The 72089-nt window shown below is 40.2% G+C and overlaps 1 protein-coding gene, 1 long non-coding RNA gene and 1 pseudogene across 3 annotated transcripts; 2 read left to right on the top strand and 1 right to left on the bottom strand.

The window, feature by feature from the left end:
- The first annotated feature begins 20883 nt into the window (after nt 1-20883).
- LOC117096805 lies at nt 20884-21076 on the top strand (annotated as a pseudogene).
- Nucleotides 21077-25831: 4755 nt separating this feature from the next.
- Nucleotides 25832-71278, bottom strand: LOC117095650 (MAP3K7 C-terminal-like protein). Of its 2 annotated transcripts, XM_033232258.1 has the most exons (6): nt 71253-71278; nt 70997-71125; nt 68515-68623; nt 52480-52541; nt 41405-41520; nt 25832-27001 (listed from the first exon to the last, which is right to left on the bottom strand). In XM_033232258.1, exons 3-6 carry the CDS (start codon nt 68582-68584, stop codon nt 26821-26823), a joined length of 429 nt encoding a protein of 142 aa, XP_033088149.1. In that variant the 5' UTR covers nt 68585-68623; nt 70997-71125; nt 71253-71278; the 3' UTR covers nt 25832-26820. The 2 variants fall into 2 exon arrangements, with proteins under 2 accessions (XP_033088149.1, XP_033088150.1); XM_033232259.1 differs by lacking the exons at nt 68515-68623; nt 70997-71125; nt 71253-71278 and adding an exon at nt 56021-56164.
- On the top strand, nt 43783-48079 carry LOC117095651. The gene is made up of 3 exons (XR_004442121.1): nt 43783-43820; nt 45589-46364; nt 47103-48079. It is a non-coding gene; the product is annotated as an uncharacterized LOC117095651 (long non-coding RNA).
- Nucleotides 71279-72089: the final 811 nt, after the last annotated feature.

Below are 72089 nucleotides of genomic sequence, written 5' to 3'. Positions count from 1 at the left end.
GTAAGATTATCCCAGGAATGCAGGATTGGCTCAATATAAGAACTCTATCAATATAATATACCGTATTAGTAGAATTAAAGATAACCCCACATAATCATCTCAATAGATTTTCTTAAAGCAATTGATGAAATCCACCCCCACCCCCCACAGCAAACTAAGCATAGAAGAGAAGTTTCTCAACCCAATAAAGGGCATCTATGAAAAACCTCTAGCTAACATCATGTTTAATGGTGAAAGAAAGTTCAGCAACAAGATAAGGATGTCTGCTCTCACCACTTCTAGTCAACATCATATTGAAGGTCTAGCCAGAGCAGCTAAGCAGAAAGAAAGAAAAGGTAAGCACACATATATCCCATCAGCAAAGACTGGGAAACTTAGTATTTCAAAGCATTTAAGAAAATCTCTGTCTAATAATTAGCTGACTGCTAATCAGATCAGGCAGACACTTCAGTGGCTGCACATAAAAAAGAACACAGACTTGACAGATTACAAAGGGAGAGGTAAAATTATTTCTATTTGCAGATGATGTAATCTTGTATATATAAAATCCTAAGGAAAATCTACCAAAAAACTATGAGATTCTAATAAACAAGCATAATAAGGTTGCAGAACACAAGACCAATATATGGAAATGAATTTTATTTCTATAAAGTAGCAATAAACAATAAAAAATACAATACAAATTTTGTTTGCAAAAGTATAAAAGAAAACCTCATGAGTAATTTTTTTAAAGTAAAAGACTTGTACAGTGAAAATCTATAAAAGATAATTGAAAGAAATTAAAGAAGATCTAAATCAATGGGAAGATACTTCATGTTCATGGATGAGAAGACTTACTTGTGTTAAGGTGGCAATATTTCACAAATTAATCCACATATTCAACTCAGTCCTTTTCAAAATCTCAGCTATGTATTTTCAGAAATTGACAAGCCAATCCTAAAATTTGTATGAAAACTCAAAGGAACCACGATAACCAAAACAACCTTGAATTGTAGGACTTAGGCTTATCAGTTTCAAAACTTATTACAAAACTGCAGTGATTAAGACAATGTAGTACTGGCATAAGTATAGACATATAGATCAACAGAATAGAATTGGATTCAGAAATAAACTCTTACATTTATAGGTCAAATTATTTTTCAGAAAGATGTCAAGGAAATTTAATGAAGAAACAGTAGTCTTTTCAACAAATGGTGCTGGGACAACTAAATATCCATATGCAAAAGAATAAAGTTGAAGCTCTACTTCACACCATATGCAAAAATTCATAGACCTAAACATAAGGGGTAAAACTATAAAAGTAAGCCATAGACCTAAATATAACAGGTAAAACTATAAAAGTCTTAGAAGAGGCCAGGAGCGGTGGCTCACGCCTGTAATCCCAACACTTTGGGAAGCCAAGGCGAGTGGATCACCTAAGGTCAGGAGTTTGAGACCAGCCTGGCCAACATGGTGAAACCCCTTCTTTACTAAAAATATAAAAACTAGCCAGGCGTGGTGGTGGGCACCTGTAATCCCAACTACTCAATAGGCTGAGGCAGGGGAATTGCTTGAACTCAGGAGATGGAAGTTCCAGTGAGCCAACATGGTGCCACTGCACTCCAGCCTGGGTGACAGAGTGAGACTCTCTCTCAAAAAAGAAGTCTTAGCAGAAAGCATAAGAGTAAATCTTCATGACATTGGGTTAGGCAATGGTTTCTTACATTTGTGAATCCAAAGGTACCTGAGATAGGTCTCAATCAATTTAGAAAGTTGATTTTGCCAAGGTTAAGAATGCACCCATGACACAGCTTCAGGAGGTCCTGATGGCATGTGCTCAAGGTGGTCGAGTACAGCTTGCTTTTATACATTTTAGGGAGACATAATACATCAACCAATACATGTAAGATGTACATTGTTTCCATCTAGAAAGGCAGGACAACTTGAAGTGGGGCTTCCAGCTCACAGGTAGATTTTAAAGATTTTCTGATTGGCAATTGGTTGAAAGAGTTATTATATAAAGACCTGAAATCAATAGAATGGAAGGTCTGGGTTAAGATAAGGGGTTGTGGAGACCAAAGTTTTATCTTGCAGATGAAACCTCCAGGTAGGAGGCTTCAGAGAGAATAGATTGTAAATGTTTCTTATAAGACTTAAGGTCTGTGTTGATGTTAATGCTGGAAGGCTTTTCCTGAATTCCAAAAGGGAAGAGGATATAAAGAGGCACTTCTGACTCTCCCTTCCCATCATGGCCTGAACTAGTTTTTCAGGTTAACTTTGGAATGCCCTTGGCCAAGAGGAGGGGTTCGTTCAGATGGTTGAAGGGCTTAGAATTTTATTTTTGGTTTACAGACTGATACTGTTTGGCTGTGTTGCCAGCCAAATCTCATCTTGAATTGCAGCTCCCATAATTCCGTTGTGTTGTGGGAGGGACCCAGTGGGAGACAACTGAATCATGGGGGGAGTTTCCCCCATACTGTTCTCACAGTAGTGAGTAAGTCTCATGAGAGCTGATGGTTCTATAAGGGGAAACCCCTTTTGCTTGGAAACCCCTTTTGCTTGGCTCTCACTCTTCTCTTGTCTGCCACCATGTGAGATGTGACTTTCACCTTCTGCAATAATCGTAAGGCCTCCCTAGCCGCATGGAACTTTTGAGTCAAATAAACCTCTTTCTTTTGTAAATTGCCAGGTCTCAGTTATGTCTTTTTTGTTTTGTTTTGTTTTTGCTTTTGTTTTTGTTTTTTGAGATGGAGTCTAGCTCTGTTGCCCAGGCTGGAATGCAGTGGTGCAATCTCAGCTCACTACAACCTTCACCTCCTGGGTTCAAGATATTCTCCTGGCTCAGCCTCCCAAGTAACTGGGATTACAGGCATGCACCACAGTGCCCAGCTAATTTTGCGTGTTTGTGTGTATTTTTACTAGAGACGGGGTTTCACCACCTAGGTCAGGCTGGTCTTGAACTCTTGACCTCAAATGATTCATACACCCTTGGCCTCCCAAAGTGCTGGGATTACAGGTGCAAGCTACCATGCCCAGTCATGGGTATATCTTTATCAGTGGTATGAAAAGAGACTAATACACAGATATAACACCAAATGTATAAACAACAAAAGAAGAAGTAGATAAATTGGATTTCATAGAAATTTAAAACCCCATTTCTTTTGTTTGTTTGTTTGTTTTTGTTTTTTGAGACAGAGTCTTGCTTTGTTGCCCAGGCTGGAGTGCAGTGGCATAATGTCTGCTCACTGCAAGCTCTGCCCTCCCAGGTTCATGCCGTTCTCCTGCCTCAGCCTCCTGAGTAGCTGGGACTACAGGCGCCCACCACCATGCCCGGCTAATTTTTTTGTATTTTTAGTAGAGACGGGGTTTCACCATGTTTGCCAGGATGGTCTCGATCTCCTGACCTCATGATCCACCCGCCTCGGCCTCCCAAAGTGCTGAGATTACAGGTATGAGCCACCGCGCCTGGCCTAAAAACCCCATTTCTAAGGACATAATCAATAAAACAAAAAGACAACCCAAGAATGGGAGAAATATATTTGCAAATCATATATGTAATAAAAGACTGAACACACAATGCAGAATATATGAAGAACTCTTAGAGATCAACAATAAAAAGACAACCCAATTAAGAAATAAAGAATTTGATAGACATTTCTTCAAATATGTCCAAATGACCAATGAGTACATTAAAAAATGCTCATCATTAGTCATTAGGGAAATACAAATAAAACTCACAATGCGACACCACTTGACACCCACAAGTGAGGACAGCAACCAGTCCTCACTCTCCTAGGAGGTATGACTTTTCATTCTGTTCCTCACCAAGACCATCACTTCCCTCTGCCCCACATTTTCCCCTGCCTCTCCTCTGCTTTCCCATCCCTGGTGATAGAAATGACCCAGGCAGTTGCTGCAAATTGAAATGGGAAAGTTTCCTGATCCCCCTTGCAGGACATGCAACAGAGATGTGGCTCGCCTGTTCAGTCAACACCACCGCTCAAAACCCTGATGGGAGGGGAAACACACAGACTGACAGGTGTAGGAGCCGGGGCGAGTAATTTGGGCTCCAGCCCCCCGGTAGTATCTAGGGGTGCGTCCCTGCGGCCCCTTTCTGCAAGGGCAGAGGACCAGTATGGCAGCTTTCTGTATCCGAGCTCTTGCTCAGCATCCCCAGAAGAATCAGGTGACACATGGGCTTGAAGGATGAATGTGGGGTTTTATTGAGTGATGGAGATGGCTCTCAGCAGGATGGATGGGGAGCTGGGAGGGGGATGGACTGGGAAGATGATCTTTCCCGGAGTTTGGCCGTCCAGCAGCTGAACTCCCCTCTAACCACCCCCAGCTGATGTTCTCTTGGCGTTCAGATGTTCCTTCTCTTCTGTCTTTCTCTGCTGTGCCGTGTGTCTGCTTGTCTCCTCATCTGCTCATCTGCTTCTGGAGCCTGGGGTTCAGGGTTCATATGGGTACAGGATAGGGGGGCACAGTGAACCAAAAGGCAACTTTTGGGGCATGTAATGCCTGTTCCCACTTAGGGCCACGGGTCTCCAGGATTGAGGGTGGGGACTTTGCCGCGGAACCACCCTCTTCTACCCAGTATTTCCCTGTCTTCTGCCCACATCAAAATCACCTTCCCTCCTCCACAACAGAAATCAGGGTTTTCCCCTCTTCCTTCCCAGACTTATCTCTGCAGCAAGTATTTTTGTCTCCAGAAGTCCTATTCTCATTGCCCAGCCAAATGGCTAAAGGAACATCACCCCACCAGCTGTTAGAACCCTGGCGAAGGATGGGAAAACATGTCCTTGGTAACCAAACGGGAAAGTCAGCTGAACCTTCCCCACAGAAACAATATTACACACACCTCAGCCATTTGGGTGTAGGATATGCTTGAGTGGATAGTCTAGCAGTCCTAACAATCATCGAGGATGTATACGTAAAAAATGGAAACGGTTTCACTTTCAAACAACCAGCTCGTAAATGAATTTTGGGTCAGACCCATTCTTCTGTTTTTCAGTCAAATAATTTTTTATTTTTTATTTTTTGGTATCTAACCTTGTTTCTGTTCTTGTTGTTGTCAATCAAATCAACGCTGCATTCCTCCAGAAACCGGTGAGTATGTTTTGAAAACTTTGCTCCTGTGACCCAGGACCTTGGCTAGAAAGAGTCATCGTAGCACAAGAGGAAGATGGAGGAGGGGTTTTCCTGAGGGTGTGGCAATAGCAATGACTCATGCTACTTCCTTTTTCTAACCTCTTCCATTAGTGGGGTGGGGGAAAGTCACAGTCAGACCTGGGAAAAGCCGTCTTTATTTAGAGGGTGCCCCTAGTGTAGTGATGGCTTTTTGCTTTCTTTTTGCCACAATGCAAAGCAGGGAAATAAAAGCACACAGCAAGAGGCGAGAGTTTAGAACTCTAACTATAGGACAGCCATAAAAGGTCATTTATAAAATAATGCAACATACACTAAAATTAGTTCCCTAGTGTATGCAAAAAAGAAAGTCAAATTCAGCACATTTTTTTTGTGTGTAGTCAGGTACTAAATGACTCTTGCAGCATAAGAAGTGGATAAAGAGAACAAAGACAAAGAAGAAGAAGAGAGAGGAGTGCAAAGAAGAAAATAAGTGTAGACATAAATTAGCTTTCAGTGTGGGTAGTCTAGATACTATCTTAGTTCCCCAAACAATGTTTACTTTGTGATTTCATTGCATGACTCTTTCAGATGTTTTCTCTCTGAACAGCTAGAAATCAACAGTTCTAGACCCTAACTCTGTAAAAGCAAAGGACTCAAGTCCTCTTCAAGTCTTTCCACTTATAAAAAGGGGAATAAATGAGAGTTTTATACCTTGTGAGTTTTTTAAAGCATTTCACAGAAATTAAACATCAGTGATTACATAAAGCTATATATAACTTTTCAAACAGAGGGGAAAGAAGTCAAGTTATTGAGGAAACCATAGCCAAAGAAGGACAGCTGTTTAGTTCCGTGAACCATGCTTTTGAAATACTATAATTGAGATCATGCAGTGAAATTTGTTTGCTTAATTTTTTTTTCCTTATTGAAAAGAGGGGCTGAGAGGAAGAAAGGCATGAACTGCTATTTCACAAATCAGCATAATTATATCCACTGTGTGTGGTATTATGAAAATTAAATTTAAGAAATTATAGTTAAAACCCCTAGCACAGTGTCTGGCATCTGTTAAGGGATAAAAAAGACTCAGGTGTCACAGTTTTTATTATGATTGCTGTTATTATCATTGTGATTATTATAGAGGGGGATCTGTGAGTTATAAGGAGATTGCTGGTAGTTGGATAATTTACCCAAATCATTCCAAATGCTTATATTGTATTTCATGGACCATGTACAGAAAATAGAATGATGGTTCCGTTTTTGTGTCAAATTGTAATTAGTTAATGCCATGCCTCAAAAGAAACCTTGATTTTTACGTTATTATCCAAAATGAATTTCATTCCCAAACTCTTGAATCTTTGACCTGTAGGAGATAAAAATATGCCTGTTTGGCATAAAGATTATTTTGAGCTGATGATTTTGAGAAACTGCTGACACAGGAGAAGCTCTGAAAACAGAGTAAAAGTTACCCTTATGTAAGAAAAATTTATATCTGTAAAGGAAATCTCCATTTGTAAGTGTCTTCCTCTCCGTACCAGGATGAGAAGGATGACTAAATCATCAGAGACTCAGTGGAGAAGGCACCAATTTAGATCTGCATAACAAACTTTACCTTTGCTTACTGTGTTCTCCTGGGCATCTCACCATAACTGGCCTTCCCTTCACACTTCTGTCTTTGTTTCAGTGGAAGATAGAATTTAAGCCTGAATTCCAAGCCATGTCTTTGAGATTTGCTCATTTCTCTAAGTTTCTCCCAGGTATACAGAAGATATACATGTTATGAAACATCTGTTTTTCCCTCGTTAATCAGTCTTTTGTTGCAGGAATCTGCCCCAGCTAAAAGATATGCAGAGTAGAGAGAAATGTTTTCCCCCTACAGCCCCCAGTACTTAATTTTATTCACTAATTTCTGGATCTTGATTTATTAATCATTAAAAAGGTGCCAGATTCACCAAAATCACCCTGATAAAGAAACAACATGTAGAGAAAAAGGGTGAAAGACTTTGTCTCGCTCATCCATCTGGGTTATCTGTGCCTTTGCCTCTGACTGGTCTATTTCACAACTCTTTAGACACAGAAGTTACATTGGAGAAAATTGATTGGAATGCAAATAATCTCTGTCCATGAAAATGCAAATTGGGTTTGTGTGGATATTGACCAGTTTTGCCAGTTTTTGCATTTGTTTGTAAATGCATTTCACATTCCTTATTTGACACGTTTATTTTACATTGCATGAAAGTTGTAATTTTATCCTCATTTAAAATGTATTCTTTAATGAATATAAACAGCAAACTTACGTGATTCATTGAGGAACACATCTGAAATTCAAACATGTTCCTTTCCTTGCAAGTTTTCTCTCCAAGGCCAGAATTGCATCCTTCCTGTGTCATCCATATAGTCATTGTCAAAGAATCAGTCAATCAAAGATGGCTTTGTAAGCTTGCTGAGTAAATAACAGAGTCCTGGACATTTTTGAATAGCTTTTTCTGTTCAGCAAAAAACGACTTGCAAGCCTAGGCACGATGGCTTACGTCTGTAATCTCAGCACTTTGGGAGGCTGAGGTGGGCGGATTGCCTCACCTCAAGAGTTAAAGACCATCTGGGAACATGGTGAAACCCCAACTCTACCAAAAATACAAAATAAAAATAAAAATTAGCCGGGTGTGGTGGTGCATGCCTGCAGTCCCAGGTACTCGGGAGGCTGAGGTGGGAGGATCACTTGAGCCCGGGAGGCAGAGGTTGCAGAGAGCCGAGATTGCACCACTGCATTCCAGCCTGGGCGACAAAGTGAGACCTCGTATCAAAAACAAAAAAACAAAAACAACCTGCCAAGCTTCTAAGGCAACCTATTGTTCCCAGTGGTTACTCCGATTTACTAGTGGTGAATCCATAGGCGTCTGCAGCAACTTCAATTCTTGCGTCCTCAGAAGAACGAATTCGACTGAGGGGCATAAAGCAGAAAAAAAGACCAAGGTAAGTTTCAGCACAGGAGTGGAAGTTTATTTAAAACGCTTTAAAACAGAAAAGAAAATTCACTTGTAAAAAACCCAAGAGGGTGCCTGATGGTCAAAAAGAGAGCTTTAACCTTGATCCTAGGGCTTTACAAGCTTGCCACTTTCCCGTAGTTCTTCCCTTAGGGTGGGCTTCCCGCATGCGCAGTGCCCTCCTTACTTCTGGGAATTGAGCGCACAGAGAGTTCAGGAAGTTGTACCTAGGCCCTTCTGATCCTGCCTTCCCTTTTTTCCGGTGGAGTGCCCCGGAAGGTCATACTCCGCCAACTTGTCTCTTTGTGTACATGCCCAGGAAGCTGCTTTCCCTGGCATCTACATTCAATTAACACTTTAATGTTAACAGCTGTGGATCATCAGGAGCTTGTCTCTCCCTGGCACTGGCTGCTGAATTATCATTGCTAGAGAGTCAGTGTGATAATTGTCAAACCATCCCCGGACATTCCTAGTGGGTGGGGGAAGAGCCCTCTCCTGCCCCACTCATGCCTATCTAACTACCTGTAACAATATAAGCAAGTTGCTAACAATTCGTAAGTAAGCATTACCAAAAGGAAAGTGAGATCTGTTTAGGGGGCTTCTTGGAGAGAAGATTTGCGAACAAAATTTGGTTTAAAAGAGGATAATATTAGTTCACCTCATCGGAGTGTATGCAAAACAAACTCTTCAATGTTTTTATTAAAATTTGACTAATGTCTTTTGAGACAGCAAAATTTTGAAAAATTTAGTTTTTAGTTTTTATTTTTACAATTGTATTTTAAAAATTATAGGAACACAACTGTTCAGCTTTTCTCTAGAGAGTATGTTGCTAAAATTTTAGGCCTTTCTTTTTACTGAATTTAATTTTATGTAATTACAGACTTTAGTATTTTATAGCTATAATACCATTCCAGTTATGTAAGTAATATTTTATGTAATTGAAATAATTATGTGGGAGGAATTTAGTCAACTCAACTGTATAACCATTCGTGTAGTTTATAGAATTATAAAAAAAGTTTTAGACGTATTTCTATGTGAATGTGTAGTGTTTTGGCAAAAACAGCACCAAACTATAATCATGTAAGTGGCTGAAGGTTTTAATGATTTAATGAAGATTTAATTATTTAATTTAATTTAATAAATAATCACCATTTAATAAATATGACTAATGATGTTTGTGGTAGCAAGTATAAGAATTTGTGTTTGTTGGCCGGGCGTGGTGGCTCACGCCTATAATCCCAGCACTTTGGGAGGCCGAGGTGGGTGGATCATCTGAGGTTGGGAGTTCGAGACAAGCCTGACCAACATGGAGAAACCCCGTCTCTACTAAAAATACAAAATTAGCCGGGCGTGGTGGTGCATACCTATAATCCCAGCTACTCAGGAGGCTGAGGCAGGAGAATCGCTTGAACCCAGGAGGCAGAGGTTGCCGTGAGCCAAGATGGTGCCATTGCACTCCAGCCTGGGCAACAAGGACAAAACTCCGTCTCCAAAAAAAAAAAAAAGAATTTCTGTTTGTTATCAATGTGATTAGTGTGGAACATTTAATAAAAGCTTACAGAAACCTAATGAGAGCTTATTAGGATGAAATACGTGTGCTTTACAAACTATTAATATTTCTCTTACTTGTGAATATGTTTCATGCATTGCCTGTTATTAACCTTATTAGAAAATGAGATCATTTTCATCAATCACCACTCAAGTATCAGCTCCTTCCAAAGCCACCCTTGATGTCCACAAGACAGAATTAGATGCTCCCTCCTGTCTGTTCCCACAGTGAATCTGCCATAACTGCATCATAATTATTGTTTATCTGTGAGTACCTATCTATAGGTGTGGTAAATTGAAACAAAATAGATGTTGAAGTCAAACCAGATTTGAATTTCAAAATAACCAATTGCTAGTTGAGTGATCATAGATGAGCAAATAAACATTGTGAAATTCAGCAAGATGCACATTAAAATCATCAGAGTATATACCATAGTATTATAGTATTGTTGTGAAGATTAAGAGAAATAACATGTTGCCACCTGGAACACAGTAGGTGCCCAACTTTATTATATAAACATTTCCCCCTCTTCTTAGATTACAAATAAGCTATTTATATCTGTTTTATTCCATATTTACTATATAATGCTAAACATATGTTATAACAGAAGAGAAAGACGAAAATTACAAATGCCATAGAAGTTAATAACATTTCCCACACCATCACATCTTGTTTTGATAAGTCATCATTAGTTTTCACTTTTCCCTCAACTTTGCTAGACATGCTGTTTTGACACCAGTGTTTTTTTAAAAAACGCAAACATTGAGCAATGTATGACTTTTGCAAAATGCTCCTGGTGTTTCTTCTTCACTATTTCCAGAGAGAGACTAATGTTCAAGCCTAATTAACTAGGTAAGGATAAAACATTGGCCCAGGCAGAAAGATCTAGTTCTGCTTGTTCACAAAGTGTGGCCAAGGCGAAGGGGGCAGGGTGCCCAGGAGACTGAGGCTTTGGAAAATATGGAGTCACCAAGCCCTGCCCAACCCTCTAGTTGAGTTTCTCACCACCCTTTCACACTCTGGCCAAACCAGACATCAGCCAGTCTCTGATCCTGCCACAGTCTCACCTTTTCATTTGAGGTTTCTTCTACCAGAACTGCACCTCCTCACATTTTGTCTTGTGATCTTTGCAACTCAACTCAGTTCCTATCTTTTCCAGAAAACATTTCCCAAACCATTTACCTTTCTCTAATACCTCCACTCCATCCCTGAAAAAATGAAAAAACAAAAACAAAAGCAATCTCTTACGGCCCCAGTTCTTCTCATTTAGGGTTGATAAAATACAGGATATCCAATCAAATTTGAATTTTAATAAGTAATGAATATTTTTTAGTATTAGTATCTCCCAAATAGTCCATGAGATATATACATACTATTTGTTGCCTACCTGAAATTCAAATTTAACTGGGCATCCTGTATTTTTATTTGCTAAATATGGCAATCCTATTCTCTTGTCTTGTGTTGTAGTACTCTATTATGTCACATGTCTTGTATTACACCGTTATTCACAATTGTTACTAGACTACACATTCTCTGAAGCCAGGAACAGTGTTCAATTTTTTGGTTTCACCACAACCTCTACCTCACCCTTCCTGATGGCCCCTTACCAAATACTCAGCACAGTGTCTTAAATGCTGTTGGGAGTACAGGAATCAAGTCCTCATTCATTCTTTTATTCTCTCTTTCATGTAGCAAATATCTACTAAGCTTGTAGTTTCTGGGGATATGACTTTAAACAAGAAACAGCTATTGTTATGAAGGAGCTCCCAACTCATTCAGGAAAACAGACATGTCAGAAAGCAATTTCGTTTTATGGAGCCTCACTCTGTCGCCCAGGCTGGAGTGCAATGGCGCGATCTTGGCTGGCTGCAACCTCCGCCTCCCGGGTTCAAGCAATTCTCCTGCCTCAGCCTCCCAAGTAGCTGGAACCACAGGCCCCCACCATCATGCCTGGCTAATTTTTGTATTTTAAGTAGAGACGGGGTTTCACCATGTTGGTCAGGCTGGTCTCGAACTCCTGACCTCGTGATCCGCCTGCGTCTGCCTCCTAAAGTGCTGAGATTACAGGTGTCAGCCACCGCGCCTGACCAGAAAGCAATTTAAATCAGTGACATAAGTTCTAGAGTAGGGTGACATGAGAACACAGGGGAAAGGCACCAAGCCCAGTCTTTAGGGGTTAAAGGAGACTTCTGGGGAGGAAGTAACAGCAAGACTGAGACCTAAGAGTTAACAGGAGTTAATAATAATAAGGTCATGGCAGAGAGCGAAGACATTCCACACAGAATAGCTGGGAAAAAAACACTTGAAGTAGAAAATGTGGCATTAATATTTGATTCATTAATCAAATCTTTCTTTTAGCTCAAGCTTGTTCTGACTCATGCATGCAATGTCTTTGAGGCCACAAGCCTCTTCTTCACACTTTTTTCTCAAGGAATTCAGCAATGACAGTTCTTATTTCCCTTGCCACATCTAACTTCTCTAAGCTCTAGGCTGGTTTTTATCCCCCATCCTTGGTGTAGTCTAAACTACTTCTTCAAGAATTTAGAGCTGAATGTGACCAGCTGTCTCGGCCCACCTCACCCTTGTCCTATTCAGTCTCACTCTGTCTGCTCCATCCAGTATTCTTCTGATTTTTTCCTCAGTTTACTCCTTCCAACTCCTGTTGCCTCACTGAGGCTGATGTCTATGACCATTGCTGCTTTCTGAATCACTTTTGTGTAATTCCACTCACTCAGTCTTCTGCATTTCCTACATGACCAAACCATATTCCACATAGTAGTGCTGATGGCATTCATAGGCTTCCAACTTTAAAAGTGCAATCACAAGAGAAAATAAATCACATCTCTGACAAGAAGGACTGAAAGTATAGAAAGAAACTCTCAGATGAAATCCACTTTAAAAAGCTGCTTCTAAACCAATGTCCTGCCAGGTGCGGTGGCTCACACCTGTAATCCCAACACTTTGGTGGGCTGAGGCGGGTGGATCACCTGAGATCAGGAGTTCAAGACCAGCCTGACCAATATGGTGAAACCCTGTCTCTGCTAAAAGTACAAAATAATAGCTGGGCATAGTGATGAGTGCCTGTAATCCCAGCTACTAGGGAAGCTGAGGCAGGAAACTCACTTGAACCGGGAGGCGGAGGTTGCAGTGAGCCAAGATCGTGCCATTGCACTCCAGCCATGGCAACAAGAGCAAAACTCCATTTCAAAAAAATAATAAAAATAAAAATAAAATTACTATAATGTCCTTTGTAGTAATCAGCCATTTGTAGTCATCTTTCCAGTCCTAACCTGTACCTAGCATGAAGCAACCACCTAATGCAAGGTTTTACATCTAATTAAATCTTTCGTTCTAATCAAACTTTGTTCTAATTAATCTTAAGTTATGGCCAGGTGTAGAATTAAACAAACGATGAACAGTAGCTAACTTTCTGTACCAAGTATGAAACCAGAAATTTTAAGTGCTATGCAGAGTTGTGACAACAGGAGATCTGTGATACCTTAATTTCATGTGTCAACTTGACTGGGCCTTGGGGTCCCCAGGTATTCGGTCAAACATTGTGGGTGTTTCTTGGGAGTATTGTTGAGTGAGATTGGCATTTCAACAGGCAGACCAAATAAAACAGATTGCCCTTTCCAGTGTGGGCGGGCCTCATCCAATCATTTGAAGGCCTGAATAAAACAAAAAGACTACTGTTCCCTAAGTAAGAGAGAATTCTGGCTGCCTGGCTACCTTCAAATTGGGACATCAGCTCCTCCTCGGTCTTGAGCCTGCCAGCGTGGGTCTCTAGCCAGGCTTGCTGACTCACCTCCAGATCTTTGAACTTGCCCACTTTCATAATCATGGGAGCCAGTTCCTCACATGTAATTCTACTCACTCATCCTTCTGTATTTCCTACATAACCAAACCATATTCCATGTAGGAAATTTATACACATCCTATTGATTTTGTTTCTCTGGAGAACCCTGACACTGATAATAGAGTAATGCAGGAAATAAAGCAATCAGAAAGTACTTTGATTCGAATACATGCCTTTAATTTGCCTTATAAATCTTTTACGATCCAGATATATGCCATCTCCCTTGGTAATTAGTTCATCTGTGCTACGTGTGAATGACTTAATTCTTACAGGTCATGTTTTCATATTCAATCTTAGGATCTTTGAAGAATACTCTCAATTTATTGATACTAATCCATTGGCTGCAAATAGCCACACAAATGTTCACCACATCCATATACAGGACTATGAAGCTTTGTATGATATGAGGTTGTATTAGGTTAAGTCAGAAAATAGGGAAAGGGGCTGTGAGTGCTGATATTCAGAAATAAAAATGAAAAAAACTTAGGTTAAAGCCAATTAATTCTCATCAGACCCTGTCATGTTTCATAGTGTTATACATAAGTAAAGTTTTAGAAAAAAATAGAAGAATTGGGGACTTGGGTGGGGAGGGGAGGAGGTAATAGTTTTGTAAGAAATTCAGGGACATCAAAGTACTAAATGTATGATGTTGAGCAGCATCTGCATCCTAGCTCTGCTACCTGTGCAGTTACACAGAGTCCTGCACTCAGGAGGACCCTGAATTGGCCTTAAAGCTCTGTCACTATCTTGAGATTCTTAATATTTTTTGAAACAAGGGACCCCAAATTTTCACATTGCACTGGGGCCCGCAAATTATGAAGTTGGTCTTGCTGCTAAGTAAAACTTTCTTAAGTTTAGTAACCAATTAAAAGTCAAAAGTAAATGTTTATTCAATTTTCTACCTAATGATTACTTTGATGTCCTAACAATAGCAAACCAGACTGAGGCTCCATACTCCCATGCTCTCCCTGCACATGGAAAGAACAGCTGGCAAGAGATGGCTGAGCAATAACCATCAAGAGCTTTGGATAAGTGGTTCTTGTACAGAACTTGAGAAGACAGGCAAGTTCCTATCGTCAGTTCTTATAAGAGCTTGGATAGCTGCTTCTGAAATCAAGGACTAGACCCCTTAAATTATAGTGACATCGCCCCTAGATTGAAAATCCCCGATCTGGGAACTGAGGAAGGTAATTTGGCACTATTGTCAAAACTTTTCTTTATCATCCTTCACCCTTGACTCTGTCTAGTATAAGAAAAAGGAAATGCCAACAATTTGGGAGTTTATTACTTGCTGTACAAATGTAATCACCATTACTCCAGGGATTAAGGTAGACCAAATATCCTATTTCCATGTTTTGCACACGTGCGCGCACACATACACACACACAATCATATAAACGCAAACATATTTCAATGGACAAAGTGCTATTTATAGAGATATTGTACTTAAAATAATCTGGATAGACAGTAAAAATGAAGGAATTTGGAAATGATTAGTATCTTTCAGAAACTTTCATCTGATAGGACAGAGGAAGGCACTATACTCAATTTGATAAATGGAAGACCTAAACTGCTAAAATGACAATACTCTTGAACAGCTCCTGAAATAAAATATTGCACCAACATTATTGCTGACTCACAACTGCCCTGAATGACTTGAACTCCACTCCTGCAGCAAAGTCTTTTAGCTCCACTCCCATACATTTCACCCCGTATACTCACTCTCTTTCTTCCATACTAAGTTCCAGACAATAGGATTGTGTTACTCCGTGTTGTCCAGAGAAACAGAACCAACAGATAGAGAGGTGACTGATGACTGACTGATACAGATAGATGATAGATAGATAGATAGATAGATAGATATCAATATATAATAAGGAATTGACTCATGAGATTATGAAGGCTGACAAGTACCAAAATCTGCAGCCAGCAAGCAGGAGACCCAGAAGAGCCATGGTGTAGTTCCAATCCAACGGCTGGCAGGCTCAAGATCCAGGAGGAGACCAATATTTTAGTTTGAGACTGAAGGCAAGAAAGAGTCCATGTCACGGGGTCAAGGCAGTCAGGCAGGAAAAGTTCTCTCTTACTTGTAGGAGGGTCAACCTTTTGTTCTCTTCAGGTCTTCAGTAGATTGAATGAGGCCCACCCACATTAGGATGTAAAATACGCTTTTCTCAGTCTGCCAATTCAATTGTTATTTGCATCTAAAAATACTCTCACAGACACATGCAGAATACTGGTTGACCAAATATCTGGGCATCCTGTGGCCCGGTCAAGTCAATACATAAAATTAACCATTTCAAGCATGTAACTGTAAGTATCTTGTGCCAGCTTCCAAGACAGACAACCATCCCACTGCTTCAGCCCCTTCTTTGTTCCTTCCTCCTCTGGTTGCCTGGAACATATATGCCGCCATCTTGGACCATGAGATTAAGGAACATTGCTCAATCATGGCAAAGAAGTTTGAGGCTCTGGAGATTTTATGGAGAAGAGCCTCTATTTCAGCCCAGGACTACACATCCCAGTCTTTTGCATGAGAGAAAAGGAAACTTCTACATTGTTTAAGCCACCATTATTTGGCAGGTTTTTGTCCTTCACAAGTAATTCTAATCCTAACTCATGTAACTCCCTTTCACTCCCACTGCACACAACAGGGTGGAATTACAGACTGCACAATAAATTAGATAAAATACCTATGACCAGAAAGGGAGAAAATTGTGAAAAGCCCATCAACTCTACAGGGAGGGTAATTTGTATCCTCACGGTAATATTTGCACAGTCTTTCACAAAATTACATCATTTCTTGCCAAAAATAACCTTGAGAAGCAGACAGAGCTAATGTTTTTATCCTCATTTTTCTCTCCGAATAATCTAGGATTGTCCCTGCTTAGATGATAATTTGGTTTTAATTGATTCTTCATATTAAGCTAAGCAAAATCAGTATCAAGTGAACAATGTAATAGCTTATTAAATACAATGCTATTACTTCACAAACATTTATAGAGAGCTTTAAAACATCTTTATAAATATAAATTTAGTCTTAAAGCAAGATTATGAAGTAATAGTAAAATTTCACTTTAACATGATAGACACCAAAATGACTTTTTAAAATTTAAACTGCATTTCAATGGAAACTTATGGTCACAGTGAAACAGAATATTGGGCTGTTTCTTTGTTGTGATGATTTTCAAATAAAGCAAGGAAAAACACTATTATTGTTGTCACAATGCATGTTAGCATTAAGTCCCAGGAGAAATCCTAAAGCTGTGAGAACTATTTAACTTTCTTTTAATCCAGTGTTTTTTAAACTTCTTTGACTATGAAACAGTGTTTATCTTTGTTTGTTTGTTTGTTTGTTTGGAAATACTTAACACTTCAAACATTGGTGTTGAAAGAACAAGATTTCAGAAATGCTATACCATATTCAAATTCTAATTCTAATATCTTTAGTGAGAAGGAATTACCGTATCTATAAAAATACGGGTTGCCCAGTTAAAATTGAATTTCAAATGAACAACAACTCTTGAAGCATAAGTATATCCTGTGCAATATTTGGGATATATTTAAAGAATTGTTGTTCTTTATATCCCAAATATTGCGTGGGATATACTTATACTAAAAAAAAAGTTTGTCTAACTTCTGAAATTCAGTTTTAACTGGGTGCCTGTCTTTTCCCTGGCAACCCTACTGTCTTAGTCCATTTTGTCCTGCTATGAGAGAATACATGAGACTGGGTAATTTACAAAGGAAAGAAGTGTATTTAGTCCACGGTTCTACAGGGTGGGAAGTTCAAAAGTATGGCCATGGCTTCTGGTGAGGGTGTTCTTCTGTGTCGTAACATTGCAGGGCAGAGAAGGTCAAAGGGGAAGAAGACAAGTGAGAAGAGAGAGGATCAAACAAGAACAGGAATCTTGCTTTATAATAACTCACACTTTAGGGAACTAATCCATTCCCACAAGAACTAATGCAGTCTCATGAGAGCAAGAACGCACTACCTAGAAAACTGCATTATTCATAAGGCCATGCCCCTGGCCCAAACACCTCCCACTAAGCCCCGCCTCTCAACACCACCATATTCGTGATCGAATGTCAACATGAGTTTTGGTGGGGACAGACAAGCCATATCCATAGGACCTACCTTTGATCCATTCCTAGGGACAAACAGTTGCTAGTCCTTCTGATTCAGATTTCCAGACATTTAATGGGGCTTTACCACTAGACAAGATCCCATTATTAACATCACAGGCCTGGCCAGGTGCAGTGGTTCACACCTGTAATCCCAACACTTTGGGAGGCCGAGGTGGGTGGATCATCTGAGGTCAGGAGTTCAAGACCAGCCTGGCCAACATGGTGAAACCCCATCTCTACTAGAAAAAAAATACAAAAAAATTATCTGGGCGTGATGGTGCACGCCTGTAATCCCAGCTACTAGGGAGGCTAAGGCAGGAGAATTGCTTGGACCCAGGAGGTTGCAGTGAGCCAACACTGTGCCAGTGCATTCCAACCTGGGTGACAAAGCAAGACTCCATCTCCAAAAAAAAAAAAAAGTCACCGACCTGGCCATCCTGCTTTCTTTTCTGAAGCATTTCCATCTCTTCCGTTTGTCCGTGGTCTGTGTCCAACACTATCCATGTTCCCCTGCAGATCCGTTCTCCACCCTTTCACTCTGCTCTATACTCTGAAAGACTGGTTGTATGGACCGAAGCAACCAAGCTCCCTTGTTCTCTGGTTTGTAGTTGGGCTTGGCCAGTGGGAGCCACCAGGAGAGGGTGGAAGGATAGAAGGAGAGAGAAATTTTCTGCTAAGCCCTAGGTCAGCTGTGGCCGAGCTCCCTCAGCAAAATACAAGTTTGTGAGGATGTCAGTGGTCCTTTGCTTGCCCTTGAAAGCCTAGGGAAGACTTCCTGAAGTACTCACCCCAAGGACCTCATCAACCCTTCTTATTTCCCTTAACTCTTCCTCTAACTTTATAATAATCCCTTCATTACATCCTCTTTTTATCACCCCTTCTTAAGGGTGCTCCACTTTCCTCCCAAGACCCTGACTAATACAGCGTAAGACTGAGATGCAGGGTAAATGGAGATTCCCTACTTGAACCTTAATCCTGAATCTCAAACTCACACCTAGGTTTGACAAACGGTTCTACTTGGGGAGTTTTAACACTTGACTAATAATAAAGAGGTCATTCATTTCCCATTTCTAGGTAGGCTACTTAAAGATCAACAAAAGCCATTCAGTAGGCTTAATATAAATTATTATTACCAGCACTTGTGTTATTTGGAGGTGGGAGTCAGCATACTGAAGTGCTGTCGACACTTACCTCTCTCTACTTTATAGAAAAGGAAATCATAAAACCAAATCCATATTTGCCCGCAGATCACAGTGACTCCATGGTGAGCCTTGTGTCTTGTTGTCTTTTGTTTCTCGTTTTTTGGGTTTCTTTGCCTGGGATCTGAGATCTGACCAGAACGTTCGTATTGTTAGTTTCCAGCACTCACAAATCCCTAAGATTTGTTTGGCAAACTAGATGTTGTCAGAATACGTAGGGTGAGATACAATAACCATTTAAATGATACACAAAAACAAACAAAAAAGAATCCATCCTAACTTACCCAGGACCAATTTCTTGCTGTTTTTTTTCCCCAGCTATTTTTAAATAATCAAATCACTGTAGTATCTATGGCATTTTAGAGATTGCAAGGTCTGTGAGTCATATCCTTATTTACAGGAATGATGGGAGAAAGTCAGCTTGTTCAGCATTTACTCCATTTATGAGAAATGTGCAGGCAAATAAGAAGCTGGGGGAAATGCTGTTTCATGTATCATTTCACCTTGTCCTGCAATCTCTTTCCCTTTCACTTTTCAGGACTCAGACCTGAGAGAACAGTCACTGCCCAGACATGTTCAGTGACAGATAAAACAGTAAAACGTTTTGCAAAAGGGAATTCCTCCTCTTTGGCTGTAGAAAAACTTGGTTTCTCCTTCATACACAGAGTCCTTCTGCTCATAATGCTGGTCCTAAATGCCTTAATCCAAAAGCAGCCAATAAGAAGTTTTTCAAAGTCCATCTCGTTAGGGAAAAACTTTGTTTTCCAGTTTGTGTGACTCAAATCATCAGCTTATGGTCCTTGTCACAGCCCCAGTCATCTACATGTCAGCACCGCCCCTTTTATCTCCTGTCTTCAGCACTGCCTGAGAAGTACACACAAAGGACTGAACAGAGACATTTTCCAAGTTTCAGAGAAAAATGAAAAGATACGATTTTAACACTGGAACTGAATACTCTCGTAAGCATGAATTTTTCTTCTAAGGAGGATTTGTTTGTAATTATGAGAAATTAAGGAATATATTCCCAGTGAATTAAAACATAGGAGATTAGAACTGGAAGGGTATTCAAGGAATCTAGAAGTTCATGCTATCTGCTTTATGAGTGATTTCATCTCTCACTTTGTACATTTCCTTTTCTGTGTTCATGTTTGATGCGAGCTGCATTCCCAGCTCTGATTATTCTCATTCTTTAAAAATAAGAGTCACTGGGCGCGGTGGCTCACACCTGTAATCCCAGCACTTTGGGAGGCCAAGGTGGGCGGATCACCAGAGGTGGGGAGTTCAAGACCAGACTGACCAACATGGAGAAACCCCGTCTCTACTAAAAATACAACAAACTAACCGGGCATGGTGGTGTGTGTCTGTAATCCCAGCTACTCGGGAGCTGAGGCAGGAGAATTACTTGAACCCGGGAGGGGGAGGTTGCAGTGAGCCGAGAACGTGCCATTGCACTCCAGCCTGCACGACAGAGGGAGACTCTGTCTCAAATTAAAAAAATAAAAAATAAAAAAAAATAATGATAGGCCAGGTATGGTGGCTCATGCCTATAATTTCAGCACTTTGGAAGGATAAGGCAGGACGATTGCTTGAGCCCAGGAGTTCAAGACCAGCCTGGGCCAATTGTAAAATAACTGGGCCTGGTGGTGCATTCCTGCAATCTGAGCTACTTGGGAGGATAGCTAGAGCCCAGGAGGTCGAGGCTGTGGAGAACCGGGATCACACGACTGCACTCCAGCCTAGGTGACAGAGCAAGATGCTGTCTCAATAAATAGATAGATAAATAAATAAATAAAACAGAGAGGTGAAAAATACGGTTTTAAGAGTTCTGTTTAAGAGTATTCTGTTCCCATATGGAATCTGTCAACTCTAAAGCAGTAAAAAACAAGATGGATTGTAGACATTTTCATAAAAGGCAGGATTATTTGGTGTCACCAAATTAAATATGTTAATGGTCACAGCGGAGGCCGACTCAATCTGCCTTTTATTCTGCCAAGCTATTTGATACCGCTGAGGGCTTACCTATTTCCTGAGGAGAAAAATAGTCATTAAAATGACCTTACAAAGACAATGCTTGCAGGGACCATTTCTATAGCCCACTGCTAGAGAAGTTTCCCTGAACATGTGGAGCACCAGAAACCACAGGCGGCGGTGACACTGGCTCTGGGTGCTGCTTCACTGCAACTCCATTTGCCATTGAGAACTGTTTCGCTCTTCCTCTGGGAAAGTAAGAGAGAGAGGATGCAGTCTGAGGGGGTTCCCTTCTTGTAATACCAAATAATAACAACCATTGAGGACATCGCAAGTAAAATGTGTGTAACAACCCCATCTAAACATCCCTATCATCTTTCTACTATCCGTCTACTTAAATATGTATAGTATGAATAAGCCTAGATAGCACTCTAATCAACTTAAGTTAGGTAACTTAGAAAACCCCTTTTTCTTTTCCCCCCCTTTTGAGACTGAGTCTTACTCTGTCATGCCCAGGCTGAAGTGCAGCGGCCTGATCTTGACTCACTACAACCTCCACCTCCTGGGTTCAAGTGATTCTCCCATCTCAGTCTCCCAAGTAGCTGGGATTACAGGCACACCACCATGCCCGGCTACATTTTTTTTTTTTTTTTTTTTTTAGTAGAGATGAGGTTTCACCATATTGGCCAGGCTGGTCTCAAACTCCTGACCTCAGGTGATCCATGCACCTCGGCCTCATGAAGTGCTGGGATTACATGTGTGAGCCACTGTGCCCAGCCAGAAAACTCTTAAAACATGCTATCCTAGCAAAAAACATGTTACCCCTGTAATATGCTTAAAATTCTCCAATGGCTTCTCTTTGCTTTTAGGCCAACATTCTTTTTTTTTTTTTTTTTTGAGACGGAGTCTCGCTCTGTCGCCCGGGCTGGAGTGCAGTGGCCGGATCTCAGCTCACTGCAAGCTCCGCCTCCCGGGTTCACGCCATTCTCCTGCCTCAGCCTCCGAGTAGCTGGGACTACAGGCGCCCGCCACCTCGCCCGGCTAGTTTTTTGTATTTTTTTTTTTTTAGTAGAGACGGGGTTTCACCATGTTAGCCAGGATGGTCTCGATCTCCTGACCTTGTGATCCGCCCGTCTCGGCCTCCCAAAGTGCTGGGATTACAGGCTTGAGCCACCGCGCCCAGCCTAGGCCAACATTCTTAATGTGATCTTCAAGTTCTTGCCCTATTCTACAACTGTACCTTATACTATATTCTCCCTACCACTTCATGCTCAGCCATTCTCACCTTCCTTCAGGTCTTTGAGCATGCCCCAGGGCCTTTGCACGTGTTTTCACTCTGTCTACGTTGTCTTCCTCCACCTGTCTTCTTTGCCTCTTTAGTTCTTACTCATCCATTAGATCTTAGCTCAGTAGACACTACATTAAGAAGCCATCCCAGACTCCCTTATCTCAGTAAGATTCCGTGTTTGTTTGTTTGTTTGAGATGAAGTTTCACTCTTTTTGCCCAGGCTGGAGTGCAATGGCGTGATCTCGGCTCACTGCAACCTCTGCCTCCCGGGTTCAACCGATTCTCCTGCCTCAGCCTCCCAAGTAGCTGGGATTACAGGCCCACCACCACGCCTGGCTAATTTTTGTATATTTAGTAGAGACAGGGTTTCACCATGTTGGCCAGGCTGGTCTTGAACTCCTGACCTCAGGTGATCCACCTGCCTCAGCCTCCCAAAGTGCTGGGATTACAGACGTGAGCCACCGCACCCGGCAAGATTCTGTTTTTAAGATGCATTCATCAACTACGTTTTGTTACTTATCTCATTTATGTGGTTGTCTTCATTATCTATTGCTGCAAAACAAATCACCCCAAACTTAGCAGCTTAAAACCAGTATTATTGCCTCAAAGTTCCTGAGAATCGGGAACCAGGGGCAGTTTAGCTGGGTGGTTCTGATTCAGAGACTTTCATGAGGCTGCACTCAAGATGTCAGCCAGACTGCACGTTGGAAGTCTTGCCTGGGGCTGGCAGATCTGCTTCCAAGTTCACTTATGTGGCTGTTGGCCAAAGGTGTCAGTTCCTTACCCTGTGGGCTTCTCCGTGGCAGCGGGCTCACCCCGGGGCAAGTGATCCAAGAGAGAGCAGGTGGGAAGGAAGCTCCAATGTCTTTCATGACCTGGACTCAGAAGTCACATGTTGTCACTGCTGCTTGACTCTATTTGTCAAAAACATGTCTTTAAGTCCAACTCACATTAAAGGGGAGAGAAACGAGGTTCTACCTCTTATGGGAATTTTTTGATATGTTTTAAAACTACCCCATTTGGGTATTTAGATAAATAGCTACCTCGCTTACTAGACTAAGGGTTCCTTGAGAACCCAATAGAACCCTTGTTTCTAGTGTTCACTTTTGTGTCCCTGGTATCTTCCAGAATGCCTGGCAGAGCGTGGACATTCAATAAATATTGACTATGTGAATTAATGAATGAATGAAACTTTGCACTTGAATCTCAGCTCTGAGAACTTTCTACAAATTATACAACGTTAGTTTCTGGTTTTGGAGAAAAGGAATAATCACAGCTGTCTCTCGGGTGGTTAAAATAATACAGCCTATACAAAGCAGCTAGTATAGTCTGGCACAGAAGGGGGTCATTCTTTCTCTTCCTCTTCCTTGCCTCAATCACACATGCAATCCATCCGAAGCCCTGCGGAGTCTACTTGCCATTATGTCTTTCCCATCCCTCTTAGTCTGTTACTCCCTTTCAATTGCTGCTGCTCTTAGACTTGCCTTGCACATGCTTTTCTATTAGCCTTCTATCAGTTGCCTGTGCCTCTATTCTCTGTCTAGTGGAATCCATCCCTAAATGTGCTAGGACCACATTATCTTTGTCATTTTTACATCTTCTATTGCTGTTGCTCTGCCCCGCACTAGCTAAGTGTACAATAAATTTTTGTTGAATCGAACTTCAGTTCCAGATCTCTTTTATTTAGTTCCTTACTTGCACTGAGTTAATCATACACTCAAACCCAGGTACCAGGATGAGATAGAGAAACATGCCCTGCCTATACCAAAGGTTATAAATTTTCTAGCTACGTGTAGCCACATTCTTTTCATGTCTACACAAAATAAATGGCCCATAAATGGCAAATTCTTTAGTAGAGCGATTACAGAATATAATGTGAGTTACATTTTCTCTTAATTCTATCTCTAAAGCAAGCACCTTCATCCTAATACTATACTACTACTAACACCATAATACTTCTGTGCTCGTTTTTATGCTCTATAATATTGTCATTATTGCTAATAGCAAGAATATGGCAAATATAATTGAAGACAGAAAATTCTTAAATGGTCTGCATTATATAGATAATATGCAGTGGTAAATAAGATTAGTGGAAATTTGTCAAATTAATTAAAAAAAGACAGATAACATAAGAAATTCTACCTTCTGACATAAGATTTCTCTGACATGCTACAAAAGTAGATATTTTCATGTTCTAATGAATAAAAATCTGCTTAAAATATATACACCTAGGGAAATGCTTGCTTTCGAGTCACAAACATATATCTTTTGGAAACAGTAAAAAGTCAAGCTAACACCAGCAAAGATAAGAAAACTATCAGTGACTCCTTAATGTAATAGTAATTGTGCTCAAATATTTTGACTTTGTTAAACTATTTTCATTCTGGTAAAGCAAAGAGATTTTGGAGCCATATTTCCCGGCTTCCCATTTTCTAGAAGGGACTGTGACTGCTTGAATTCTGTAAATATACGCAACTGTCTTCAGATGAGCAGTGTTCAAAAACTAACCTTATGTTAAAGATGAGTAGTTTACCTATCTTCCTCCCATTCTGCTAACTTTGTATTTGTATTAACTTAGTGAACAAATCCTCCCTTATACTGGTGTTTATTAGCGTTATACTAAAAAGAAGAGGCGGGTCACTGAAACAGAAGGTTCTTCCAGAATAGTGGAGACTTCCACCTTTGGTCAAATGTTAAAGCAGCGTAAGGGTGAATAGGCTCACATAACCTGAAAACTTTGAGGTCTATCCAAAAGCTTCATTTCACAAATGAGGAAATTGAAGATCAACATGCATAAGGGCCTCCCAGCTCTGCACCACGTGGCAAAAAACCTGTGGCCCTGCACGGTGCCTCCCTTCACATTTGACCAAACTGTCCCGAGACTTGTCTATCCCAAAGCACATCAATCTCAGCACTATTGTCACACTGAGGCGGACAACTCTTTGTTGCAAGTGCTGTTCTGGGCAGGATGGTTAGCAGTGTCCTGGCCTTGGTCCTCTAGATACCGGTAGCACCCCCTCATGCTAGCTGTGGCAACAAAAACTATTTCCAGACACTGTCAAAGGTCCCCTGGGGGCAAAATCACCCCGTTTGAAAACCATTGGTTTATCTGAGGTCATCGTTTTAATGAATTATTCCTTTTTTCTGTTTTTTGGGCAAATATTGCAAGATACAAATGCATCACATTCAGTATTGAAGCTCTAAGTTATTTATATGAGAAATCACAGTCTTTCTAAGAAATGGGACTTTAGGCCAGGTGCGGTGGCTCACGCCTGGAGTCCCAGCACTTTGGGAGGCTGAGGTGGGCAGATCATCCAAGATCAGGAGTTCGAGACCAGCCTGGCCAACATGGTGAAACCCCATCTGTACCACAAATACAAAAATTAGCCAGGCGTGGTGGCGGGCACCCGTAATCCCAGCTAATTGGGAGGCTGAGGCAGGAGAATCGCTTGAACCTGGGAGGCAGAGGTTGCAGTGAGCTGAGATCTTGCCACTGCACTCCAGCCTGGGCGACTGAGCGAGACTCCATGAAAGAAAGAAAGAAAAGAAAGAAAAGGAAGGAAGGAGGGAAGGAAGGAAGGAAGGAAGGAAGGAAGGAACGAAGGAAGGAAGGGAGGGAAGGAAGAAATGGAACTTCGCTTCTTTTTTTTGGCATATGCAAATATAGCTAAGAACCAGTTTTGGACCAGGGCTAGGTCATCCCAACGTCTAGCACAAAGGAGGTTAAGAAAGGAGCAAACTAGAAACTGTCAGTTCAGTTTTGATCCATGTTTAATGAAAAAGAAGTTACATGAATAGAAATGGACATGAAACAAAGAATTCAATTTGAGAAAATGTGGTGATAGGTAGAACAAGGAGAAATCGTTTTAATTCGGAATTTACTCGCATATTCCTATTAGCTGTTACTGATCTAAAACATCTCCTTAAATCCAAAACAATAGTTACAAGTTCACTGATGTTTTCGTGGGCACTCACCCAAATAATGTCCAAACAATCTTTTTCCATGTCCCCCCTCCCCCCAGAACACACACAGGCAAAGGCAGAGATGTTTACTGTAAGGTCACATGGCGTGAAGCAAATGCAGCCTTATCTGTTTATTATTACAACAGCTAGTTAGCATTGGCAAATGTGCTTTGGTTACAAACACAGTTTCTGCTAATAATTTCATGAACAAGCTTTTAGGATATGTGACCATTTATTCTTAGTACAATCAATCATTGAAGAATAAAAATCAGAGTATAAGAGCTTATACTCTGGTGAATATAAATACATGCAGAGAAGTTTCTGAGAGTTTAAATTTGAGCATATTTGAAATATTAAAGGCATGAAATTTAAAAATACACATGTGAAACTACAGTGAACATGTTACGGGTTTGTTGCGTGGCTTAACTCTGCTCAGCTCATGATTCTTAGCTGGGTCAGTCAATATTCTATTTTTATCTTTTTCTACCCTGTTGTACGGCATGATCATATCTTCCTAAAAAAGAAAAAAATATATATCTTTGGAAAATAATTCTGATCTCCAAAAACATATACTTATATAGTTTCACATTAATGATCTCATTTAAAATATCCCTTCCCTCAAGCTAGAAGCTGGCAAGCAGTAAATTCATCATAGACAGTTGCCATGTGGGTAATACAGAGAAGCAATAGATCTGACTCGTTATTCGTTTAAAATAAAAATCTTTTGGCCAGCACAGGGCAGTCATCCACCTCATATGCTCACACTGAAAAATTTAAAGTTAGGATGAGCCCTGCCTCTTCTGATACTGTATTCGAAGTTTCTCCAGTTGTTCCACACATTGAGACTGGGCCAACCTCAACGTCCGATTCTCCTCCGTCAGAGCCTCGAATTCCCGAACCAGCTCAGCAGCATCCACCTTCTCCTTTTCTGCCTGATCCAACTTGGCAATGAGCTCCTTCCTGAAGATTCAGGGTACAGGGCAGGAAAAAGCACAGAATTAAATTATTCAGTAATAGCATGACGGAAGTAGAATGATTCATTCTTTTCTTCTGAATTGTTTCCCATCTCTACTTGCCTCCAGTGACTTTTATTTGTCCAGCTTTGCAAGTTTTATGTCCCATTTATTCTAGCATCTCTACTAGACACTTCCAAAATACTAACTATACACCAAAAGTCCTATAGGTTAATAGTCAAAAACATGATCATTTTAAGAAAGCAAAAAATTGTAAAAATAATAATTTAGAAAAAATCTGTGTATAATTTTTCATAATTTAAGATGCTGCCTATTGTCTTATAGGGAGGACAACTATAGTTTTCTCTCGGCTGAGTCTTTGTCCCCCAAATTCGTTATCTTCCTTTGTTTCTTATATCGGAGTTGAATAAATCTCCAATAGACTTCTTTGAACTACAGAATCCTAACTCTGTCCTTGTAGATATTACCTCCTATGTCTTTCCCTAATCCTTACATATATATTGCAGCCCAAATTAACAAAACGATGTGTCCACATTTGATGCTGGCCTGACTCTAGAATTGAGGAGCAGGCTGAAGGTACTGTAGGAAAACTGTAATGATAACACTTTAAAGAAACTCAGTTCTTAGTTAATATTTGTAAATAATTCATTGATGTAAATATACACAATAAGGAACTAAAGGCTGGGCACAGCGGTTCATGTCTGTAATCCCAGCACTTTGGGAGACCTAGGCAAATGGATCGCTTGAGTCCCAGAATGTGAGACCATCCTTGGCAACATAGCGAGACACCGTCTCTACAAAAAATTAGGAAATCAGCTGGGTATGATGGCTGACAACCGTAGTTCCAGCTACTTGGGAGGCTGTAGCAGGAGGATCACTTGAGCCTGGGAGGTTGAGGCTGCAGTGAGCTATAATTGTGCCACTACACTCCAGCCTGGGCAAAAGAGTGAGATCCTGTCTCAAAAAAGTAAATAAATAAGCAAAGTAATGAGTTAAAGATCTTCAGTCCGTGTGTAGATTTAATAAACATGACAACCCAAAGGATACCAGCTCTGTCTCCCTTATGGAGGTCAGGTAATCCTAACCTAGATAAAATCTAACTGAATTCTCCTTTGCCTCATATTTCTTCCTCCTCTGTAGGGCAAAAAACAGTTGGTAAATGTCCTTCAGATACAGAGTTTTCTAGATGGGTTTTCCAAAGGGAAGGCTTTGCACTGCTGGTGTTAACGTTAGATGACTGTAGGTTGTACTGAAAGTTTTATTAGATTTTTGAATTAAATTAAATAAATGTGTATTTTTAAATACAAACCAACACATCTAACCCATGATTTCAAAGATCTTGTGCCCTAAAAGGAGGCTAATTAGAAGATCTACGTAAAGATGACTCACAAAAAAAGTTGGAGTCAATAATAATGTAGATGTGGAAGTATCTGGAAGTTACTTCATGATCATTCACAGAAGTTGTACCCAAATGACCAAAGCTTGGGACACACTGCCACCAGTCTCAGTCCCAAGCCTTCTCCTCCTAGGCTCCACCTACCCTGCAAAGCTCCTGAGGTTTTATGGTTGTGTTCCTAGGAAATGGTTTTGAACTCTTGTTTTAAAGTAGTAATAACATTGCCTTAGCATAAAATACATGCAAATACTATCTTCCTTACATTCTTTCATCACTACAGTTGGCCACATTTCTAAAAGCCTCTCCTCTTCCTTCTTCCACTGATCAGATACTGATCTGACACAACATAATATGAAAAGAAGAAAGGAAAATACGTACATTCCTGAAAAGCAATAATATTCAAGTTTATATTGGAAATAAGCCTGTGGCCACTGGGAACAAGGGGCAGTGGGGGTTGCTCATCAAAACACAGCCTGTAATGTTTCAATAATCCAGAGCTAGAAAACAGCCTGACCATCTCATTCAATTCAGTTTCCAAACATGTTTTATTATACAATACTATTAGTTTTAAAAAAAAATTGAACACAAACCCAGACTACTTCTACATATGTCTGCATATTCATTCATAAATTATATACCTGCCAATATATTACATACATTATAAAGCATACCCAAATATGGATATATAACAGGATAAGACTGGATGCTAAACCTAGGGGGTAGAAGTCTGATGAGGAACAAAATATTTACATAACCTCAGTGTATCCCACAAATTACTTAATTGAAAAGTGAAATCAGTGGCAAAAAATGGAAGGCCACTTTCACCAAATGACCAAAGTTGACACTGCTAGTCATGAGATAATAGACATCACACGCACTGTGAAACACACATCATTTCTGTGGTATTCCTGCCAAAAATGTACAATCTATATCTAATCATACAGACAAAATTAAATTCAGGGAAATTCTACAAAATTGCTAACCTGTATCTTAAAAAATGTTAAGAACTCCTCCATATTTAAAGAAACCAAAAAGAAATGACAACACAGGCAATGTGCTACTCTGAACTGAAAAAAAAATAGTTTTGAAGAACATTATTGGGAAACTGATGTAATTTGAATATGAACTGTGAATTACATAATAATACTGTATCAGTGCTAAATTTCTCGATTTAAATTATTATACCATGGTTAAAAGAGAGAATATTATTGTTTTAGAATATACTTACTGAAGTGTTTAGGGCAATGTGGAACATGATGGTGTGCGTATGTACACATATGTATATACACACATATATGCATACGCATACATACATGTATTTGCACACATGTATACATACACATATGTATATATGTATGCGTGTGTATATGAGAGACAGAGAGAGAGAAAGAAAGAAAACCCCAGTACTGTCGTGAGGAAGAATAAGGCACAACTGGGGAAAGTTTTAGTAACTGTTGAATCCAGTAAAGGATATATGGGAGTGTGCTTTTTTGTTTTGTTTTGTTTTGTTTTTGTTTTGTTTTTTTTGAGATGGAGTCTCGCTCTGTCACCCAGGCCGGAGTGCAGTGGTGTGATCTCGGCTCACTGCAACCTCTGCCTTCTGGGATCAAGTGATTCTCCTGCCTCAGCCTCCCGAGTAGCTGGGACTGCAGGTGTGTGCCACTACACTTGGTTCATTTTTGTAGTTTTAGTATAGACAGGATTTCACAACGTTGGCTAGGCTGGTCCTGACCTCAGGTGATCTGCCTGCCTCAGCCTCCCAAAGTACTGGGTTTATAGGCGTGAGCCACTGTGCCCAGCCGGGAGTTCTTTATACTACTTTTGCAATTTTTCTCTAGGTTTGAAACTATCAAAATGCAGTTACCCTGAAAAAAAGACAAGGAGTAAATAAGGATAAAAGTTCTAGTATTTTCTTCCAGCGCCCAGTGGCCTGCCTTGGATACCCACTTCGGTGTCCACTGAGCAAAACCAGACATTAGAAAGTGTCCAATCAGGAAAAACTGGAAGATAATGTACATCACTGATACGCATATAAACAAAGTTCCTTTGGGCTGTTACTGATTTTTGAATCTTCCACACTGTTTAGAATAGAATAGGCTCGCAATAAATACTTACTGAATAAATAATTGAAGAAAAAGGTAGCTCAGAGATACAGTAATTTATGTGTTAAAAATGAGGAAATAGAAACTGAAAGTGTTCCATTTAATGGAAAAAGTCACACAGCTAATAAGAAAGAGCCAGAAATCAAGCCTATCTTCTGATTAAATGTTTAGTTTTGTGTTCCTAAGCATAGCTTAGGTAGTAAATGTCAATAAATATTGATTAGTAAAATTCCTCATGTAATTATTTTTAAAACATTAATGAGTAAAACCTATTAAAAAAAAAGAAAAAGAAAAAAAGAGGCCAGCCTCAGAGGCTCACACCTGTAATCCCAGCACTTTGAGAGGCCGAGGCGGGCGGATCACTTGAGGTCAGGAGTTTGAGACCAGCCTGGCCAACGTGGTGAAACCCTGTGTCAACTGGAAATACAAAAATTAGCCAGGCATGGTGGTGTGTGCCTGTAATTCCAGCTACTCGGGAGGCTGAGGCAGGAGAATCGCTGGAACCTGGGAGGTGGAGATGCAGTGAGCCAAGATCCCATCACTGCACTCCTGCCTGGGCAACAGAGTGAGACTTCATCTCAAAAAAAAAGAAAAAAAAAAAAAGAGAGAGAGAGAGAGACATGCTTTAAATCCCCTATCCATCAAACAGATCATCTATTCCTGTTCTATTTTTCCCTTCAAACTGCTTGTGTCATATAAACGATTAGGTGGAAATAGAGTTTTGCTTTCAAATCACGGTCTGGGAGGTGGTGTTAATGGGGATAACAATGGCTATTTCCCTGGCTCCATATCTAACCTCATGTAAAACTCCTGAAGCTACCTGTCATTAATTTTGACTGACAGAGGCAATAAATCACAAAATCATACATTTTTACAATTTGAAAGAATAGTCTAAATTGTCTAGTCTGATCTTCTTGCATTGGAGAAAGTCAATAATAATTTCTTCTTTACTGGAACCCAGAAGACTCGGTGGTTATGTTTCTAAATTAGTTTCATGTATTTGATAAGCAATTATACAGCCATCCAATGAAAACTGTCAAAACGTCTGTTGCTTCCTGTCCAGGACCTATTTATATAGACATATTTATGCTCATCCATTAGCAATTCATAATTAAACCTTGGCACATCGAGCTACAAAAACAATCTTATAAATAGATGATCTGAAGAACAAATCAATATTTATTATAGGCTAGAATGTGGTTCTGCCTTTGATTTATTGCTTCTATTTGTATCGTTTCCTTCAATGTAATGTAATATGGGGGTAGAAGACAATAGTTAGAGAGACCTTATTTCTGCAGCCACGAATCTGTAACATAGCTTTCCACATGATGCCATTCAATAGCCTAAAAGGTCATAACTTTGGAGTCCACCACAGCTCATCTGTTGTCCCCATCCTAAGCCACATGCCTGGAAAGGTTTTTAGTTACTAAAACAAAGAGGGGAAGAGAAAGTCCAAGTGAATTGGTTAAGAAAACTTTCAAACTTTGTGGAAATTAATTCCAAAATTAAGGAGATTCTTTATGTTGCAGGAGTTTGAGACGTGGATTCACCACTGGGAGAAATATTTCTCTGTACTGAGGAGACCACTACTAGGGATCTTGGCACTGTCAAAGTTAACTAAGGACTTTTATTTGGGAAAGGCAAAATTCTAGACAGTTTGGCCCCAGTGAGCTAAAGAATTTGGGGCAATAATATAATAAAATACCTTTATCATAGGGAGAATTTTATTTTTAAACAGGGATTTAGACTGTACTGTTGATAGATCTTGAGAGATTTATGTCCAAGTAAAAGCATTCATACACAGGAGAGAAGGAGTCAATGCCTCAAGATGACAGAAAGGATGCCAAAGTCTACCTTCATTTTATCCAGGTGGAGGAATAATAAATGATATTGAACTGAGATTTCCAAAGCTCAGTCTAGACTATGTTGTTCAAGCCATACAAATGCTTAATGCATGAACCAATGTACTAATATCTATTGGGAAGCAAAGGGCAATACGGCACCCTTGCAGGAGGAAGTCAGACTTGCTCCAAAGCAGGATTTCTCATCCTTGGTACAACTGACATTGTGGGCCAGGCAATTCTTTGTTGTTGGGCACTGTGTATACATTGGCATTGTAGGAAGTCTAGCAGTAACCTTGGCCTCTACTCACTAGATGTCAATAGCAAACCCACCCTCACCCCCAGTCATTCCAGCCAAAAATGTCTCTAAGTATTGCCAATGTAGGATGGGGCAGGTGTGGAGAATTTCCCGGTTAAGAACCACCGCTCTAAAGGAAATGGAGATTCCCACTATCAATCACCCTAAAAAGAATTAATCCTGGGACAGGAAGAAAGTGGATGGCAAAAGGTTTCTTCACTCTGCTTCCCCAGAGATTGGATTGGAGCCTCTTTCCTCAGCAAGGGAAACCTACTGAAAGGAGCTCTCACTGAGAAGAGTAAATATGCTGTCCCTTTTATCCCACTTAATGCCTGAGGTTGCAATTTTTTGAATTTGAAAAATCAGACCTTGGCAATGACCTTGAGCAGTAGGATATAAATGACTCCCACATTTAGTGTTCCAATAATGGAACACTAGGCACAAGTTTAAAGTAGTTTCGGGCAGACAATTAGGTGTAGAAATACTTGGGAATGAAATACCCATTAAATGACTGGGCTGCACGTAATTATGTGGTGTAAAATACCCAAATCATTATGATTGGGGCATTAACAGAAAGCGTAATCTCACAGCCTGATGGCATCTGGGATATTGAAATTTCACAAAAAACTAAATACTAAAATGAAAGAATACCTTTGGCTACATCTCTGTCTCCATAAACAAAGTAAAGAACTGAGGCAGTCCTTTGCTCTTCTACTCATTGGCTCAGCAAGTATTTATTGAAAGTCTGTTACAAGCCAGCCACCGTCTGCTATTCTTGCTGGCCAAGTCAGTCTTGGGAAGCGCATCTCCACAGCTGGAAAATGAACTCAGATCTCATATCTTACCCAGAAGGCATCTTACTCATATCAGACATCGTAGGAAAGAGAAGATAGAACTTTTCTCCACATTACTATATATCCTGCAAACACTCGTGGAGAAATATCTCCACGTACCTTATATTTATGATAACGAAAATGTAATTTCTGGAGGCTGAGTAAATATTTAAGAAAAATATCTTAGGTATATAAAAGTGAGGTTTGGTTTTCAGTGTTACCTTCCTGTGGAATCCTTTTTGAAAGAAAGTCATACCCTGAAGGGATGCAAATAAAACAGATAAAATTGGTCCTTCTCTGGTTGATCTGGGTACAGTCCCCTGCCTGACACCCTCTCCGTCCTGAATCTGTGAGAGACTCCTCAGAACACACTTTAAAAGCTTCTGCCTTTGGGAATATCCTTAAGAAATAAATACTTCTGGTTAAACATTAAAAAAAAGTTAAAATCTCCTGTTATTAGAAATCTCAGATAAATATCATGACTAAAAACAAATCAAAATTGCACTAATTCTAGTTTATGCCTTTGGAAATTACATATGCACCCTTTTGCCCCGTCCTGATATGTCCCCCTAGATGAGATGTTACTCCCCTAATCATCATTTTATACATTTTAAAAAGACATGAGAATATAAGTCACACATTGATTTTGAACGCCTCATATGAAAACCCCTTTCTAATATTTTGCCTGAACACGCTAAAATTATGTAACATTTTTCACCTCAGAAACAAAAAGACAACCAAATTAAAAAACAGGCAAAAGATCTTTAGAGTTATTTCTCCAAGAAGACATAGAAACGGCCAATGAAGCACAGGAGAACCTGGGCAACATCATTAGCCATCAGACAACTGTAAATCAAAACCACAATGACACATTGTTTCACACCCACTAGAGATGGCTAGAATCTAAAAGGCACAGGAAGTGTTGGCAAAGATGTGGAAAAATTGGAACCTTGATACACTGCTGGCAAGAATATAAAATGTCAACCCCTTTGAAAACAGTCTGGCAGTTTCTCAAAGGTTACACATTGAGTTATCATATAAGCCAACAATTCTACTGCTAGGAACCTACTCAAGAGAATTGAAAACATGTCTACCTCAAAAATTGCACACAAATGTTCATAGCAGCATTATTCACAATAGCTAAGAACTGCAAACCAACCCATTAAATGTCCATTAGCCTATAAAAGAATAAAATATTGTATATTCATACAATGGAATATTATTCAGCAATAAAAGAATAAAGTACTGATGCATGATACAATGTGGGTGAACCTTAAAAACATTATGCTAAGTGAAAAAAGCCAACCACAAAAGATTGCATATTATATTATTCCATTTGTATGAAATGTCCAGAATAAGCAAATCCATAGAGACAGAAAGTAGATTATTGGTTGCCAAAGTCCAGAAATCAAGGGTCAATGGGGAGTAACTGCCAAAGGGTGCCAGATTTATTTCTGCAGTGAAGGAAATGTTGTAAAGTTGGTGATGGTTGCACAACTCTGTGAATATACTGAAAACCACCGAATTATAATAGCCAGGATATAGGATCAACCTAAGTGTCCAAGTGTCCATCAGTAGAAGAATAGATTTTTTAATGTGATACATCTATACAATGGAATACTACTCAGCCATTTTAAAAAATGAAATCTTGCCATTTGCAACAATGTGGATGAACCTGGAGGACATTATGTTAAATGAAATAAGCCAGGCACAAAAGCACAAAGACCACATGATCTCACTTCTATGTGGAATCTAAAAAAGTTGATCTCATTGATGTAGAGAGTAGAATAGTGATTACCAGAGGCTGGGAAGGGTGGTAGGGAGAGGGGCATGGGATGGGGTTATTCAATGGGTACATAGTTACAGTTAAACAGGAGGAATAACTTCTGGTGTTCTCCTGTACAGTAGGGTGACTGTAGTTAACAATGATGTACACTTCAAAACAGCTAAAAGAGAGGATTTTGAATGTTCTCATCACAAAGAAATGACACATATTTGAGGTGATGAATATGCTAATCACACTGGTTTGATCATTATACAATGTATGAAAACATTACACTAGACCCCATAACTAAGTACAATTACTACGTGTCAATTAAAAACAAAATAAAACTGGCCAGGCGCATGGCTCACGCCTCTAATCCCAGCACTTTAGGAGGCCGATCACTTGAGGCCAGGAGTTTGAGAGCAGCCTGGCCAACATGGTGAAACCCTGACTCTACTAAAAATATAAAAATTAGCCCAGAGTTGGGACACACACCTGTAATCCCAGCTATTCAGGGGGCTGAGGTGGGAGGATCGCTTGAACCTGGGAGGCAGAGGTTGCAGTGAGCCAAGATGGCACCACTGCACTCCAGCCTGGGCAACTGAGCAAGACTCTGTCTCAGAAAAATAAAATAAAATAAAATAGTTTATAAAAAATATATAACATGAGGATGCCAAGACACTTTGGGGACTCGGGAAAGGGTGGGAGAGGGGTGGGGAATAAAAGACTACACATTAGGTGACAGGTGCCCCAAAATCTCAGAAATCATCACTAAAGAACTTACTCATGTAACCAATCACCACCTGTGCCCCAAAAACATATTGAAATAAAAAAACAAAATGAATAAATAAAACATTCTTCAATCTGACTTTTCTGAGAGTCTGTCTCTTTTTCTGACATTTAAGTTAATCTTCTAAACACCAAAGTACCCAATACAATGTTTCATACCAAAAAAAAATAAATAAGTGGTTTCTCTACTGGACAAGATAAAATGCTTTATCTGGAACAAAGCAAACTTTACAGTTGATTGTGGTTTAATAATATACTTTAAAAATTTTCTGTCAAACAATTTGGTAATAGATTTCATTTTTAATTTTTTTTTCTAAATTTGCTGATAGATTTCAAAAGCCATAAAATGTCTATATCTCACTTCAATGAGTTTCATATTACATACACAAAAAGCTATGTATGTTGTAGAAAAATGCTTATAATATTTACGGAAAAAAATCATTTTATACATTCCATGTTACTGTATATGCAATTATATTAAAATGTCTCTTCACATGCAAAAGGCCTCGAAATAATTAGATTAAAATGATGGAATTCTTTAAAGATGTCAGAATTCTTGGTAATTTTTCAAGCTTTCAAGAAAGTCTTCCCCACCTTTTTTTACACTGAGAAGAAAAAAAATCAGTAAAAATATAACAAGCCTCTCGTACATCATTGGTCATAAGCCAGAAGTGGTTCTTTAAATTGGATTCAGCCAATGCTGAGTTTATAATCCCAGAAAATGTTTGACTCTCTTTCTCCATCCAACAGATATGATTTAAAATAACAGTTTCAGCAAGTCTTCTCATCACGCCTCTTCAAATTCTCTCAAACTTGATCCAGGGAGACCTCCTCTGGAGATGAGAGAGAAGTTCAGTTTGGAGTTCAAACCTTAAGCAGTGTCTGAATGACTCCAATAAAGAAAAACTCTCTCTTAAAATACCTTAGTTAGCGTCTCTGCATCTAGCTTATGCCAGCCAAGGTAGAGGCAACACAATCAGCTATACTTTATGAAATGATGGGAAAGAAATTCTCAACAGAATCATCAAAAAATGGAGACCTAATTACTTGGGTCAAATTCATTTGGCCCAATATATCTTGCTTGAAAATAAAGACTGTTTACTAAAAGATCTGTTTGAAAATGAATTTCCACTTCAGTAAAGTCTTAACAAAAATAACGATCATTAATAATCCTTGGAAAACCAAGCTCTTGTATTTATAAATATAAGATATTACCATATTTCCCAATTTAACAATTTATCCTAGCTGTTCTTTTTCTTTTTCTTTTTTTTTTTTTTTTTTTGAGATGGAGTCTCACACTGTCGCCCGGGCTGGAGTGCAGTGGTGTGATCTAGGCTCACTGCAACCTTCACCTCCCGGGCTCGAGCAATTTTCCTCCTAGCAGTCCTTCATTGCTGATATTGACTCTGTAATACCAGCACTTTGGGTGGCTGAGGTGGAAGGATTGCTGTAGGTCAGGAGTTTGAGACCAGCCTGGGCAACATAGCAAGACGCCATCTCTTTAAAAAAATTTTTTAATTAACTAGGCATGCTTGCATGCGCCTGTGGTCCCAGCTATTCAGGAGGCTGAGGTAGGAGAGTTGCTTGAGCTCAGGAGGTTGAGGCTGCAGTGAGCTATGATTGCAGCACTGCACTCCAGCCTGGGTGACAGGGCAAGCCTTTGTCTCAAAAAAAAAAAAAAAAAAAAGGAAGAAAGGGCCTTGCTAGGTTAGGCCAAGAGCTTGGTGTGAACAGGGGCTCAGTGACCGGAGAACCCACCTCCTGCCCCGGAGAAGTGAGGAGGCCAATGTAGCTGAAGTTGACGGATGAGATTGGAAGTTCTACAGAGGTTCCAAGGCATCCCGAGGTAGGTCTTGAAATCTATGCCCAGAACTGCCTGTCATTTTCTAGCAACAAGAAACCCTAGGCAGGGAAACTAGTTACAATATTGCATCAACCAAGATCTCAAGTAATAAGTCCCAAGCCCAAATGGTAGAAGTGAGAATGAAAAAAAAGGAACTAGAGACTTTATGGAAAAGAAAAAATATATATAATGAAAGAATTTGGCCTTGGCCCTATATCTAGCCAATTATTCAGGGAGAAACTAAATACTTTGGGGAAGGGAACAAGATGAGTTCGACAGAAACACACACAGGCATATAAGTAATTAAGGAGGGGGTCTGGCCCACTTGTGTGTGGTCTGGAAGGTTGTATAAAATACCTCCACTAGCCTGCTAGCCATGTTATTTCTAGAAGTTGACTTTTCATTTTTTTATTTTTTATTTTTATTTTTTTGAGACAGAGTCTCACTCCGTCACCCAGGCTGGAATGCAGTGGCATGATCTTGGCTCACTGTAACCTCCACCTACTGGGTTCAAGCAATTCTCATGACTCAGCTTCCTGAGTGGCTGGGATTACAGGCGTGTGCTACCTACCACTCTCAACTAATTTTTTTGTATTTTTAGTAGAGACGGGGTTTTGCCATGTTGGCCAGGCAGGTCTCGAACTCCTGACCTCAGGTGATCTGCCTGCCTTGCCTCCCAAAGTGCTGGGATTACAGGTGTGAGCCTCTGTTCCTGGCCCCTGTTTTCATTTTAATATTGTTGTAGTGGTACCCAGAGTTACCATTGCTTTCAATGCAAACAGCAAGGATATGTTTCAAACATTAGATAGGAGTCACTCTCGTGTCATTATCCTACCATATCTTTTTTTTTTTTTTTTTTTTGAGATGGAGTTTTGCTCTTATTGCCCAGGCTGGAATGCAATGTCGCAATCTCAGCTCACTGTAACCTCCACCTCCTGGGTTCAAGTGATTCTCCTGCCTCAGTCTCCCGAGTAGCTAGGATTACATGCACCTGCCACCACGCTGGGCTAATTTTTGTATTTTTAGTACAGACAGGGTCTTGCCATGTTGGCCAGGCTGGTCTCGAACTCCTGACGTCAGGTGATCTACCTGCCTCAGCCTCCCAAAGTGCTGGGATTACAGGTGTGAATCACCGCGTCTGGTCCCTACCATATTTTTTTTAATGCAACATAAAAAAACTTACAGAACATGTAATTTAGGGGATGAGTATTGCATTTCCAAAAAAAGAAAAAAAGCTACACATAAATTTAATTTAAATAACAAAGTCCTCCAGTACCTTCAGTCTGAAGGGTTTACAAATAGAGACATAATTACTGGAGATTTTTCTATCATACCACCACACTTCACACACACATACACACACACACCAGAAGATACGTTTACAGGCTATTTGTCACACAAATAGTCTTCTTTGACTTCAATACAGGTCACGTGATTAATAATCTTCAATTCCTTCATGAAATTTTTGTAGGACTCCAACCATGTGTTACCATGCAATCTGAGTATTCCAAGCAACTTTATCAAAACTCTTAGAACAAAAAGAAAACAGTCAGACATAGGAGAGAAAAGTTTTATTTGTGACCTCCTAATAAACATCTTTTAATCCCCTGTAGCTGAAAGTTTAGATATGATTTTATGTTTGAAGCATGGCAAAGCAAGGAAGGAAGGAAGGGTTTGTAAGGTACTAACTGAGGTCTTACAGAAGTCTGGCTCCAAAACCCATACTCTCCACCATCATGCTATACTGTCTGACCACCATTCTGGGAGTCTCAAAAATTCTAAGGATTTCACAAACTTCTCAACACAGAGTATATTTCATTTGCTTTCTTGTAAAAATTAAATTTTGTGTGTGTGTGTGTGTGTATTTTTATTATACCACCACACTTCACATACACACACCAGAAGATACATTTATTTATAGGCTATTGATCTTATAACTCTTCCTTTGACTTCAATACTGGTCACATTATTAATAATCTTCAATTCCTTTATGAAATTTAATATCTATATTAACGAAAATAATAATCATTAATAATCTTGGAAAACCAAGCTCATGTATTTATAAATATAAGATATAACCATATTTCCTAATTTAACAATTCAACTTAGCAGCCCTTTATTGCTGATATTGACTCTGTAATCCCAGCACTTTGGGAGGCCAAGGTGGGAGGATTGCTTGAGGCCAGAAGTTTGAGACAAACCTGGGCAAGATAACAAGATCCCATCTATTAAAAAAAAAATTTTTTTTTTGAGATAGAGTCTCACTCTGTTGCCCAGGCTGAAGTATACTGGCACGTGATCTCAGCTCACTGCAATCTCTGCCTCCCAGGTTCAAGTGATTCTCTTGCCTCAGTTTCCCGAGTAGCTGGGATTACAGGTGCCCACCACCATGCCTGGCTAATTTTTGTATTTTTAGTAGAGACAGTGTTTCACCACGTTGGCCAGGCTGGTCTCGAATTCCTGACCTCAAGTGATCTACCTGCCTCAGCCTCCCAAAGTGCTGGGATTACAGGCGTGGACCTCTGTGCCCGGCCCCCACAAAATATTTTTTAATTAGCTGAGCATGGTAGCATGTTTATTTCTTCTCCCCCTCCTTTTATTGGGGTGACACATGATATACAAGAAATAAACAATCACAATATGTTTGTGTTCTGTTTCACACATTCAACAATAATTTACTCATCCTCTAGGTGCCACATATCATACCAGGCTCCAGGAATCTGATGGTGACAACACCTGACTATCTGTGTTTTATGGCACTTACCACCTAGTAGGAGATGTAATCAAAAGGAGATCTAATCAAAAGATCCTAGTAATCAAAATATCTCATTAATAAATGGGAAATCCCAACCAGCCAGTACTGTGAAGGAAAGGTGTCTACTCTGATGCTTTGCAAGTATAAAAGAATGGGATTCACTGGGGTAGGCATTGGCGGAATCAAATGCGGTTAAAAAGAAGGATTCAGAAAAAAACAGTTATGAGTGAGTAAAATCAGAGTGCTTTAATTAATAGAACTGTATAATTCCCTACAGCAGAACTGTAAGAGTAATAAAAGCTATCAAGATAAAAACTTACCCGACTATAAAATGTAGTCAGTCAACTAATACATTTATGTAATTTCGAAGAGCTGTCCCAGTGGCTTCTTCGCGTGATGTGGGAACACCATCATTTAAGCAGAAATTAAAATTTATACCAAGCCACAGTGTTCTGCGGCCTCTGGGCACATTTATGGAAAACATAGTGTGGTTTGGGGTGGTATTTTGGCATTTTTAATTTCCTGAACTAAAATTTCTTATTTAAAAATTTAAGTTTTGAGTAGGAAGCATTCCTGGTATTCCTTTTGCTACTCCATAAAGTAAAGCACTTAATCTCCAATAGCACCACTTGAGTCATTGCTATAACCCCCTTGCCTCCCTCTCATCCTCACACTCAGCCTGTCCCCTGCCCACTGCCCTTGGTCCTTGCCCAGTAGGCAGGACCTACTCAGATGTAGAGTGTTGGGGGTGGGGGGTAGGTACTTACTTTCTTTGCTCAAGCAGGGCGATTTCCTTTTTGACCTCATGGTATTCTTCTGCTATTTGGCAGTGCTGTTTGAACACCTCCATGGATTCCGCGGAGTCATGACAAGGTGGCAGGGGCTTCACAAACAAGAAGAAGAAATTAGTCCATTTCTTTGCATCAGGATAAATTACCAACCATTTTGCTCTGCTGATGTTCTTTAACGGAAGGTTTTTTCTTTCTTTCTTTCTTTTTTAACATAAGAACAGCATTGTTAGTCATCATTCAGCAGAGTTCAGCTGATTCTATTTGACAGAAAATAGAGAGATGGACAGATAGTCCCCACATTCGTCTCCCAGTGTCATTCATGGTCATCTCTTGCCTGAGCCAAAACCCTGAAATCCATTACATGTCAGTTACCTGCCATGTGATGGAGTAAAAATAAGTCTCCCTGGAAATTGTAGACTCTGCTTTAGAGAAGAGCAGTGGTGGGGAAACAGTTCAGTTGTCTGTTCAATTACCCCTTGCTTTCTGTTCCTGTAGTCAGGAGGTATAATCTCATTTTGCAGAGTAGAGAAGAAAAGCTCTCTTCTGAGAAATGCATCTGACCTAAAGAAAGATGCTGAGCCAGAAATAATGCTTGCAAGGATTAACAAACCTGTAAGAAAGGCCAGATCTCCCTCCCCCTAAAAAAAAAACCATCCGTGTAAGATTCATGTCTCTCTTTTTCTCCCATCCGTGAAAGAAACAAAGGCCAGCGTGGCAAACCTTTCTGACTGCAACATGGTGAAAACCCTACTTCTAGGAATTATTTTTAAAGAACGAGTTTCCCCCAAGTTTATTATTCTAATTTCTTGTTTAGCAATGCGTGATTAAAAGACGGGCGGATCACGAGGTCAGGAGATCGAGACCATCCTGGCTAACACGGTGAAACCCCGTCTCTACTAAAAAAATACAAAAATTAGCCGGGCGAGATGGCGGGCGCCTGTAGTCCCAGCTACTCGGGAGGCTGAGGCGAGAGAATGGCGTAAACCCGGGAGGCGGAGCTTGCAGTGAGCTGAGATCCGGCCACTGCACTCCAGCCTGGGCGACAGAGCGAGACTCCGTCTCAAAAAAAAAAAGAAAAAAAAAAAAAAAAAAAGTACTACTTTTAGACCAGGTGGATCGCTTGAGGTCAAGTGTTCAAGACCAGCCTGGCCAACATGATGAAAACCGATCTCTACTAAAAATACAAAAATTAGCCAGGCATGGCAGCATGCACCTGTAGTCCCAGCTACTTGGGAGACTGAGGCAGGAGAATTGCTTGAACCCAGGAGGTGGAGGTTGCAGTAAGCCGAGATCATGCCACTGCATCCAGCCTGGGTGACAGAGTAAGACTCCATCCCAAAAGGAAAAAAAAAAGTACTACTTTTAGGAATACTAGTTAAGAGTTTTTTTAAATAACCCTTTTCAATTATATGTAGAAAAAAATGTATATAAAATCTGAGAAATATCAGTTTATTATGAAATAGGGTCTTCAATCTTATCCTTTCTTCAAAATGGTGTGTGTGTGTATATATATATATATATATATGTAGTATCTGACAAGGTCATATTGTCACTAATTTTATATAAGGAAATTGAGAACTAATGAAGTTTTTACTATTTGTTCCTCTCATTATATTCTTCAAGGACACAGATTTCTGTGGGTGTCATATTTAGTGATCCTTCCCACGACATAATAGAAATTCAATAAACTTTACTGTTTGATTGATAGATAAGATGACCTTCCCTATTATCATGAGGCCTCTGAGTAGAGATGTTTAAAGGAAATAAAATTCTAAATAGATTTTGATCAAATTTACCTTCACGTGGAACATCTGTTACATCCCAGTTCATGGAAAATCTAATAGTAATCATATTAGGTAGCATCTTTCTCTACTGCCCATGAACACGTTCACAGGATAAACTCAGCCTGTTGGAACCATTATCCCTTTCTATACAGGATTAAATTGAAAAATAATGCACAGCAGTACTACAGTATAACTCTCCCCATGAGATAAAGCTGTTGCCAAAGGAATTCAGAACTCCTGGCTCCTCCAGTCTGTGCCCCAGAAATCGCTACCCACTCATCAATTTTCACCTGTTACACTGGCAACTTACCAGGTATAACAGTAAGGGGAATGAAAGCAATTTATTCTGGGCACCATAGCCAAGCTGTTAAATCATCTGTGCCCTGTTAAAGGATTTGTCTCCTGGAAGGTCCTAAGACTACACATCAGATCCTGTCCTTACAAACACCACACGGGGCTATACTCAGTTGAAACAAGAGCTCAGTACATGTAGGTACCTGAACCATGAATTCAGTACAGTTAACTATGTGACAGCCAAAAAGTTCTAGAACTCTGCATGAAGGATTCACAGCTTTAAGAGAACATAGAGAGTAGCCATGTAAAGGGAGGTATGTCTTTTGCTGCTATAATTTAAAAGGAAAACTGAAAAGTACTTTAACAACTTTCTTAAGAAGACAGAGGCCTTCCCTTCCTCACCCCCAGCTTGCCACCTGTAATGCTTTTCACTAAGTGGGAAATGCTGTCATTTGTTCTTTTTTTATTATTGGCACCTCTTAATTGTAGGAAATTCAAAGATGGTATTATCTGTAGGCAGCGTAATCATGCCACTAAGGGTATGTAATGATACATATTTCAAGATACCCACATGTGCTTTCAGCAGCACGATCATGCTATCTATACATAATAATATTTTCAAGACTTCCCATCATAAAGAAGGGACCATCAAAAAAGAATAAGCCTAAAATACTTTGTATCCAGTTTTCAGAGAGTACAAAGATTCCAGGGATCATTTCAGCCTCTGGATCCTGAAAACTAAGCCTTCAACTTGACATATAACTCAGCAACACTTCAAATGCTCCCAGTTTGTATGAAAACATTAAAGAGTAATATCGATTTCTCTTTTTTAAGCAAAGAGGAAGGTTATATTGCATAACCCACCAAAACATTGTAAAATTCTTTCATTAGTTGCTAGAGGAAGAGGGAAATAAGGGATTGTTGTTTAATGGGAGCAGACTTTCTATTTTGCAAGATGAAAAAGTTCTGGAGATCGGTTGCACAACAATGTGAATATACTCAACACTACCAAACTGTACACTTAGAAATGGTTAAGACGGTAAATTTTATCATACGCATTTTTACCCATACTAAGAAAAAAATAATGCAAAAACTTATTTCATTAAAACTTTCTGCTGTCTCTAGCCCATCATCTTCTAAGCAGTGCTGCCAGGGTTACCTAGGAGAATCTGACTCCACTGGTACTCAATCCTTCTCACTTTCCCAAATTTCTCCCTAGAGAACTTCAAATTTCTCACCCCTTTATAATCTCAAGCCATTCACTGGTAACCCCAAACATGTTTTTTGCTGCTGGGATATTGGATATTCCAGCAGCCAAATAATAATGGATATTATTGCCATTGTTTGGCAAATCAAAGTGCTCTCGGGTCAACAGAATCCACCATTCTTAGAAGGCAGTTGACATCATTAGCCATTTACTCCAGCCCAGGAAACTGACCAAAGAATTTGCTTAAATATATATGGTTCTTGTCCCACCAGGCTAGTGAATACAAGTATTACGATAGTCAGGTTTTATACCTAATATAAAAAGTGGCACTGTAGAATAATGTGATGTGTTGTTCTGTGGGGGACAGAGTAACTCTCATTGCTTTGTGATATAATGTGTGTATGTGTGTTGTATCATCAGGTCCTGACTGAGGGCAATCCCCTCTTAACTTACCTTTTGAGAGGTAATCCCTCAAAATAAGAGACAATATATGGCCAACAGTATTAATCAAACATAAACTTCTGCCTGAGGAAATCAGTTCCTAGAATTCAAGAATCAGGTTTTCGTTTAAAAATGGAGGACCAGTACGCTTAAGTAACATGACATGTAAAACACTGGCACTCATGAATTAATTGACTGTACGTGGGTTTATGTAACACGTGCTCACATTAAAAACTGAAAAATAACTTAAAAGAATACCTGTGGGTAACTAGATGAAAAAACATCTATTAACTTCTTGGAATAAAAGTGACACTATTTCAGTTCTCACTGCTTGATTTTGACTGTTCTTGTCAGATTTTCATAGCTATAAGCCCATGCTGGGAACTGATGTACGATAAATAAACTCTTAATGTTGTTAATTAATTTTTTTTCAGATCCGGAGGAAAAAAATTCCCTTGTTATTTTCTCCATAATGATGCTACATCCTCCCATTTTGGATACACTTAGCCCACCTTCCTGCTTAAAGAATGAAATATTGCACTTCAAAGAAAAGGAATCCAAAAATAGTTCAGTTGACAAGTTGAAGAAAAAGATACTACTGATGTACTAGAGCACAAATTCTGTGTGGTCACAGCAGCAGCTTTTCAGATGCACTCACTGCCATCGTATCTGGTTTACTAAACAACACAGCCAGTTCTAAGGAGGTGAAATTAAGACATTCTCCTAACAGTGCCTCAAGCCAACTTTGAAACACATGTTTCCAAGATACAGATTGGGGCTAGGGTGAGGTCACAGCCCAGGAAGAGATACTTCCTCGTCACCCCCTTTTCCTCCATGTCCGCCTCCTCCCGCTGCCGCCTGAGGATGGAACTCGCAAGGTCTTATTTCATGGCAGTGCAGTGTGAAGGAGTTGCTACTATCTCTGGTATCCGCCCCAATTATCAGGACCGATTTAACAAGATGAAGTAAGAGAGAAACCGCAGGGTCCCGTTCCAAGAATGCCGGCTTGCGCCACAAGGTGCTATTCTGCTCTCTGCCTGAGCCGCCGGTTCATAGCAAGCTTCTCCCGAAGTGGATTCCACTCCCTGGAACAGGCCCCATGGGGAAGGACGCAGCCAAGCCACCCTCCGCTAGGAGCAAAGCCGGCTCAGGCGTTTCCGTTTTCTACTTGGCTTCTGTGAATACTACTGGCCCCATCCTCTTCAAAAATGTAAGAATTTAATTTTCCTAGCCCAGCTTCCCACACAGGAGATATATTTAGGAAGCTAAACATTCTACACTCGCTGAACAGTCTTTGCATTTATTCCTTGATTCTCAGGGTTACCTACTTTGGGGAAAGATGGGGGTGTCTGATTTAAATTTACATTACATTGTAATGTCTTACAATTAACAAGCATCGTTTGTTAAAACTGAGAGGAAAAACACAGTCCATGCCGATTTCGATATTTAAGAACTCTATTATCTTAGAACTTTAAATATTTTAAGAACTGACATTTATATAGTATCTACATTACAGTACAAGTTAAGCACTACCAATTATACTACAGAACTTATATATCATGTTACATTGGAGTAAAGTATATTTACGTCATTTCTGTTGACATAAACAATATCAAAAGGAGAAAGAACACAAGAGTAGCAAACTTTTTGAACAAGCCATACCCAAATGACAACTGAGCTTCTCAAAACAAACAAACAAACCAAAAATTAAAAGCATTATTGAAAAGCTCCAAAGTATCTATATATGTTTTCTGTGTGGACACAGCAGTCACAGAAAAATTGCAGTATAAGATACTTTTCAATGTGTGTATGACAGAAAATATCAGCTATGTCTGGTGCTTTCTATGAGAATACATCCTAACCACATTTCCAGATGGATGTTAAAGACCAGTGTAGCAGAATCCTGGAAGGCTAGACTTCTTCATTTTCTATCATTTTCATTTCCCAGATGTCAAGTGATATATTGATGCAAAACCTAAAAGAAGTTTCCGGAGAGGCTGCTCGGATAACAGGATATTATGGCACACAACTGAAGCTACGAAATTGTTTATTTGTGGAGGTGACATCAGTTTCTGGACTTATCAGACTCTGTCAGTTCAGTGTGTACCACAGAGACACCTGTCACTGTCAGATTAGATAGGAGGACTTTAAGCTGGGATTGTAGCTATTGCTCAATTTGGTTAAAAAAAAGTCATATTGTTTTCAAAGCACCTTGGCTTAATGAAAAGAAGAGGGTATCAGAACTTCTATCCCTAACTGAAAATCCCAAGGAGATGCTTTTATTTCATTTTACATGAATAAAAATAAATTACTTATTCTTAAGTATTTCATTCAGTAAATAATTTCACCAGAGAATGAAATTTACATTAATTGAGCAATTATTTTGTCAAGGTCTGTGCTAGATCTACTCATTACCATATTTAATTCCCACAACAATGTGAGATTGATATCGTTATCTCCACTTTGCAGTTGAGAAGTGAGTTTTCAAGAGAGTAAATAACAAGCCTCACAAATTTAGCTGAGATCCAAATCCAGGCCAACCGAATCCTAATGCCCATGCTTTGGTCATTGTCATTCTCATTAGGATGTTTTTAATTACAATCTACTAGTCATCATGTCCTCTACCTGACAAGAGAACATATTTCTCATTCCAATGCAGTTAAGACCACGTTGTAGCATAGTTTTGGATCATGTGTAAGTTAAATCATGGTTCCAAAAACATAACATGCTTAAGCAGTAAGACAGGCTTGGTCTTGACCCAAACCCTGGGACCATGAAAGGATTCCACCATCTTTTAGAACAGGGAGAGACAGGTCAAACAGAAAGAAGCCGAGAGAGACCTGAAGAAAAGTAATGGCTAGGTATGTTGGTTCACATGTGCAATCTCAGCACTTTGGGAGCCTGAGGTGGGTAGATCCCTTGAGCCCAGGAGTTTGAGACCAATCTGGGCAACATGGCAAAACCCTATCTCTATGAAAAATACAAAAATTAGCCAGGTGGTGGCATGCTCCTGTGGTCCCAGCTACTCAGGAGGCTGGGGTGGGAGGATCACCTGAGCTCAGGGAGGTCAAGGCTGCGATGAGCCATGATCATGCCACTGCACGCACTCCAGCCTGGGTGACAGAGCAAGACTTTGTCTCAAAAAATAAAAATGAAAGAGAATAGCGATTTTTCATTCATTCTTAGAAATGGACATAGAATTGGGCCTCCTTTCTTCTGACTATATCATCTACACTAGCTCTACTCAAATACTGCCCCTGATGGCCATGGGAAATTTAGAAATCTAGTCCCAAGAAAGGAATCTGCACAAGTAGAATTGACCTTCCACCTACCCCTGGATGGAGGCCCAAGGCCCACAAATGAACATTATAAAGAGATGTTCATTTTAACACCTACCTTCTCCTGCGGTCTCTTGCTCAATATTTTGCATTAATAGAGACATCAAGAGAAATGTTTGTCACTGCTATTCTTGCACAAGGCTTTTTTGGGCTTCTGTGAAAATAGAAGCACTGCGAATTACATGCTCAAACATGTCCACATTCTTGGCAAAACAACAGAAAAATCCTGGGGGTCAAATTAGTGATCGAGTATCTACCAAATAGCTATTTTATAGCAGCATTTTATAAACTACCAAAGCATGTGTAATGGATATCAGAAAGTCAGAACAGATTTTACAAGGTTATTCTATAACAACATTATGGCAACCTTGCAAAACAGAAACAAACAAACAAAAAAGTTTCCACCTATCAAAGTAATTTAAGCAGCCTGTATGTTCCTTAAAAAGCGTAAGGGAACGAAGGGAATAGTAAATTTATTTAGACCAAAATTTGGCCTCAAGTTTCTCATCTGTAAAGTGGAGACATAACAGTTAGCTTACTAATTATTGTAAGGATCAAATGAGATCGTATGTAGGGAAACATCCCTTGCCTAGTAGGTACTCAGTGTGCTCTGGTGGGATTTAAATCCGAGGTTCTGCAGAGAATGGGGCTGGCAATACCTGGCATCATTTATTTTCCACCAAGAAAATGTTTAAATCTCTGATAGAGGTAATGAAGACTCAGTTCATTCTTAAGCAAATAGCTGCAACCACAAAGCACTTCATATGCCTTTGTAACCCAACTTTTACTCTTCCATAGTGGATGATGATAGTCGATAAAATTCCAAGAGCCATTACCGTGTGATGAAAGCACACCAGACTGGCTGTAAAGGTGGCCTGCTCCGTGTAATAGATTGTCCCTTTCGTACATAAAGCATTTGCATTGCTTTCAATACAGAGACTTCCTGCTACAGAAGGCTTAAATGTATATGCTTATGCTAAGCATAGAAATAAAAATTTGCTTTCAGATGTCATTTTCTGTTAGATTTCTCCTCCCAACCATCACCGTCTTGCTCTTTAGTCACTCACGCCCTGGAATACAGAATAAAGATAACAGGCAACAGCTCTAGACAGAGGCAACCCTACCCAAATGCCTTGACAACTGGCAAATGTTTGTAACACTCACTCCTATCCTTCACTCAACAAACAAGCACTTACTGAAATGTGTTTAGTTGTATTGCTGGTAACGCTCTCTCCATTCACAAAGAGATAAAGCACTATCATACTTTAAGGGGAAAAAAATCAAAACCCTGAGCCAGAAACTACCCTCTCAACTGCCTAATTCATTAAAGATCAATGAAGATGAAATAGTTTCATTGGAGCAAAATAATTAAACAGACTTAATTTCTAATATATGTCAAGTGGAATTAAAGCTATAAAATTCAAATGGACCTGGCAATGCTTTAACAGAAAAAATTATCTGGATAATTGCCAGGGCTACTGTGAGTCTTGTGGAGAATGATCCATGAGCCAGAGAAGACCATTAAAGTTCCCAAAGGAAAAAATTTTGTTCCAACACAAAAAAGTAGAATTAATGATCCATAATTTGAGGAGAGAACAAGAACCTGAATATGCTTTTAGTGTTTTATTTTCAAAACATGTTTATTCCTTATTTTCACCTAATTTCCATGATAATAAAATAGCTTTGATGTGACCATAGAATAAAAAGGAAAAAACGTGACTAGGGGAAAAAATAGCTATTAGGTTGGTGCAAAAGAAGTTGTAGATGTTGCCATTACTTTCTTTTTTATTTTTTTGAGACAGAGTCTTGCTCTGTTGCCCAGGCTGGAGTGCAGTGGTACAATCTTGACTCACAGCAACCTTCAGCTCACTGCAACCTCTGCCTCCCAGTTTCAAGTGATTCTCCTGCCTCAGCCTCCCTAGTAGCTGTGACTATAGGCGCGTGCCACCACACCTGCCTAATTTTTGTACTTTTAGTAGAGATGAGGTTTCACCATATTGACCAGGTTGGTCTTTTCCGCCTGCCTCAGCCTCCCAAAGTGCTGGGATTACAGGCGTGACGCACGGCACCTGGCCAATGGCATTACTTTCAATGGCAATCCCAATTACACCACCAGCAGCACATAGACAGCCCCTGTGTGAGAACAGAACCTAAGCAAGAACCATCATTTGCAATGTGAGCACATCAGAAGAAACTGCAGGCCAGGCGCGGTGGCGCACGCCTGCAGTCCCAGCACTTTGGGAGGCTGAGGCAGGTGGATTGCTTGAGGTCAGGAGTTTGAAACCAGTGTAGTCAACATGGCAAAATCCCGTCTCTACTAAAAATACAAAAATTAGCCAGGTGTGGTGGCACACACCTGTAATTCCAGCTACTAGGGAGGCTGAGATGGGAGAATAGCTTGAACCCAGGAGATGGAGTTTGCAGTGAGCTGAGATCACCCCACTGTACTCCAGCCTAGGTGACAGAGGGAGACTCTGTTTCAAAGGAAAGGCAGAGGGAGGTCTGAATTGTTCTTCCTCATGCTGAAAAGAAGAGATATTGGTGGGGGCAGGGGAGGGAGAGACTATAGTTAGATATTAGAAGCCAGGAGAGCTGGGTTGAGAACCCTGCATGGAGGACAGAAAAAAAGGAGACATGATGGCTGATAGCTAGAGAGGAGATTTTAGGGATGACAGAGCTCTTTTGACAGCTGTGTGGTGATCAGCGTAACCCTCCGACCTCCTATACTATTTTCAGTAATACCTACATACCTATACTGCTCTGTTGAGCGGCTTTCTGTTGGAAAGCTGAGACAATACCCAGGACTGCTACAAAGGTGAGAATGAGGACTCCTCCAAGCGGCCAGGTCACACCTGAGTCGCCCTCAGTTGGTTTTTAGAGACCACCCTGGCAGTAGAACACCAGCTTTTCAAACCTGACCCGGGTTTTTAACACAGTGCCTGTGTACTGAGGTAAGAACAGAAGCAAACAAAAGGGAACACTGTCTTGGCTTGTGGAAGGGTTCATTCTTGGTTCTTCTTCTACCTCTGTTGAGGGCTGTCCAGGAATAAGAATCCCAAACTCAAATGACCTTAGGACACAAGGCACACCCACAAATGGGAAAAGCTGCTGTGTATAAGATAATAGGGTATGTCAGGGCCTGTTGGAAACTGGAGGTTACAAATCCCTTCTAAAGGCTTTCAAAATCAATGTTTAGGAGAAAAAAGTGGTGACCAAGAAATGACTGTGTACAGGATTCAAGACCCCTACTGGGCTTGTCTAAATGTGACTACAAAGTTAAATATTCAAGTCAATGGCTGGCCCAAGGCCAGTATCCAGGTATTTTAGACAGAACCTCTTCTGAAAGCCATTTTTGCCTGGAATCACCATGGATAATCTAAAGAAAATTAAAATATGATAAATGAGCTCCTTTCAAATAATTCTGGTGTATTAAAATATCTTTTGACAGATCACTCAGAAACTACATATACAAAATAATTTTTCATGGGTCCAACAAGTCAATTTTCAGAAGGTTTAACTTAAAATAATTATATTCCATTAAAAGTTGTCAGAGAACTGGGGAAGGGGCAGGGAACAGAGAAAGGAAGGTTATTCCAAAGTCTTGGCAAACATGGTAAGTTTTCTCTGCGGAGTTTATCACTAAACCACTAACCCCAAACACAGCCAAAACTGCAATGGCATAGAGACAGCCATACCAAAGTAGAGCAGGGACCCGTCCTTTCCCTAGGCTCCAGAACTCCTTAAAAATAGGAGGCAATTTACACTATAAGCACTTGATGTCCTGGTGCCATAGCCAGATAACCAGACAGGGGCATTCCATGAGGGCTTCATTCTGACTTTGGAGCTCTAGAAATGCAATCCTTGATGACTTCAAAGCCCCACATTCTGTGTCCAAGTCAGTCTCCCCTAGTCAGGCCACTCTCTGCCCAGCTCGCTATACTTTATGACACTAAGGAGGAAAGAAGAGAGACTTTAGAAAATCCTTACCTGTAGCTGCTGGTCTAATTCTGGAAATTCCAAAGGAATGGAGTCTTCAGGGGGTGTATCATCTAAAACAAGAAAATGAAATGATTCCTTACTATGGAGCTCTTTCTTGTAGGAGAGGTGCCCTGTTGGGACCGTCCTTGGACTCCCCCATAGTTAGACCATCAGTGTACACTGTTTCAGTCATTTTCATCACTTCAGTTGGGGACAGACAGAATGTAAAGGACAATTTTGCTTGTTTTCTGTACACACAGATGCGTGGAGAGCTTAGTTGGCCCGAACAAAATTTTGAAAGCAAGTATCAGAATCCTCAAATGTCCAGGCTGGTAGCTCTCCAATTAAGAAGGACTGCTTGTCTTTCAATACTCTTACATTGGCCAAAACCAAAAAATATAATATGAAACCAAATGCTTTAATAAGGTGCTAATGAGGTGGCCAGAAAGACTTTAATGGGACAGGAGAACATGTTAGTGAAAAGTAGAGGTGATCGTTCTGCTCTGAATGACTCCAAGTGCCGCAAGCTGTGACAGTATTGCTGTCTGCTCCTACCACAAACCACACTAACAGGCAGTTAACCAGGAACTCGTTCTGGGTTACAGTGAGAAACAGGCAGCAACCCAAATGGGGCGTTTCTTTCCAATACACCAGGCAGCACTCCTACCCTGTGGCAGAATTCACAGCTTTGTTAGAGAGCGCCAGAGCCCAGAGAGTCCCAAAAGACCTCCTAACTCGTGCTTACGTTGACTGGTTGGCAATAGGCAGCTGTTGCTGGATCGGAAGATGAAGTTCTAAGAAGCATTTGAGGAAACCTGAACAAAATATAGGTCAGAATATCCAAGTCACCCCCAAATCTCTTCAAGAACATAGTGCTGACCCAGCCTTAGTGCTAGAAAGCAGAACTTCCGGTATCTCCAGGTACTCTCTGGCGCTAAGGGTTCATTGGCCACTCATTTCCAATCCCTACCCCAGTATATACACAATACACATATACATACAGTACAGGTACAGTAGATACACATACAATACAGATACACATACACATGCATATATAATAGAGATATAGTACAGATACATACAGAGTACACATACACATACAGTACAGGTACAATACAGATACATATACAGTACACATATACAATACAGATACACATACAGTACACATACACATATATAATAGAGATACAGTACAGATACATATACAGTATACATACATATACAATACAGATACAGTACACAGACACACACATATATAATAGAGTACAGGTACATATACAGTACACATATATACAATACACATACAGTTAGATATGTACAGTACACATACAGATACAGTACAGATACATACATACACAGTACACATACATATACACATACAGTTTACATACATATATAATACAGTACAGATACATATACAGTACACATATATGTACAGTACAGGTATATACAGATACATATACAGTACACATATATATACAATACAGATACACATGCAGTACACATACACATACATATATAATAGAGATACAGTAGATACATATACAGTACACATATATGTACAGTACAGGTATATACAGATACATATACAGTACACATATATATACAATACAGATACACATGCAGTACACATACACATACATATATAATAGAGATACAGTAGATACATATACAGTACACATATGTATACAGCACAGACACAGTAAGATATACACAGTACACATACAGATACAGTACAGATATATATGCAGTACATATACAGTACACATACATATGTACAGTACAGTACATATACATATACAGTACATACACACAGTACACATATACAGTGCAGACACATATACAGTGCAGATACATATACAGTACAGATACGTTGTATATACTACATATACAGTACACTTAGACATATAGTACACACACATATACAGTACATAGACATATATAGTACATATGCATATATACATATACAGTGTACATACACATATACAGTACACATACATCTACATATACAGTACATATACGGTATGTATGCAAAATATAAGGTGAAAAAATAATTTAAAAACCAAAGCTATTTTAAATTATAATAAAGCAAGAAAAGATCATCGTTTTTATGTTTTCATAGTCATCACCAAATTTCTTGATTAAAAACTGGTTGATGTTCTTTTTGAACTAGCGGGAGTGGTATGGGCCACACACAACATAGAAACAAGTATCCTCTCCCAATGCGCTGACAGTACAGTCCAGAATAAAATGTAGTACACAAGGCATTTCTGGCATCTAAGGCATTGAAAGCATCGAAGATAATCACCAGAAAGATAATTTAAACAAGCACAGTATTCACTTTGACCAAAGCCCTCAAGGGTCATATCACTTAATAGTCTCTGGTATATTTTAGTCAAGAGTAGTATAACAATACTTCCATTTAAAAGTAGTTTAAAATAATGACAATGCATCACCACATTTGAATCTGTTTTGTATCTGCACCTATGCTAGACGATGGCTGTCCTCAGATTCAGTGATATCACTTAACTTTAGCTCACAGAACAAGTAGAAACTGAGAAATTTCCCAAGCGCCTTGCTGCAGGTTAGAAGACAGTCTTCAGAGGAATTGAGATTCAGTCCCCGGGCCCTTTGAATGCTCTACTTAGACTAGAAGTGACAAATTCTGCCCATTACTGTGCCTTGTTAAATCCACCCCAACATTTGCAAAGAATTGGACAAAAGACAGAAATAATGCACTTGCCACCACTGACCCGTTAGAGGTAGGCTTCATTATAAAACCTATGCCTTGTGAAACTGATTTTGGTCTTAACTGCATTTACATTCACTGCAGTACAAGTTTAATAACCTAGACATCACAATCATTTTAGCTCACTGGGTCCAAGGCCAGAATGATCTGGCAAAGGTAAATGGGAACAAGGCCAGAATGATTTGGCAAAGCTAAATGGCAAAAGTAAATTGGAAAGGTAAATGGGAACAAATGGTAAATGGGAATGTGCCTCCCAACCCTAATAATCATAAACAAGCAGGCACTTGTTGGAAGGAGAAACCACTTCTGTAAAGTATGAGAGCGGCTAAGACATTCTAGAATTCTAGAAGACAGCCAGGAATGAACCTCAAGGCTTCCTGAGACTTAATCCACCTTGCCCCCTGTGAAGTCACACTCCTTCCTGCTTAATTATTAAAAAAAAAAAAAAAGTATCCATTTACTTTACTACAGTAATGTAAATAGCAAACACCTGGTATCAACAGAATTAATGAGGCCCACTGTGGAAATCTACATCCTTATTTATAGTCACACCATGTCGAGTCAAACATACGTGACCATACTGATAATTTTACAGATAAATAAAGTAGCTTCAAATTGGACTCCTTGAGTTGAAATAAAAGTCTAATTGATTAACATAGAAATCAACATACAATGGATGTTTTAGAGAGTCGAGCAAAATAAAAAGTAAGACTTTTGTTAAAGAATGGATCAAGCTGGATTAACCCAAGCAGGAAATAGCAGCGGAAACAAGAAAACCAAAGACAGATGTACGAAGCCTACCAAGTCTGAAAGCCAGGCCTGTATTTCACTGTTTGATGCCATCTGGTTTAGCTGGCATCCCTAGCAGCCAGAAATTTCAGGGCTTACGAAGCTGCTTACAAAGCTGCCCCAAGTTGATGTGTGGTGTGTTTACTTTTAAACAGTGGCTGCCTTCTTTGACTGGTTTTAAAAATAGGCAAATATTCTAAAAGCAGGATGATGAATCACTGGATTGGGCCAAAAGGAAAGAAGGAAAATGACTCAGGCTGACTAGTAGCACAGCTGTTCCAAAAACATTTGGCCGAACCGTTGTAAAACATTTTGACAGTGATACCGGATCGGAGTTCCTGACAGCAGTTAAGTTTGTTTTGACAATTCCAGAAGCATAAAGTAGACTGTACAGTAGCTGTACAAGAGACCCTCTAGCAAATTTAGCTTTTTTCAAAAGAAAATAGTTGCTAGATATGTTTATAATGGGACAAAATCACAGCACAAGTACATTTTTATGAAAATCTATTTACCAAATATTTATTGTGCAAGACTGGGGCTGAGACTTATGCAAAATGGGCAAATCACTTTATCATATTTTTAATGCATTAAGGAAGTAGTTTGAAGGCTTCCTCTTCAAAATGGCACTGTAGACTTACTAGACCAAGCAAAATGTATCCTAAGAAAGTTTTTAAAGGATGAAATATAAAGGAGAGAAGAGGAAAATTTTTTATATAAACAGATGTTCACTGCCTGTTTGGCAAATACAATGTGACGAAGCCAATGTCCTTAAGATAGAACTTTCCTATTGACCACCCAACCGTTGTGATGTACCATGGTACATTTGACGATGGGCTCTTTTCAACATCTATTGAGCAGCTGTTGCGTTGGTTTCAGGATTCTTTTGTTTGTAGATTCCCTTCAATTGTCTTCTCTGTGTTTCTCCATAACTTGAACAAATAGGACACATTGGGTCTGTAATCCAAATCCTCCCTGTTATTTAGCAATGAGAGCTAGCAATCAGTTAGCAGAGAATATTGAAACTGGAAAGGACTAGGCAACCATCTGGTCCAGCCCCCTCAGAGTAGAGCTAAAGACAAGGACCCCAAAAAGGGAAAGAAGTTACTCAAGACTCCGTGATTCATGGCCATGTAAGATTAAGGGGTGTCCCCCAGCCCTGGGCTCTTTCCACCATCCCACTCCATTCTTCTGCACTTACTAGTCCGTAGGTTCTCAGCTTGTATTTCATGAACCAGTAAAATTTTCCCTAAAATATTCTGGCCAGGCACAGTGACTCATACTTGCAATCCTAGCACTTTGGGAGGCCCAGGCAGGAGGATCACTTCAGGTCAGGAGTTCGAGACCAGCCTGGCCAACATGGTAAAAGCCCATCTCCACTAAAAATACAAAAATCAGCCTGGCATGGTGGTGCGTGCCTGTAGTCCCAGCTACTCGGGAGGCTGAGACAGGAGAATCGCTTGAACCCAGGAGGCTGCAGTGAGAACCGGAGGTTGCAGTGAGCCAAGATCAAGCCCCTGCACTCCAGCCTGGGCAACAGAGCTAGACTCCATGTCAAAAAAAAAAAATCCCTAAAATATTGGGAATTACGTCTTAAGAGCATCCAACTATTTCTTTGGCTAGTGAAGATGATTCAAAAATGACCACTGAATATCATTAGTATCCCTTTATGACAGAGAGAACATTTCAACACCAAAATCATACGGCAATCATAGAGTAAAGGAGTGGCCATTATATTTAGCTTTACAGATGAAAATAAACACATACCCAAAACACCTCACTGTCGTACCCTTCTTTCTTTCTTTCTTTCTGTCAGAGGGGTGAAAACTTCATCAAAGCCAGACTGGGTTTTGAGAACACTGTTCTAAACAACATCTTCACTGGGTTTTGCAGTCAATCATCTCTCCCTCCCACTGTGCTCACCATCGTAGACATAACTGGGCTGTAAGTTGAGAAGCCCTAAATCCTTGTTAAAAAGTGTTTAGGGGCCAGGCGCGGTGGCTCAAGCCTGTAATCCCAGCACTTTGGGAGGTCGAGACGGGCGGATCACGAGGTCAGGAGATCGAGACCATCCTGGCTAACACAGTGAAACCCCGTCTCTACTAAAAAATACAAAAAACTAGCCGGCGAGGTGGCAGGCGCCTGTAGTCCCAGCTACTTGGGAGGCTGAGGCAGGAGAATGGCGTAAACCCAGGAGGCGGAGCTTGCAGTAAGCTGAGATCCGGCCACCGCACTCCAGCCCGGACGACAGAGCGAGACTCCGTCTCAAAAAAAAAAAAAAAAGTGTTTAGGTTTAGGTTGTCACATGGAGAAGACCTCAGGAGAGGGAAAGCCATGCCCAAAGGACATTCCCAAGCTCACTGCACTCCCCAAGCAGAACACAAGAGGCAGCCTTGCCTAGGATCCACTGAATTTGTTGACATTTCCTGCAGTTACAGCTGGCTTCATGGGCATTGGACCTATGTGATCACACAGAGCCCTCCCTCCAGATGGGCCCCACGCTTAATGTAATACTCTGCTAGAGTGTCTTGAATTTCTTAATAATTTTTGAATGAGGAACCCTGCATTTTCATTTTGCACCATGCCCTGTAAATTATGAAGTTAATTCTACCTACAGTATGACCTCTGAGTGCTGGTGTCCTGTAAATTGTCCTGCAGGTCACCAGGGACAAACTGACATTTACAAGGCAGATGAATCTGGGTAGCGGCTCAAGTGCTGAGGCTCATACAGAAACTTTCCTGGGAACTGTTTGCCTATGAAGGCTCCTAACGACTAAGAACACAGCAGGTCAGTACAATGTTCAGTAGGACACAGACTTGAACTTGAATCTCAGGTTGGCCACTTTTTAATTGGTGACTGTAAACAATTGGCATAATCTTCTTGAGACTCAGTTTCCTCCTCTGCAAAATGGCAATTACCTGTCTCTGAAACTTGCTATTGATAAAGGAATGTGTATGTCAATCACTATCCTAAAGCCCAGCACCCAGAAAATAACCAGTAATAATAATGAATGCTTAATATAATTAAGTTTACTTTTCATTCTTTTTCACCATCAACCTGACCAAAGGGGTAATGTGGAGACGGGGCAGCTGTGTGTGTAGATATGTGAGTAGTGGCAGGAGATGAGAAATTATTATTCATTATCTGAATAATACAAAGGCAACACACAGGGTTAAGGTCACTGACTCTAATTACTGAGTTCTCCCTCTGCCACTTAAGGGAGATTTCCCTGATGCAGCTATAACCTCAGGTCTCGCGGATTTACTCTCTTCATTTAAATCTGAATTTAAGGATCTCCTGTCCAGGCACAGTGGCTCATGCCTGTAATTCCAGCACTTTAGGAGGCTGAGGTGACAGGATTGCTTCAGTTCAGGAGTTTGAGACCAGCCTAGGTAACACGGCAAAACCCCATCTCTGTAAAAAATACAAAACAATTAGCCAGGCGTGGTGGCACACACCTGAAGTCCCAGCTACTTGAGAGGCTGAGGCAGGACGATTGCTTGAGAATGGGAGGTGAAGGATGCAGTGAGCAGAGGTCACGCTATTACACTGGAGCCTGAGTGACACAGTAAGACCTTGTCTCAAAACAAAAGAATTTACTTACAAACACTTTTCATATGAAAGACTGTAAAAAAAAAAATTTATGCATGAAAGGTCTTTGACTACTGTCATTTTAAATCTAAATGTAAATTAATATTTTATTTTTAGGAATAAAATATGTGACAAAAGGTAACCAATGCACATTCCTAATATATCCAAAAAATTTAATTTCTAGATACCTAAGTCCTTGTTAGAGTATCACATAGTTTTAAGACACATCAAAAGCTTTTTAAAACTTTGCTTCCTGCTTATTAAACGCTAGAGATGTGAATTCTTTAATATACATCGGATTTTCAGGACCCATAAAATTACAAGTATAGCTACAGAGATGAATGTGAATATTAACGCAGATATGGATAAAGGTAGCGATTTGGTATGGCAAAGCAGATGTTCAGTTCTTTATAAGTTAATAAACATGATGGTATCTTAACCACTACCTAAAATTGTCAGACTAATAAGACCATGCATCAGTAGACTGGTTTTGCTTAGCAAAAACAGACTTGATTTAGTTAAGGACAATTTCTTTTTTTTTTTTTTTTTTTTTTTTGAGACAGAGTCTCACTCTGTCACCCAGGCTGGAGTGCAGTGATGCAATCTCGGCTCACTGCAACCTCCGCCTCCCGGGTTCAAGCGATCCTCCTGCCTCAGCCTCCCAAGTAGCTGGGACTACAAGCACCTGCCACCATGCCCAGCTAATTTTTTGTATTTTTAGTAGAGACAGGGTTTCACCATGTTAGCCAGGATGGTCTCCATCTCCTGACCTCGTGATCCCCCCACCTCCGCCTCCCAAAGTGCTGGGATTACAAGTGTGAGCCACCGCGCCCAGCCAAGGACTAATTTTATGTTTCTTGGAAACACCTATTCACAATTATTGTAGCTATCATTTTGTGAATGTCATTGATTTATCCTGTTGTTAGAATATTTTGACTGGCTTAGGTTATTACATACGCACTGTCTGAAAAGCACCTGCCTCAAGAAGAGCTTATCGGGGCCAGGTTCAGTGGCTTATGCCTGTAATCTCAGCACTTTGGGAGGCGGACATGAGTGGATTGCTTGAACTCAGGAGTCCAAGCCTAGCCTGAGCAACATAGGGAGATACTGTCTCGACAAAAAATAAACAAGAAACTGGGTATCATGGTGCATGCCTGTAGTCCTAGCTACTTGGGAGGCTGAAGTGGGAGGATAGTTTGAGACCAGGAGGTTGAGGCTGCAGTGAGCCAAGACTGCACCACTGCACTCCAGCCTGGGCAACAGATTAAGACCGTGCCTAAATAAAGAAATAAATAAGCAAACAAACAAGAGCCTACTGGAAGTATATTTATCCTTCAGCACACCACCAAATAAAATTTACTCCTTTTTTTCTTCTTTCCTACCACAACATACCAGAAGTAACCTTCCTCCATCAACCCCATGGCCCTTGGGAGGCTATTTGTTGTCAGGAAGCTTTGAGCTTTCTCTCATAACATGAACTCTGCCCCTAAATGGGCAGTGAAGTAACAGTCCTGAGCACCTGGCTTTGAACCCTCCTTCTGTTTATTAATTGCATGATTTGAAGTAAGTCACTTCATCTCACTTAGCAAACATTTATTTCCACTTCTGTGAAAATGAGTGGAATAGCACCTTCCTGTGGGGTTGCAGCCAATATTAAATTGATGAGAAGATGCCAGTAAAAGCACTACTCCTAAGTATTCAATAAACACTCACCTCCTTTCTGGCCTTTCTTCACAACTTTAAGTAATACATTCCAACCAATAAATCCCATAGTATCTCAGACTTTTCATCAGACACCAGGATAGTGAACCCCAAGTGGTTACAGCTAGTGCATTACTGATTTCATAAGTGTTTGATAATTACGTTTCTACTATAGTTCTCAACTCTGCACGCCATCGGAAATGTAAATATAGGAGACACCCACCTTCCACCCTGCCCTTAAGGCACTTTTGACTGAATGTTGTCACTGCATGCTGAGACAGCTTTAAATGTAAGCTCATGTTGGGACACAAGGTGATTCGAGAGAGTTCATAATGACTGTCTGAGCCTCCGTTTCCTGCAAATTCCTGGTTCCTGGTGTCTAAAATCCTAGTGGGAACTTTACCCCTTGACTCCTACAGAGTTCCCTGTGAATATGAAAAAAAAAAAAAGGCCAGAGAGAGGGCCTGGGCGTGGTGGCTCACGCCTGTAAGCCCAGCACTTTGGAAGGCCAAGGCGGGCGGTCACCTGAGGTCAGGAGTTTGAGACCAGACTGGTCAACATGGGGAAACCCCATCTCTATTAAAAACACAAAAATTAGCTGGGCGTGGTAGCAGGCGCCTGTAATCCCAGCTACTCAGGAGGCTGAGGCAGGAGAGCGGCTTGAACCCAGGAGGTGAAGGTTGCCGTGAGCCAAGATCACACCACTGCACTCCAGCCTGGGTGACAGAGTGAGACTCCATCTCAAAAAAAAAGGAGAGAGGAGAAAATGATAAACTCAATATTCATTTATAGCTTAGTGTGGATGAGGTTTTCTAGAGTCATTCCAGAGAACAATGATTAAAAGAATGGAGAGAAGAGATTACTAGAAACCCTTCGGATCCTGAGGAGGACAAGGAGAATAATACTGAAGGTGGAAAAGGTTGAAGGAAGAGGACAGCGACAAAAGACACTTTGTGGCTGGTCCGAGTACAATGGTGTTTACCACTAATTAATCACAAGCAGCTACAGATGTCTTTGTTCCTTCTTTTCTCCCAGTGCTTTACTTGACTAGCCTTAAAAAATAATGATAAATAAAAAGACACTTCACCTGCACCGCAATTTTGCTGAGAGCCAGTTTTAGAAGTGTATACAAAAAGATTTCACATAACACCCAACTTGTTGCGTTAGATTCAAAGGTAGCTATTGCAACTACTCCATGTAATTCTCCCTACCACACAAAACATCCTGATATTTGAGGAGAAAATTGTATTATTTAAAAGAGATACCAATGGTATAGGTTCTGGATTAAAAAAAAAAAAAAAGGCCAGGCGTGGTGGCTCAAGCCTGTAACCCCAACACTTTGGGAGGCCAAGACGGGCGGATCACGAGGTCAGGAGATCGAGACCATCATGGCTAACATGGTGAAATCCTGTCTCTACTAAAAAATACCAAAAAAAAAAAAAAATAGCCAGGCGTGGTGGCAGGCGCCTGTAGTCCCAGCAACTCAGGAGGCTGAGGCAGGAGAATGGCGTGAACCCGGGAGACGGAGCTTGCAGTGAGCCGAGATCCGGCAACTGCACTCCAGCCTGGGTGACAGAGCGAGACTCCGTCTCAAAAAAAAAAACAAAAAACACTAACTGTCATACAATTAATTCATATCCAGATATAAAAAATTTCTAATAGCTTGAAAGAATTGTTTTTGAGATAGGGTCTTGCTCTGTCACCCAGGCTGGAGTGCAGTGGTGTAATCATGGCTCATTGCAGCCTCGATCCCCCAGACTCAAGCAAGTGCCCCGGTAGTTGGGACTGCAGACATGCACCACCACGCCCGGCTTATTTTTTTATTTTTTTTACAGAGATAGGTCTCATTATGTTGCCCAGGCAGGTCTTGCCTGGCCTCAAGTGATCCTCCTGGCTCAGCTTCCCAAAGTGTTGGGATTATAGGCATGAGCCACCGTGCCTGGCCAGAAAGAATTTTAAAAACAAAATATTAAAAGCTACCAGCTTGAGCTGACACTAGTATTCTTGACTCTTTCTAAATAAAACAAAAAACTGCTCTAAAAAATGCAAAAGACAGAGAATTCCAAAGTCAAGGTCTAAATTTACAAGGAGCATGACAGATTTTAGCTTAGCTGAAGATGAAGAAAAGTCTCAAATAATTCACATGAAATCCTAATGTCTGTCCAACTCTAAATTTCCTCTACCTGGAGAAGGGCCAGTGACTCTTGAATAACCCAAGAGGTAGGATTCATATTTTTCTTCTGCACTTTTTTCTATTAAGAAAATTAATTCCATGAAGTTTCCAGTTTAGGAAGTTTTAACCCTTTGAAGTTCCCAGTTTAGAAATAATATTGATCATCATTAACATCATTAGTTCATTAAAGCCAGGCATCACTGCCTCTGGAAATTACCATTAGCTAAGTATTACTTTAAAAAGTAATATATATATATATATATATTATATATACTTGACTAGCCATATATATATATATATATATATATATATTCGTGCTCCAAAACCTTGCTTCCTTTATTTAAGGACCCCTGGAGGTCCATGTTCTGTTCAAAGTCTTATGGCTCATTCTGCTATCACTGAACAATGACCAACTCCTCATCTACCAGGGCCAGTCTGTCACTAAGTCCTTTCAACCCTTCTTTCAAAATGGACTCTGAATTCAGTCATCCCATTACCTTATCTAATGCAGGCTCTCATCACTTGGTACCATTATAAAAAGCCTCTTCTATTCTCCCATCTCTCCACATTCCAGACTATTCCACCAGACTTTTACCATTTTCATCATATTATTCCCTTTTCTAAGGACTTTTGACATTTCATCGCTTTTGATCAAGTCCAGACCCTTTTGCTGAACTTTGAAGATTGACTTGGCAACCCTAGTCTATTGCTATCTAAACAGGTACCCTATGTAAGTATCTAAAACAATGCCCAGCTCAAGCAGGGCAGGTAGACATGTTACTCTTCCACAGTTCAGACCTCTGCTCCAAACGACTAGTTTTAGTCTTTTTTGAACACACCATGTTCTTCCTGACTCTTAAGTTTTGCTCCTGCTTTCTGTTTAGAGGGAAAGCAAAGAAAACTGGTTACAAGATATGTAGCCCCTTTTTTGTATCTAGTACCCAGGAATGGCATCTGTCCTGTACTGCTCCTCTATACTCCACCTGCCCTCAAGCCCAGTTTGACTATCACCTCTTCCAAGAAGCTATTACTAACTGCTCTGGGTGACACAGACTTTTCTCCAAACATCTTTGCCTTACAAAGCCCATGGGAGGTCATGCTGTTCTCTTTTGCACATCCCACTCACCTTTGGCAGAGTGCTGGAAACACTGAAACCAAATAAATTCAGCTAATTGACCAGAGGAAAAATAGGATATGAACAATCTACTAACTGCATAACTAGTCCCCAAATAACTGCCAGTCAATAATGCTATAAAATCTACTTTGACGTCAAGTAGAAGTGTGAGATGTAGGTGAGACACAACTGCTCAGTGGTTTACATTTCCCTTGATACTCCACAGTCAGTTATAATTTCAGGGATAAGTTGAATGCTTAATTTGTATCAAGCACTCTGCTAAATACCTTACCTATAAGGTGTCATTGGCTTCTTATTACAACCCTGTGAATTAATACTACTATTCGCATCTTATAGGAAACTGAATTTCAGCAAGGTGGAATGATCATACAAATAGTGTTGGAGTTAGGTCTAGAAATCATGCCTCTCTGGCTGTAAAGCCTATGTCCTTAACCTCTCCACTAAATCATCTCAGGAATATATAGTCCTGAAATGACCAGATGAAATGAGCACTAGACTAGGCTTATCAGAAATCAACATGTCGGGCCGTGCGCAGTGGCTCATGCCTATAATCCCAGCACTTTGGGAGGCTGAGGTGGGCAGATCGACTGAGGTCAGGAGTTCGAGACCAGCCTGGCCAATGTGGTGAAACCCCGTCTCTACTAAAAATACAAAAATTAGGCAGGCGTGGTGGCGGGTGCGTGTAATCCCAGCTACTCGGGAGGCTGAGGCAGGAGAATCGTCTCAGGGAGGCGGAGGTCGCAGTGAGCCAATATCACACCACTGCACGTCAGCCTGGGCGACAGAAAGAGACTCTCTCTCAAAAACAAAAACAAAAAAAAAAAGAAAGAAAAGAAAGAAATGAACATGTCAATATTCACAAGCGAAGATGTCTCCTTTTCTCATGGACTCTGCTTATTCATCAACAATAAATCCAACAATATAGAATTACTCCCAAAAAGTCCACCTAGTGCCCTCATTTACTATGAAAGTCTAGGGGATTTTCCTTTGTTTCCCCCTAAATGTGTGGTCTGCAGGCCACATGCACTGGAATTCAAAAGGCATGCACAGCTCGCTTGATGGCAAGTGTTTTCCTGTGTGACACTCCACATGTTCCTTATTCAAGAATTCAAAGGGAGTGTCCCAAATATCTGCAAAGCATCTTTTTGGGCACTCAGAGCCGCATGTATGTGCAAGAATACAGAGTCCTGGGCCCTGACTATTCTTTGAAATCTTGCATTTGTGATATGCATAAAACATAGGAGGGGGGTTTCTTTTCCTTCTTACAACAATAATGGGTCTCCTGAATCAGAATATATAGGAGTGGGGGCCTTAGAACATGTGTTTTCAATGAGTGCTTTTAATCAAGCAAGGTTGAGAAACACTGAACCTCAGCTCCTGCCCTAGGTTCTCCAGGTAGGTGCCCTTTCTAGAGATATGGGGACACACTGACCATAAGATTAAAATACTTAATTTGGGGAGTTTTCATAAGCATCTTTTGGTGGGGCTTGAGGGTAGGAATTATTTAAAATAAATTATAATCCCTTTTGGAGGCTACCTATTCAAAACCATGAATTTTGAAAGTGGGCATTCTGGAGTCATTTGAAAGAGAAGAGAAAGAGACTGGAACAAACCAATATAAATTGATGGATGAGAAACATCTGCGAGCTCCTAGTCAGCGACCAAGAGAGTTCAAACAATGGTGACAAATTAATTGCAAGTTGTACATCTTGTACTTCAAGATAGAGGTTATTCAGGGAAACCAAAGATGGAGATTTCACCTCTCCACGGCTCTTTTCTGTAAATAAATTAAATTTTGTTACAATGTTGACAAGGGAACAGTACATTTGGTCCAAAATTATAATGTAATAATACTGCTTGAGATAAATAAGCTTTATATACTGAAATTTTCTTTGTGAGGCTTTTGATTGTAACAGGGCTCGTTCTGCTCACATGCAGCATGACCGAAAAAGAAAGGAAATTATACATTTTCTTTCCCTCTGGATTTTGGGTTTGCATGTGTGTGTCTTGAGAACTAGCCACTCAAGATGCCATGAAAAGCACTGACTATTCCTTGAAATCTTGCATTTATGAAATGCATAAAAACAGAAAGGACTTTCATTTTTCCTTTTAGAGAAGCAGCATGGAAAAACAGAGAAAGTTCAGACTTCAAGCCTAGGGCCCTGAGTTCAGAACATAACTCCATTACTTACAGTGTGGTCTCTGGGTGGCAATCTCTGTCTCTATACATAAGGAATACTAATAGCAATGCCTATGTTGCAAGTTTGTTTTTTTTTGAGACGAAGTCCTGCTCTGTCACCCAAGCTGGAGTGCAGTGACACAATCTCTGCTCACTGCAAGCTCCACCTCCCGGGTTCACACCATTCTCCTGCCTCAGCTTCCCGAATAGCTCGGACTACAGGTGCCAGCCACCATGCCCAGCTAATTTTTTTGTAGTTTTAGTAGAGACAGGGTTTCACCGTGTTAGCCAGGATGGTCTCGATCTCCTGACCTCGTGATCCACCCGCCTCGACCTCCCAAAGTGCTGGGATTATAGGCGTGAGCCACCGTGCCGGGACGCATGGTTGTTTTAAGGATCAGAGATAATATAGGTGAATGCTTATTATGACAGAGAAGTATAGTTAATGGCAGTTGTCATTTCTATGTTGGGGTGGATTGATTTGCCTGTTGGGAGGATTTCTTCTTACCACTGTCTTTCAGAGTGACCCTGAGTGAGGACACAGTATAACGGCAGATCATGGGAAGAGGTTTAGAAAAATAGATTATGAAGAGTCAAGCCTTCACCTCTTCCTACTATGGAATACATCTCCATTGGAGGCTAACAGTCTAGGAAACTCCAGGTTAAATGTGTCGCCTGGCATAGTAACCCCAAGCCTGCAATGGTTGTGTGACATCAGATTTCACAGAGCTCCTTACTTTGCATTACTTTGGAGTGATCATGTCCCTTTTCAATTATTACTTTTTAAAAATAGAGATGAGGTCTCCCTGTGTTGCCCAGGCTGGTCTCAAAATTCCTGGGCTCAAGGGATCCTCCTGCCTTGGCCTTCCAAAGTGTTGGGATTACAGTCGATAGCCACTGTGATCGGCCAATCATTACTCTTTAAAGCATCATCCCTACATGGGCGTTATAGGAACACAGAGAGAGAGAGAGTCCTCAAAAGACCCAAAGTTTAAATGGTAATGTTGTTTAAGCATGTGATTTTAACAGATGACATTAAGCTAAGAGCAATGGTGGGCGCCAGTGGAAGAGAACCAAGCCTTTCTTTCCTCAGCACTGTGACCTCCCGCCACATGAGGTCCTTTGTTCAAAAGTGGTGCAATTCAATATATGTGTTAAGAGGTCACTGAGGGAAGCCATGACGAAGGGCTCTAAGTATGGCAGTTTCACCTCAGACCTTACTATTTAGAGAGGCTCCTCCTCACCTGTCCCATTCATCATTCCTGCTGAAGTCTGTTGATTTAGCCAGAAGTGTGGGAGCACCAGTGAGAAACCAGCATTTCAAACTTAGGCTTCAGCAAATGTTGCTGGAAATGGAACAGTGATATTTTCATATTACCTAACCAGCTGCCAGCTCCTAATAAATGTTTCCTCATGCAGTTTTAACAATAACACACTTTGCTATTGTTAGAAATTGTTAGAGCTCAATGAATTTTATTCTAAAAGAAAGCTAGAATGAGGAAGGAGGAGGAAAAAAAAAATGAGTTTAAATGACCCAAGGATTCAAGATGTATCCCTAGAGGCATTTCTGGAAGCCACGATCTAACAACGCATGATGAACTATCACACCCCCCATCATCAGGTCATGCGAGCATGCAACTTTCAATTTCCCACAGAGGCGTGGCATTGGAAAAGATGCTGGAAAGGTGGGGTATGAGGGAGATAACGCTTCTTCCAGAGCAGAGTATACCTGAGGCGTCATTGAGACTAAAGGCGATGCGTACAGGCTTGTCGGCAGGTACCCTGGCTGTGCTGATCATGTGGGCACCTGAGCCTCCGCCTTCTCCTGGGTCTTCCAGCTGTGACAGCAAGAGAGAGCCATTGTCACTTTATCCAGCATCATCCCCCTAAATACTCAGAGGCCCTTGGAAATTACAGGTGAAGTTATTAAGCTTAATAAGCATTATCTGCTTATTCTAAAGATACTCCTAGTTTTGAGCTTTCTTTTTCTACGTCAAAAGTATTTGCCTGCCCCATTTAAATCTTTTTTTTTCTTGGTTCAAGAAAAAATTGCTTTTGCAATATACATCTAGAATGAATGAAATATTGGAAATATCTCTACCTGACTTACTCGCTCAGAATCCTTTCACACTGACCAGTTCAATCCTGCCCCATTAAGGTCATATAAAGTATTTTACTTTCAACTGAGGAGGATAAAAAGAGATATAGTCTTAATAAGGTATCAGATGGCTTCAAATTAGACTAGCTTTTCATGTTCAAAAGCCCAAATTAAATCTGAATTATTAATCTGAGAGTGGTAAAGAATGAGTTTCATGGAATCATTTAAAGAATACCAAAAGTCGCTGGGTGTGGTGTCTCACGCCTGTAATCCCAACACTTTGGGAGGCCGAGGCGGGAGGATCACTTGAGGTCAGGAGTTCAAGACCCACTTGGCCAACATGAGGAAACCCCGTCTCTACTAAAAATATAAAAATTAGTGGGGCGTGGTGGCAGGCACCTGTAATCCCAGCTACTTGGGAGGTTGAGGCAAGAAAATCGGTTGAACCCAGCAGGCAGAGGTTGCAGTTAACCGAGATCACACCACTGCACTCCTGCCTGGGCGACAGAGTGAGACTTGTCTAAAAAAAAAAAAAGTAAATAAAGAATACCAAAAGCCACTTTAAAATATCTGTTATATTATGAATATCATGTGCTTTAAATATCTGATTACCTGTAAGTCTATCAAACATTTCTAAGGTTGCACATCTTAATCTATAAAAGCAAAAGACAAGACTCAAAAATATCCTATAGATATTCTACTCCATCTATCAAATCATCATTTAATTAAGGTAGAATGAAGGGAGAAAAACATCCTGCAGATAAAATGGAATAGGCAAAAACACATGAATATTTCTGATTATAATCAGAGAATTTAGCCCAAATATATTTTAACCAAGATATTTGATAATTTGATGTCTACAGGGAACTAGGAAAAGATAGTTATAAATACATGATATCTCTGTTATTTAAAAACATATATTTAACTTTTCTATTTTTAGTCCTGCCTCCCCTAAACCCTCTACTTTCCTTCTCATGTAGACAGTAAACCAAAAAACCTGAATGATATTTTAAGGGAAATATCTCTAAAAATGGCAAAGTATAAATAATCTCTTTAGCCATCCTTAAAGAGATTCTGGGAAATGCTTAGCAGGACATTTTCTCACAGCACGGTTTCTAACTTTTTCCCATAACTTTCCTCTATCTAAAAATAGTGTCCAGAACACTGAATTTTGTTTTTAAAAGTATTTATAGAGCCAAAGCCAATGCACATATATATACATGTATATTTAGACATACATACATATGGAATCATCTTACCCAGCACATGAAAAAAGATCAGGCTTATATTAAAACCCTAGTATAGCTTTGGAGAAAAACCAGCAACTGTTTATCATCTAGTTAGAATTATAATTTGACCCATTTATTTAGCACTACAAGTAGCAATGCACCTAAAAGCTCTCCGCTGTCCATATCATGTAATTCTAAGTTAGAAAGAAATAGTACCATGAAACATTTAATTTTAAAAAAGGGTAATATAAAATATCTGTTATTTGATTCAGGATTTGTTTTATCTTAACTCTGCCACTCTTCTGTCCAGTCTTATCTGCTTAGAATCAAGCATTTTGTGAGCCACTTAGGGAATGGCATGGATTATCTCAAATTCAGCAGAAGAAACCATTAAAATTCCCTTAACATTTTAGCTAAAAAGAAAAGTTTTACTGTTATGCATCGTACAATCACCGAATCACTTTAGCATAACATCTAAGGATGGAAAGTTGCACTCCTCTTTAGGCTAAATCTCCCAACACTTTCCCGCACCAAGAAATCAAGCACAAGAGGTAGAAATTTACCTCAAGGATTTTGTAAATAGTCCTCTGGTATGGTTTCCAGCTACAGGAAATGGAATTAATAAACACAGCTAATTAGATTCCCTCCCCTCTGCTCAATGGAGAACACCTGTCTACCTGTGAAAGGATGGTGGCAAGACTGAGTAGACTTTGAGTTTCACACAACATTGACCACAAGAGCCCCTACACCAACTTGCCTTTTCATCACACCGTCTAGGGAAACGAACCACAGGTTCCTTCTCTCGGCTACAAGCTGTAACAGAGCTTTGGTTAAGTTGCTGGTGATCCGAGCATTTAGTTCAGTTTTCACACCTGTTGGCTTACCTCACTTAGTTGAGTGTCTGCACTTGTGTAACCCAGAGCCAGCCACTGCCTTGGCCAGTCGTTGCCTTTGTGGAGTAGAGACTCAGTGAGAGACCAGGCTGCACCTGCTGCATAGCAGCCACTGACAATCTGAGGAGTGGAGACAGCTGTCAGGGCAGCTCGCTGCTACCTGCTCTGCCCCAGACCCCAGCGTCCCACGGGACCTCCCTTCCCTTCCCTTCTGCTTCCCTCCACAACCCCTCTCTCCTTTCCTTGCCTCTCTAACAGCCAGGATGTTGTCATGTTTCTAGAAAAAGCAAGAGCAAAAGAAAACCCTCCTCCTGTCAGAGGCATTGATAAACAGCAAGTTGTGGAGAGTCCAAATGTTTTAATTCATTAGTCCTGGCAAACTTAAAATACAAACAGACTTGCTTCACAAGACAGGAATGTCTTCAGCGTGACCCAATCAGTGTCTGCGTCTATTCCAGCAAACTGGCAAAGATAGCATGACTCCAGTCAGCAAAAATGTCGGCCGCTCCAATCAGCTCAGCCAGACCCAGCCAACTTGGACAAGCCACAAGCTGACTCTCAGATGATAGCAGCGATGATCCTGGTTAAGAATGTGAGGTTTGAGGTTGAGCCCGTGTTGGGCTTGATGACTTGATTCATTCTTCAAATGCAACCAACCACAAAAGGAGTCAATGATAAATAAGAATGGAGCATTCGGATTTGTCAACCTTTTTAAAACCTGTAAACCTGGATGTCATTGGTACTTAAAAATAATTGGATTGTGATTTTGAGGTTAAATAAGTAAAATAAATATTAGGAGAAGGCAAAGACAGCCACAGACTGGAAGAAAATCTGCAAAACACATATCAGACGAAGGACTGGCATCCAAAATATACAATGAACTCTTAAAATGCAACAACAGAAAAACAAACAACTCAATCAAAAAATGGGCAAAAGATCTGAAAGACATCTCACTACAGAAAATATACAGATGGCAAGTAAGCATATGAAAAGATGATCAACATCATATGTCATTAGGGAATTGCAAACTAAGACAACAATGAAATACCACTATACACCTATTAGAATAACCCAAATTCAAAAT

Source organism: Trachypithecus francoisi, unplaced genomic scaffold (genome assembly GCF_009764315.1).
Source record: "Trachypithecus francoisi isolate TF-2019V2 unplaced genomic scaffold, Tfra_2.0 Lachesis_group14, whole genome shotgun sequence".
Lineage (NCBI taxonomy): Eukaryota > Metazoa > Chordata > Mammalia > Primates > Cercopithecidae > Trachypithecus > Trachypithecus francoisi.
The sequence above is the reverse complement of the archived record's forward strand: the minus strand, read 5'-3'. Positions and strand labels throughout refer to the sequence as shown.

Coding starts and splice junctions, on each gene's coding strand:
- LOC117095650 (XM_033232258.1), bottom strand. CDS start 68,584: ATGATCAGCACAGCCAGGGTACCTGCCGACAAGCCTGTACGCATCGCC. Junction 41,521..52,479: donor AATTAGACCAGCAGCTACAG/GTAAGGATTTTC, acceptor TTGTTTGTGAAG/CCCCTGCCACCTTGTCATGA. Junction 27,002..41,404: donor GCCCTGCTTGAGCAAAGAAA/GTAAGTACCTAC, acceptor CTGAATCTTCAG/GAAGGAGCTCATTGCCAAGT.